General features: G+C 29.8%; 6 protein-coding genes and 1 long non-coding RNA gene across 12 annotated transcripts; 5 read left to right on the top strand and 2 right to left on the bottom strand.

The window, feature by feature from the left end:
- Window positions 1-16,014: 16,014 nt before the first annotated feature.
- On the top strand, window positions 16,015-22,418 carry LOC108455934 (kinesin-like protein KIN-14P). The gene is made up of 22 exons (XM_053021505.1): window positions 16,015-16,216; window positions 16,317-16,368; window positions 16,872-16,999; window positions 17,084-17,218; window positions 17,515-17,642; window positions 17,747-17,830; window positions 17,947-18,024; window positions 18,104-18,196; window positions 18,298-18,327; window positions 18,585-19,004; window positions 19,084-19,165; window positions 19,245-19,340; window positions 19,407-19,586; window positions 19,675-19,781; window positions 19,875-20,056; window positions 20,156-20,320; window positions 20,406-20,659; window positions 20,767-20,930; window positions 21,374-21,498; window positions 21,595-21,726; window positions 21,899-21,990; window positions 22,070-22,418. Exons 3-22 carry the CDS (start codon window positions 16,972-16,974, stop codon window positions 22,132-22,134), a joined length of 2,640 nt encoding a protein of 879 aa, XP_052877465.1. The 5' UTR covers window positions 16,015-16,216; window positions 16,317-16,368; window positions 16,872-16,971; the 3' UTR covers window positions 22,135-22,418.
- A 372-nt stretch (window positions 22,419-22,790) lies between these two features.
- On the top strand, window positions 22,791-26,105 carry LOC108456644 (uncharacterized). Of its 3 annotated transcripts, none has more exons than XR_001866986.2 (5): window positions 22,791-23,059; window positions 23,150-23,289; window positions 23,399-23,647; window positions 23,733-23,823; window positions 26,014-26,105. It is a non-coding gene; the product is annotated as an uncharacterized LOC108456644 (long non-coding RNA). The 3 variants fall into 3 exon arrangements; XR_001866987.2 differs by lacking the exon at window positions 26,014-26,105 and adding an exon at window positions 24,859-25,016; XR_008274330.1 differs by lacking the exon at window positions 26,014-26,105 and having other exon boundaries at window positions 22,793-23,059; window positions 23,733-24,001.
- LOC108456643 (transcription factor BEE 1-like) lies at window positions 25,141-27,140 on the bottom strand. Its single transcript, XM_017755205.2, has 6 exons — window positions 26,787-27,140; window positions 26,580-26,699; window positions 25,937-26,002; window positions 25,761-25,829; window positions 25,419-25,496; window positions 25,141-25,300 (listed from the first exon to the last, which is right to left on the bottom strand). The coding sequence occupies exons 1-6, from the start codon at window positions 27,138-27,140 to the stop codon at window positions 25,283-25,285; spliced, it is 705 nt and encodes a 234-aa protein (XP_017610694.1). The 3' UTR covers window positions 25,141-25,282.
- A 5,943-nt stretch (window positions 27,141-33,083) lies between these two features.
- Window positions 33,084-35,158, top strand: LOC108454449 (40S ribosomal protein S7). The gene is made up of 6 exons (XM_017752912.2): window positions 33,084-33,203; window positions 33,775-33,858; window positions 33,957-34,030; window positions 34,117-34,240; window positions 34,502-34,684; window positions 34,780-35,158. The coding sequence occupies exons 2-6, from the start codon at window positions 33,784-33,786 to the stop codon at window positions 34,897-34,899; spliced, it is 576 nt and encodes a 191-aa protein (XP_017608401.1). The 5' UTR covers window positions 33,084-33,203; window positions 33,775-33,783; the 3' UTR covers window positions 34,900-35,158.
- Window positions 35,159-36,483: 1,325 nt separating this feature from the next.
- On the top strand, window positions 36,484-42,503 carry LOC108454265 (AMSH-like ubiquitin thioesterase 1). The gene is made up of 14 exons (XM_017752670.2): window positions 36,484-36,925; window positions 38,075-38,139; window positions 38,248-38,323; window positions 38,421-38,573; window positions 38,747-38,841; window positions 39,329-39,434; window positions 39,506-39,552; window positions 39,807-40,146; window positions 40,257-40,346; window positions 40,427-40,489; window positions 40,618-40,692; window positions 41,015-41,077; window positions 42,083-42,135; window positions 42,227-42,503. Exons 1-14 carry the CDS (start codon window positions 36,812-36,814, stop codon window positions 42,399-42,401), a joined length of 1,515 nt encoding a protein of 504 aa, XP_017608159.1. The 5' UTR covers window positions 36,484-36,811; the 3' UTR covers window positions 42,402-42,503.
- Window positions 42,504-43,699: 1,196 nt separating this feature from the next.
- On the bottom strand, window positions 43,700-52,705 carry LOC108456994 (zinc finger protein BRUTUS). The gene is made up of 14 exons (XM_017755782.2): window positions 52,182-52,705; window positions 50,623-50,832; window positions 49,562-49,756; window positions 49,135-49,475; window positions 48,395-48,623; window positions 47,874-48,042; window positions 46,537-47,763; window positions 46,285-46,456; window positions 45,896-46,117; window positions 45,683-45,820; window positions 44,965-45,199; window positions 44,779-44,838; window positions 44,388-44,459; window positions 43,700-44,266 (listed from the first exon to the last, which is right to left on the bottom strand). The coding sequence occupies exons 1-14, from the start codon at window positions 52,464-52,466 to the stop codon at window positions 44,117-44,119; spliced, it is 3,705 nt and encodes a 1,234-aa protein (XP_017611271.1). The 5' UTR covers window positions 52,467-52,705; the 3' UTR covers window positions 43,700-44,116.
- Window positions 52,706-63,517: 10,812 nt separating this feature from the next.
- LOC108454017 (uncharacterized) lies at window positions 63,518-67,833 on the top strand. Of its 4 annotated transcripts, none has more exons than XM_017752302.2 (7): window positions 63,518-64,351; window positions 64,595-64,794; window positions 65,329-65,620; window positions 65,723-65,808; window positions 65,895-65,986; window positions 67,083-67,276; window positions 67,399-67,833. In XM_017752302.2, exons 1-7 carry the CDS (start codon window positions 64,007-64,009, stop codon window positions 67,405-67,407), a joined length of 1,218 nt encoding a protein of 405 aa, XP_017607791.1. In that variant the 5' UTR covers window positions 63,518-64,006; the 3' UTR covers window positions 67,408-67,833. The 4 variants fall into 4 exon arrangements, with proteins under 4 accessions (XP_017607791.1, XP_052877724.1, XP_017607792.1 ...); XM_053021764.1 differs by having other exon boundaries at window positions 63,519-64,351; window positions 65,479-65,620; XM_017752303.2 differs by having other exon boundaries at window positions 63,519-64,351; window positions 65,479-65,620; window positions 67,083-67,833.
- Window positions 67,834-71,497: the final 3,664 nt, after the last annotated feature.

Genomic DNA, 71,497 nt, shown 5'->3' with positions numbered 1-71,497 from the left:
CTAAACCCACTAAAACCCTTAACCCATGACCCATTTACATCTACCCAAACCCATTACAAAACCCAAATATTAAGCCCAATTCAAAAGCCCATTAAGCCCCCCCCAAAAAAAACCTAACCCAAAAAAAAAAAAAAGAAGAAAAAAGAAAAACCTAACAAAAAAAACTAAAAAAACCTAGCCACCTAACCACTTTCCCACTTGCCCCATTTTTCCTCCCATTTTTCCTCCCATTGTCTACCACCACCACCTACAAAATAGAAAAAAAAATAATAGAAAATCATGTAAAAGATGGCTATAAAAAGCCATTCAAAAATCATGTAAAAGAGGGGAGGAGGGATTTTACAAAGATTGAAAAAAAAAAAAACACAAAAATCCCTTCAAATTTTGAACACAAAAGAAACATCAATAAAAAGGTTGCATCTTTTCTTTTTCCTCTTCTTTCGAATCTTTTTTTGTGTTGTTTTTTCTTTCTTTATATATACATATATTGTTAAAAAATTTTACCTTTTCCGCCACTGTGCGGTGTGGGCGGTGGTTGACGACGGCGGCGATCGAAGATTGACCGTGACCGCCCCCTTGGCGGATTTCCTTTCCCCTCCCTTCTCTTCTTTCCCCTTCTTTTTTTTTAGGTATTTTATATATATTATGTATATATTTTTAATGCCATTAGTTATATATTTCTTATGTATATATTCTTAAATACTATTATATACATATATATATATTTTAAATACCATATTGTGTATATATTATTATTACAAATTATTACTATTGCTAGTATTATTATAACTATTATTATATTAGTGTATATTTTATGTACATATGTATATATATATATATATTTGCACATATCATTATTTTATATTATTGTTGTAAATTTTTATGTATATATTTTTTATGTACGCTTCCTAATATTTTCTTTTATTGTAGATATTATTATTATTATTATTACATACTTTTATTATATGCATATATATAGGTATTTTTATGTACATATTATTATTTTATATTATTATTACCAAATATATCATTTTTCCTATTTTATTATTAGTACATGATTTGTTTTTATTTTGTAAATATCATTATTATTGTTATTCTAATATTCTAGTATTCCATGTTAATATTTTTCATTAATGATATCATTTTTTTTGCGTCATTTATCTATTTTTAATTTCTCACTTTAGGAATATTTTTTCTCATGTTTTAATTAATTTCAAAAATAAGGCAATGTACCGATTTAATATTAAGCCATCGATTTCATCGCTATGTTGGGTGAAATTCGTCAGCTTGTGTTAAAAAACGGGACACCCTTTCTAAAAAAATCGAAAACTAAAAATTCTCATTTTTCAATCGGATCACGATTAAATATTATATTGAACTCGTATTTTTGAAAATCAAGTCAACACATGTTTATGAGATACCAATTTTGGGCGTCGCGAGGTGCTAATACCTTCCTCACAGAATCGACTCGAACCCCAATTTTTCTCTGGACTTTCACGTAGACCTAAATTTGGCCTTCTTTTTGTTTTAAAATAATTTTATTAGGTGTCCGATCACACCTATAAAAAGGATCGTGGCGACTCCTTTGTTAATGAAATCGAAAGTTGGTTTTCAAATGTTTAATAAATCGCCACAATTAGCGACCAAGCGAAACAAATTTTTTTTTACGTCGCTACACATACAATAAAAAATAGTTTAAGGTCTCGATTTGAAGAAAAATTTAAAGTAGTCATAAAATATTTATAATATTAATAATACAAAATAAATATTTTGTACACTCGACAGTAGCAATTTTAATTTTACCAGTGAGATTAAAATGTTGCCATTATCAAGTTACATTTAAAAATTAAAATAAATAAATAATCATTAATATAATAATTTTAGAGAAATTATTTCCACAAATATAATTAAAAAGCGGATTAACTTGTTTGTAAAGATTAAAATATTCCACGAATTGTATATGAGATATTTTTTCATAATTTTATAGTTATTAAGAGTTTAAATACATATAAAATTTATTTATAAATTGCTATTTTTGTTAGTCAAAATAAAGAGAGAGTGATGTAGTTGCTTTCTTGGAAATAGAAGGGCATAGGGATTTATGTTGCTATAAGTATAAATTTGAAAAATTAAGGTGTTTAATCAGCTATGGACATAAATTTAAAATATAGCTATTTGAATTAAATTAAATTTTATTTCATAAAAATTGAGAATTAAATTTAACCGAATTATAACACACTCTTAAAAAAAAGACTGAACCAAATTTAACTCTAACTATTGCTTAAATTTAGAATATTTTCTTTAAAAATATACAATACAAGATTATATAGAAGTCTTATTTTTAAATATAAAAGTAAAAACATATTAGAATTATTATTAAGTATCCTAATATTAATTTAATAATTAAAGTAGATCACAAAGATAAAAATTTAAGAATTATTGTTTCCATATATTTTAAAATTAATTATTAATAAAGTAATTGCACTTTTTGCTTTTTTTATTATAAAAAAAAAAAAAAAAGAAGAAGAGGAAGCAAATAACCCCTCAAAAAAGCCTAGTTGATCAAATCTGGTTGACAAATATCATCCAATTAAGTCACAATTTCAAAAGTTTAAATACATCTATTTAATTCAAAGGCAGCATCATGAATTCCTTTGACATTTTCTTTTACAAAGAAATTAAAAAGCGTAAAACAGAAACAATAAAAAGAAAATAAAAATTGCTTGTATTTTTATTGCACAAATTATTTGAATTTTTTATAAGTGAAAAAAAATCCGGTAATTGTAAATTAAAAAAATCAACCATTTGTTAATTCTAATAGTTAAAAGTAAATCAAATTTTCAGTCAAAAATAGTATATTTCAAATAATTACCCATATTTGATATTTATTTTATTTTAAAGCTGTGTGTGTGTGTTTTTTTTAATTTCTCAAAAGCCATCATGGAAGCCAACATTGTCAATGAAGCTCTTTTCCTTAATGCTATAATTGATGGGAAATAAATATGAAAGTGATTTAAATTAAATTAATGTTGGAATTTAAAAAACTTAGGGTCTTAATTTTGTCAATGAGCCAATATTAAATAAGATAGAATGGGATCAAATCACATAATAAAAATATAGCATAAATGATACAATTTTTAAAATCTTATCAAATACTATGACAACAATCCAATGAATATCTTATTAATTAAACATGTCAAAAGTTGTTTGCATTTTTTTTGGGGTCTTTGAGGATTCCTTGATGCGTCTAGATTTTTCTATTACTATATTTTATGTTGTATCTAATTGAAAATAAACAAAAGTACAAACAATATTTATATCATCTCATGAGTTAGTTAGACACTACTTTATTTAAAAACTATTTCAAATTATAATTTTAAAAATATTTTTATATGATAACTAAAACAATTACATAAATAACTATAAATAATTATACTCAATTTCTAAATACACGTTCATATAATTTAAATTTAAAATATTACTTTTATACCATAATAATAGTAATTTAAATTTAAGACATTTATTTTGACATATAATTATGTGTTATTTTATTAATTTTATTTAAATAAATATTTTGACTTAATTAAACTAAATTACATAATATTTATTATAAATTATTTATATTTGACTAATAATTAATTGATAATCACTACGAATATATATTTAATGTTAGAGAAAGAATAATTCAGAGAATTTTCAAAATTATAAAATAATAAAGTAAAATTACATAAGATTTTATTTATTCTAAATTTTATTAATAATATTGACACTTTTTATAACTAATTTTTAGAATTTAAAATTATATAATTACATTTTATATTATCAAATAAAATATAGGTATAATTATTTTCCTAACAACCACATATTCATTTCATCCAATTAGGTAATTTTTGCTTGGTCATTTTCACTTCTCTTTTTTTTCAACTTTATCATACCTCTAATAAAAAAATTCTTTCATTTTTCATATTTTAAACATTTTAATTATTTTCGCTCAAATAATAAAATTTGACAATTTCTAATATTACTTAAAAAAATTAGTGTCGTATATATCTTTTTAAAATAATTCATGTTCACTTTTAGGTGTTATTAAAATTGGGAAGTTTCTAAAATAAGATTTCCCACACTCTTGTTGTTACTTTTAAAGTTGCTTTTGCCTAATTGCCTATCCCACCTAATTGATTTTATTTTTAAAGTTTTTCATTTCCATGTATATTGAATTGAGAATTATTTTGGGTTTTCAAATTGCAAAGAAAAAATTATATAGATATTTCAATCATAAATTTTATAATTAATCTCTATTATTTTCACAATTTTCTTTTATTTTCATTCACAGAGTAATAAATAATTTTTATTTTATTTTATATACTATCTTAGGATTTATTTCAAAGTTGAGGACCAAACATACTTCTAATTTAAACGAAACTTTCCATGTTATATCCATTAAAATAGCACGTGATGAAATTAGTTCTATACATCATTACTTTTTAATAATAAAATAATAATGATCAATTTATTCAAATTATGACCATCATTGATTAATTGCATCTTTAAATTATTGATGTTATATTAATTAATTTTATTATTAAAACAGTTAATTTAATTGTTAAATAATATGTCAAATATGATATGATAGAATTTAAAATAAAATTTTTAAAGAAACTTTTAAAACTAAAACTAAAAAAAATGTAAAACCGAAACAAAAGAAAATGAACGATAAAATTTTTGAAAAACTTGAAAATCTCAAAATCAAGATTTTTACCACATCCATCTTACAATATTAATTTGTTATCTCATTTAATGATTAAATTAAAGATTTTAGTATTTGAAGGACCTTATTAATACAAGCTCGACAATTTAATTAAAATTGACTGAGAAAATATGAAAATTATTGTCTACCTAACCTAATTTTGGGGAGAAAATTAGATTCAAAGCAAAGAACAAGATTTTCAAAATTTCAAAATAAGCCTTTTACTTTTAAATGAAATAAGCAATTCAAAAGCATATATTTCTTACCAAAATACTTAGCGTCTCTAAAGTGAAAAAGAAAATTCCGAGGATGAAAACTTGATACAACTTTAATAAAGAATGGGATTTCTTCTATGATTCAAATAACCAAGTTGTAGGTAAGAATAATTTCAAGTTCACTTCACACACAAAAACCATTTTAATATGGTGTCGGTTTAATGGCAGAATTGAGGCTTAGGAATTTGGAGTTTTAAGTTCAAATATCACATTTCGTAAATCATGTACGTGTTTTTCAAGGACAAACCTAGAAATTTGATTTAAGGGGTAAAAATGAAAAAAAATTAGGGCCAAAAATAGAATTTTACCATTATACTAACTTGTGATTTTTTAGAAATTAAATTGACTAAATAAGCAATTATCCTTTTTTTTAGGGGGTGGGGTGGGGGCGTTCTAAATCAATATTTTATATTGGTTTAACTCCCACTATCACGTGTATGCAGGCGCAAATCTAGAATTTTTAGTGGGTGATGTGAAATTTAATTATAATTTTTAAGATATAAAATTATAAGTTTATGGTGTATTAATTTATTATTTCATTATTTTTTAAATGATTAATTTTTTTCATTTTAGAAGGTAAAGTACTATTTTATTATATGTTAGCTTATAATTTCTTTATTTTAAGATCACTCAATTTAAAATTTTTCATTTGAAAATTTTGTCTCTATGTATACGTCTTATCCATATTTATTTTGATTTAAGTTCAAATAGATTCTAATTATTTATCTGATCATGCTTTTTAATGATTAATTTTGGTGAAAATATTGAGATATGTGCTATGTATACTTAGAGTTGTAATTGTATTTATGACATAAAAAATGGCTAAAACACTAAGTAGGTCCTTGAGATTTATTACTTTCTTTGAACAATTCCTATACTTTTTTATTACAGCCAAATAAGCCTTTAAACCTTAATTCATATTCAAATGAATCTTTAATCGTTAACTTGTATTCAAATAAATTCTTAATTAAGCAATGGATATTAAATAATAAGGACTTGTCTGAATACAATCTATTTAGTTGTATTCAAATGAATACTAATATCAATATTATAACATGTAATATTCAGTTAATCTCTGGTTGTCACAATCAAAGGATGTCATTTACATATATGTGTGAACTAAAGATGTTTATGGATTGAATCCACACTCAATTTCAAAATATATATATATATATATATAAACTTGAGCTTAAACTTAGCCCGTCCAAGCTTGACTAATAGACTCTATTTTTATTATTTAAAATTTTAGTAAAATTTATTTAATCTTAATTATAAAAATATATAAATATAAATATATATTTTTATTTTTATTTTAAATAAAAAATACCTACCTCAAATTGAAAAATGTAAACCTAAAATAATTCCAACGACTAATGAACACTTTTAATACGAACTAATTCAAAAGGCTTATAAGGAATTTCATTTTCTTTACAGTCTTTGATTTTTTTTTAATAATTTTTCATTTAATAGATATGTTTTGGTGCCTAAATTTATAAATTGACCTTTTATCTCCACCCAAAATACAAAATACTTAACTTTAAATATATATGCTTTATTCTTTGTTTGTTTTAGTTTTTTTTACTTAATCGGAATGAGATCAAAGTTGCATTATTGAGGTGCTTTTAAAGGAATTTTTTTAATGCCATCCTAATGGGTAATGAGGTAGAGTATGGATCATACTATTAGAATAAAGAAAAATAATGCAATGACATAATTTTGTTTTGATTATAAGGTTTTAGTAGTGTTGGCATGAAAAGTGTCATCTCATATTCGATATTAATTCTACCTCCTATTTAGAATAAAATATTCTAATGAATGAGTTGAAAAGATCTCATTACATAGATCAAGGGTATAAAATTTTGATAATATTCTTTTATTTTAACATGTTGGTGCTAATATTTAAATTTGAATTAAGATTTCTACAAATAATTATTTATATTGTATTTAAGTATTTAATTAAATTAGTGTCACAAATTATTTAGACATCAATTTAAAATTTGATTAGAAAATTTTACGTTTAAAAGTAATAAATATAATTATGACTCGCACAAAAGGCATAATGATATGGGCACTACCTCGGAGAGAGATTCGGTGAAATAGATATGTTTGTGAATATGTAAAATATCCACACTTGAACAGAAAGACCTTACGAAGTTTCACTGTTCGTTGTACTTTTTTTAATAGTTTATAAATATAAATACATATTTGAATAATTATAAAGTAAAATCAAATCAATATAAAATGAAAATAAACCAAAACCTGAAATATAGCTGACATTTACACATAATGAAACTAGAGACCAATGCAAGATCATTGTGCATGATGCGAATTAAATATAAATACTCTAAATATTCAAAACCTCAAATCTTATTAATTCTAAATTATCTTAAATTAGAGATATTCACGAGTCGAATTAACTCAATCAATATCTCAACTTTAGAAAGTTCCAAACTTAAGTTGGACTTGCTCAAATGACAATTGCATTATTAAAAAAGAATTTTTATTTCATTTAATTATAAAAATATAAAATATTAATATAAAATTATTTTAAATAATAAATCATGTCAAATCAGACCGACTCAAAAAAGAAAAATTAAACCCAGCCCGATCCAAACCAGCTGTCGGGGCATGAACAGTTGTATTGAAGACTTTCCCTTTTTATTTTCAATTATTATATTTAGGTAAAATTGAATGAGTACACTCAAAGAGAAAAGACCCCACAGACAATTATAGGCTGTTTTGCCTTTCTCTTCTCTGACACTGTTTCCAAAATTATTAAAACAGTTGATGCGGTCCCCACATAATTCACAAAACAAAACATTGCCATCAAATTGAATTGACATTTGGCCTATACTACTCACCTCAAATATTACCTACTTATGCATTTATCTTCTTTTTTTTAGCTCCATAATATTAAATATGATATTAATTTTAGTATTTCAAATTTTATATAAAAATGATAATGCTTTTGTTATTTTAACAACACAAAATATTCAATTACTATTAGTTCATTTTTTACCTTTTATTTAATTATTTTTGTTTGTTTATTGAACAATTCCTAGAAAATTCACAAGAAATGTGTGGTTAGCAAACCTAGAGAATGCACAAGGTGTTTAAATGCTTTCTTATTATACCACATTAACTAAAATTTGGGAGCCAAATTGTCCTTCGCCTCCATTTGTGTATATAGGTGAATAATATAATTATGTATTGAATATATTTATTAAAAATTAATAAAAATAATTGAAATTTTGGTTGAAATGATAAAATTAAATATTTAAATTTTTGTATCATAAGTTTAAATTGTACTATAATTAAGTTTTTATTGATTTTATATAAAATGTAAAAAGATAAAAACACACTCAATACTATTTTTTTTTATGTAAAAGGGTATTTTAGTATTTCTCAAGTGAGTTGACGTGCTCGTGATACTAACTCAATTAGAGGCTTAATAAAAGTAAAAAAACTTGTTGGGTTGGATGGTAAGTTCGATACTTATTGAATAAGGTTTTTGGGTTCAAGTCTTATGGATAGAGAGAATAATATTGAACATTTTTTTTTAAGAGCGACTCGATTTAACTGTAAATTTAATCGAAATTTAATGTAACTATCCAAAGACAAAAGCAAATAAGGTACATAATAATTTTGACCCCTAAAATAGTAAATTTACTATTTAATCCCTCAATTTTTTAAATATATATATTATATTTTAGTTTTCTTATAATTTATAGTTGATCTCTAACCCTTACCTGTGACCGTTGAATACAAAACAATAATGGAGACCGAAAAAGGAAAAAGAAAGAGAAGTGTTGAAATGAAGCAATAATGGAGGAAGATTTGCGCAGCCCACTAGTAAGATTTAAGAATCAAGTATAAAAAGGTAATAAATACAAACTATTATCTTCTTTCTTGTTTGCCAATATGTTGAAACCCACTTTAAGATGCTAATCCTACTTTCTCTTTGCATACTTGTAGTTGCTAATAATATGCTTTTATCACAAAACTTAATTAACATTTCCTCTTTATGCGCTTTTATTTTTTCTAAAAGCTATTTGCTTATTAATTAAGTCCAACTTTCTTGTCGATGATATCGCTGACATGTATTTAAATAAAAGTATATAGATATGAGTTTGTGAATAAAATAAAATAAAAATATATTTACATTAGTTGTATATAAAAATATATGATACGTTTAGAGAAATTATGATAAAACATGAACATTCACTTTTAAAATAGTATTTTAAATATAAAAATAGAAGGCGTCATTCTTTCATGTCATGAAATTCATCTGTAAGTGAATTTGCATAAAATGTTTCAACAATTATATATATAGCAAACAACTAGAGAGGAGATTATTTTTAATGCGCTCATTGCTGAAATTGATTGTATTGTGGTATAGAAGAAGATAAATCTCGCACTTTTAGATTGATCTCGAGTTTCTTAAAAAAAAAAACTTTTATTTTAATTGAAATACTAGCAAAATTTCGTTTTTTGTATTTTAGGTGAAGAGTTCATAGTATTTTTTGAGGAGTTATTGTTTTATCGCTATAAGAATATATCAAATTAAGCATATGAATAAAATTTTTGAATCTTTACTGTGTTTTACTTTTATCATTACATTTAAAAACATATCATTCTCTTTTAATCAAACATTGTTATCTAAGCTTGTTGAGAGGGAAAGTGTTCAAAATTTTTTTGACATTTGGAGATTGATTAATGTGATTCGCCAATATTCTTTTTTACATTTCAATAAACAGAAGTGTAATCTTTTCTAATATGTGCTAAAAAATACACGACTTTTATCATATTTAATTTTTTTTATGGTTCTGAAATTCATCTAAGTAAATATATTTGATGCGAAATGAAAAGTTTTCTTGTGAAACATAAAACATGGAAGACAAAATGTTGCACATTTGCTGGGAGAATATTCCAACCACGATAGAATAACTCAACCATGAAGCTTGAAAGTTCCTTGTTTTTCTTAGATTTTGGATACTCTTAACATTGTTTTGATAACCTTTTTTAATTTCATTTTTTTTCCTTTTATAAACCCGAAATAATTTCAACGATTTGATATTAAAACTTTTATTTAATTCAATTCTTTGAAATTTAAGAGGATTCGAACACGTATTTAATTGTTCGGTTCAATTTAATATTTCAACATTAATTTTTTAAGAAAACATTAATTATAGATTTTCTTTTCATTTTAAAGAAATATATAAAAATTAAATAATATACACATCAATAAATAGACCACCGCTATCATCCAAATACCCTACATGTAGTACATGTTAATCACTAAATTGATATTAATCAAGTTCCGAGCAAAATTGATCACTATCACAAATAAAACCAACATTATATTCTATCATCAAATGTCCACTTCATAAAAAGAATCACAAAAGGAAAAAGAAATTCTATTGCAACTAACAACCTACTTGTCAAATATTAAAGTTATACCTTTTTAAAAAAACACAAATTTCCAATTTCCAAATCCATTAAACTAAATTCTAAAGAATCTTCAACTTTAATGCTTTAAACATGTCAAAGAATAATTTATTTTATTAGAAACATATTCCAAGTAATTAAAAATAAATAAATAAATTCAAAATTTATAATTTAAAAAAACCTTAAAAACAGCGAAGTGGTGTGAATGGTGGTTGGTTTAAAGTTCTATGAAGAGATTGTTGAAGAAGAAATTTGAGATTATTACATGGAAACTAAAAAGATGGAGATTACGTTGAGTTGAATCAAAGAAATTGAGGTCGGGGTGGTGAATGGCTCCTCCCAACCACATAGTTTCAACTGTGCTTGTATTCGAATTTGAGTAATAAAACACTTATAGTGATACACATGTCAATAAAATTTTAATTGAAATGATAATATTGAAGTGCTGAGAACTTGATTTGAGTTTTACATGTGTAAATTAAGTCACGTAATAAATTAATTTGAATTGATAACATATTTTAAATTTAATGTTTACAATAATTACTTTTAATAATATTTATTGATGTAATTAAAAGAAATAAAGAAACCAACATAGATTTGAAATGTCACTATGTTTGACACAAATTGTAAGATTTGTATGATTACTAAATTAGAAGTTGAAAGAGAAACTTTCTATAAAAAAGGGTAAATTATACAATTAGTCATTAAATTATAGGTAAGTTTTCATCTTGGCCACATAATTAAAAACTTTTCAATTCGGTCACTTAGCTTTTGAATAGTTCAGTGACAAAATTATAACTTATTTTAGTTAAGTGACCAAAACAAAAATTCCCTCATAATTTAGTGACTAATAAAGCAGTTTACCCTTAAAAAAGGTTTCATATGTAATTGTTAATGGGCTGTTGGACCAATGCCTTTTTGTTGAGTTACAATTAGTGGTTAAATAAATAAAATTTGAATTTAGTTTTGGGCCGATCAATTTGGGGCCTTGGGTGACGTAATTGTTAATGGGCTGTTAGACCAATACCTTTGCTAACCCTACTGAAACGAAAGTGTTACATGTCCCAATCTTAATGATGTTATAAAAAATGGTATTAGAAGAGTTGATAGAATAAAAATTTAAGTAGTAATTTGGAAAAAGAAAAAAAATATACATCAATTTGAGAAAAGGTGTCAAGTTAAAGGATCCAATATATATTTAAACCTATTTAATACACTAATAATATATAATTTTACACACTAAAAAATAGATTATGATCTAATCAGTGAATTAGATTATGATGGGATTTTTAGATATGAAAATATATATTTTAAACAATAATCTTATTATATATTATTATTATATATGTTCTTTTTGATACAATATTTAGAGCTACTTATAATTCCTCTCTAATATTTCGATAGGAGGATAATGTGATTCAACACACTGAACCCACTCCCTCTTGTACTGACGACGACACTAATACTAATCAAATAAAAACTCAATTGACTAAAAAAATATAATTAAAGAAATATAGTTGTGTCATGATGATGTATTTATTATTATTGCTTTTATAAGGATTTATAAATTATTGTTTAGAGATTTGAGAGTGGAAGTTGAAGGTGGAGTTTTCGCAGGGCATTGTCAAAACATATATATAACCTGGAAATTACGGTAACGCAACGCAACCGAAGCTTTCAAAGCACTTCATTGTCGAATTCTAATGACCCAAAATGGTTATTTAATAATTATATTGATAACCTCATTCATGTTAAATTATTTTAGTGGTAATAAAATAAATTTATAAAATCATTAATCTTATATCTTTCAATAATTTTATAATTTATAATAAATAAATAAAATTCTAATTTTTAAAGAAAAATTTAAATTGAATTAATGGTTAAATTGAGAGTTTTAAGATATTCTGGGTGTAGGTTGAATAGGTGTTACTTTTATATATTTCTTCCTTGCTTCATTTACGTCGTGTATATGTCGACAGTTAATCATGCTATTACACCTTATTAGAAAAAACTTTAAAAAATTAAATACAAGAAACATTACATAATTAACTAGGAATGTGTACATTTATACGCCGACCATAATGTGTTAAATAAAAAAGAAACCCTTACTGAAAACAAATGGCCATAGGATTAACATGAAAGATTGAGAATATTCCCTTAATGTCGTTTTCTTTATCAACAGCAATTGACTAATTTTCCTTTTAAAGAAAATTGAGTTAAATAAAAAAATTAGTGATGAATTCGATTTAATGGGTGTCAAAATTTCATAAACTTTGAATTCTGAAAAACTTGTTGAATCAATAAAAGATTGAATGAAAATTAGATTATTTAGTTCGATAAAAATTGATTTTAGTATATTTTCAATATTTTCTTTGTAATTAATAAGATTTATATTTATATTCTTTTATCATTACTTTTTATTTCAGTAAAATATAATAATCTTTAACACGAGGTATAAAGAGATATCATATTAAAAATATAATTTATTTTACTATAACAAGTATTCGGATAAACTACACCTAATGTCACTTAATTATTAGTAAGTTTACGTTTTGGTCATTCAATTGTAAAAATTATAAAATGACCACTAAACTATTTAAAAGTTTTCATTTAAGTCATTAAATTAATGGAAAGTTTTTACTTAAGTCACTAGATTGATAAGATCTTTTTTAAAGTCCGGCTAGCAAGATCCAAGTGATGATTAGTACGGTGGATTAGTACTCATTGATGAGTAGAAGATCATACTTTAGATCTAAGTTGATATGACAATCGATATAAAAAATTAAAAAAGAAAATTATTTAGATTTTGGTTCGTAGATGTATGACATCTATATCTGTTTCATGAAAACAAAACTAAACTATATAAAAGAAAGGAAGTGAGAGCTTTTGATTAGTGCAAACGTGTAAATAGAGAAGGTCATACATCAATAATTTTAATCGCCTAATGACTTAAATGAAAACTTTCAAATAGTTTAGTGATTATTTTACAAATAAATAAGTAATAAAAAAATTAAGAAAAATGAAAAAAAAAAAACTTGGATGAAGACTCCTTAGTTAACTCAATATTGGAGGTGTAAATGTAATCAAGCTGCGAAACTCGAATAATAGCAAGTTCGAGCTTAACATCGACTTGAAATTCGATGCTCCATCAAATATTAATTTCAAAGTTCAAGATATAATCGAGCTATTCAATATCGATTAAATTTGTTTATTAATTTTTAAATTCGAGTTTATTTGTATTTATACATTTTTTATATAATAAAAGTATAAACATAATTTCATAATATAATAGTATATTAAAAATGAAAAGTTGGATTAGACTCGCAAGCCATTAGAATTGGATAGGAGGGCTGGGAGTTCGTATTTAAGGAAGCAGCCAAGGTGGGAAGGAGCCAGGCAGGCATAGCAGGAAGCAAAGGAGCTCCACTCAGTTCAATACAGGGGGCAGAGATGGCTGAAAGAGCTGCCATCTCATGCATTCGGTTACGCTTAACCTTTCAATTCTATTATAAATATTGGCGGACTAGCTGGAAATGAAGAATAATTACGAAGGGTTAAGTTTGGCCCGATGCATGGCATGGGAGCACCAACTCCTTCCTCATACTTTGCCCGCCCATTGGACTGAAGGGAGCTCCTGTTTTCATCACATCTACCTTTCTTTCTTTTCCTCTTGTACACACACATACATATACCTATACAATTTGCATTTTTTAGGTACTAACATTCTGACTTTTTTTTTTTTTTTGAGTGTAGATGCATGGAAAGGTGCATTCAGATTCGATTCATTTGGGAGTCAAGTCGGGTTAAATTTCAAATAAGGAGAGAATTTTTTTTCATGAGACGGAAGCTAGAAATTTTAATTTTTATGAAGCTCCACAGTAACTAGATTCGATTCATTTGGGAGTCAAGTCGGGTTAAACTTCAAATAAGGAGAGAATTTTTTTTCATGAGACAGAAGCTAGAAATTTTAATTTTTATGAAGCTCCACAGTAACTAGATTCGATTCATTTGGGAGTCAAGTCGGGTTAAACTGCAAATAAGGAGAGAATTTTTTTTCATGAGACGGAAGTTAGAAATTTTAATTTTTATGAAGCTTCACAGTAAGTAAAACGAAGAGATCACCTAATTTACTTGGTATCATATATATTTTTGTTGTAACTAATTGTAAGAATATCTAAGTTTAATCACTAGATTCGAATAATGGTTAAGAGAGTTTAATAAAAGAGCAAGTAATTTGGTATTAAACCTATGTTATTTCAATGCTAAAAGAGAGCTTTAATCAAATGCTTCGAACAAATACTTTACTCTATTATTAAATCTTATCATAAATTAAAATTCCAACATTTTTAACATTAAAACCCAAATTTTCTTGGATTTAAATGCTAAGGTTTTTGCCATGACCCATCTCACAATAAAATCTAGAAAAGGAGATTGGGTTCCTCCAGAAGGAAGACCAAGGCCCAAAATATCATAATAATGAAAAGAAAATAAAGAATAAATATTAAATTTATATATAACTTTAATTTTAATGTAATTGTATGTATTTAAAGAAAGGAATATATATATTTATATTTATATTGAATTAAAATAATTGTTTGTGTATGTAATATATCAAACATAAAATGATGACAATTTAATAATGTTATTAGTGATTTATAAAATAAAATCAAATTAAAATTTCATATGTAGTATCGCATAAAATTAATGTTTGATATTATACATTTTATATTATTTTGATATTTATTCCATAAAATAATCATAAAAAATTGTTAAAATGTAATTTTAGTAAAAAGAATACATCCACAAATACAGAATTAAACATTAATTCTTAATCGTGCATTTAATACTAAACATAATCATTAAATTAAATTATTTAACTCAATAATACATCCACCAATCATTTTAAAATTTATATTTGTAATTCTTAGCCTTATTATCCCATCGATACTTTTTCATATTTAATTTTCAACCTCGTCAACGAGTAGGCAGCAGCAGCTTCTCCTAACTGTCACTTGGATTTTATTATTATTATTATTTTATAGCATTTATTCAAACAGGTAAACATGGATTTTGTTAATACATTTAATTATTTTACATGCAAAAGAATAAAGTATATTAGTTTTCGTAAGTAAAATTACAATAGTTTAATTTGATTATTTTTTAATGATTAATTGAAAGTTAAAGAATTAATGAAATTGAAGTGGAGCATAAAATTTAACGCGTGAAAATAAATAAAATCCACATAATATTATAACGCATCAAAATTAATATTAAAAAGCACAATATATGAAAAGTTGAGTATAGTTTCAAAGCAAACAGTATCGTAATGTAAAATTTGGTAATGATTTGTTAGGTTTAACCAATACAGATTATCTGCTTAATCTGTTTTTTTTTTTTTTTTCAATTTCCCAGTTTTAAAATAACAACAAAAATAAAAAGCAAAAAACATGCAGCATCAATGTCGGATCCTGGACACGTGGCGAACACTCAATGACAGAGTTGGTTTCCTAGTTTGTCGCTTCATTTCTCCCAACTATTGTCCCTTAGAAACACCATTGGTACACGGAATACCAAACAATTTAAAACGAAAAAACAGTCAAATTCCATCATTTTTATTTTGTTTTAACCCCAAAGGAAACTTCATTTCATCTTTGAGTTTGATTAACGTGCCTGGCTCTACATTGGGTCTTTTTTTTTTCTTCAAAGGTCTGAACTTGGGATTTATCAATGTCTCCACTATTTCATGGTAATGGGTGTTTTTTTTTTTTAATACCAACTTTGTTGATTTTTTATGTTATTTTTTGTATTTTAACAATGTTGATGATAATCTTTAGCTTTGTGTATAGGATTGTAGAATGTGGGACATTGGTAAATTCCAAATTCAATTTTTTTTCAATGGTAAACTGAAAATCTTGGCTTGTGTTCACTGTTTTTATCATGTTTTAGCTTATTTTTTAGTGAATATTTATGTTATTCGGATTCGGGTAAGAATTTGCTTATTATTTTGTAATACATGTTTGAATTTATTGAATACAAGTGTTAGCATAGACGGGTCTTGTTTCAATTCGTTTCTCTTTTGTGTTCTCTATGAAAATTTTACTATAGTAGTATATCATAAGTATAATACAAATACATGTTTGAACAACCGTATATCAATGTATTAATGATATTCCAATAGAAAGCAACATGGTTTATTATGCAGTAATATCAGTGTTAGCTCAAGATATTATATACATACTTATTGATTGTATCATTTGGTTTAGTTAGCTTAATTGTGTATGATTCTAACTATTAATGAATAATGGCTACCTTTTGTTTTTTTGTAAGAACACTGAGTTAGGTTCTGTCTTGTTTGTTCTAATGTAAAACATGCTCATTAATTGGAGTTAATTGTTTAACAGGATCGGTTTACACAAAATGTTAACGAGGGACCAAAATTTCTTACAACTTGATCAGGACTTGACAGCTCTAACATAACTGCTTGTCCCTTTTTTCGAACCAATGGCAAACAGTAACTACGAGAATCAATGTAAAGCTGATATTCCATCACTCCCTTGCACTTCCTTTTTGTTTGTTTTAACTAAATGGTTTAGTTTTTTATTTTCCTCCTTAGCTGGTGGTAACTTGTCCAATAAGAATTCTAATACTACAGCCGGAAATGTTCCTGGGGATGCACCACTCCGTGGTCCTCTCACACCATTATCCGGAGAAGAAAGGAGGAAGGCTTCCTCTGACTTAAAAAATCAGCGTAAGTTGCATGCTTCATTATAGTGCCTCCTAATCCATGCTCGATAATGTTGCATCTGCCATATTTTGCTATTCAAGTGCTATAAGTAATGTATGTATAGATTTAAGACGGTTCTAGTTAACTGGCTATTCAGTTTGATGGTCTAGTTATGCACAAGAATACAAAAATAACATGTATATTGAAACCGTATATATATGTGTGTGTATCGTTTACTTCATGCATGTATATGGCTAAATGCAATTATTTTGCCTGTTCATGTCTCCGGTTTACATTTTCTTGTTTTTCACCTTCTACAGAACAATCAACTACAGGACTGCATCATGGTGGACACAATTTTCATGAGGTGTTTCAATGGAAACAAGGGCGCTATGCTGATCTCCCCGGGGCAAAAATTTCAGAGATGATGAAGTCTAACAGTTTAGATGTAAGCTGTCAACATTCACTATGTTTAATGCCTTCCATTTTTTAATACCCCAAAGGATTTATTTGTATGTTTATAATGCCTTCTCTCGCGTTTTCTGCATGCAGAATGCTCCGACTCAGTCGCTTTTAAGTGTCGTGAATGGAATTTTGGATGAAAGTTTAGATAGAAAGAATGGTGAAATTCCTCATGTATGGGGGTATTTTAAGTTATACATTAAACTTTTATGTGAATGTGTAGCTCTCTTTACGTACGCATATGTATATTTTGGTATAAAAAACATGATGATGTTACGTTTGTCGCTCAGCGTGTAGCATGTCTCTTGAGAAAAGTTGTGCAGGAGATTGAACGACGTATATCAACTCAAGCCGATCATCTACGAACCGTAAATCCTATTCTAAATATCTCGCTTTGGATATTTTCTTGGTTTTTCTATGGATTTTTATGTGGTTTATGGCCTGCAGCAAAACAATCTTTTCAAAATTCGAGAGGAGAAATACAAATCGAGAATCAGAGTACTTGAGACCCTTGCAGCCGGGAACGGTGAAGAGATTAAGGTTGGAAGAAAAAAAAGATTACTTGTTTAGATTCCAAAATGCATTTCTCTTTTAGTTGTAGATGCTAAACCGTGCGTATTTGATGACCTTATTTGTTACAGATTGTCACAGTTCATCCTCAGCAGACAAAGGTTCGAAGAAAAATGATTATTTCCCGTTGTTCAACAGCCTTGAACTGCTTTTGTCCTATATTATCACAGGCATTCATTATTAGCTATTGGTTTCCACATTGTTTATCCATTACTTATTGCAAAAATCTCAAATGACGTTTCTTTTAAATGAAGTTACTAAATTAAACCAATCATGATCTCCTATCCTTGTTACATATACCTTTCAACACTATATATATTTATATATTTCTCATGGAATCTTTTCTCTTTTTATGTAGACTGAGAGCCCCAAAGTGGAAGAAAATCAGAAAGTTGAGGAGAAGGTGAAGGACAAAAGAGAGTCGGTGAAAGAAACTGATAAACATGAAATCCATGAACACGAAACCAGTAAACATGAAATTGATAAACAAGCCATTAAACAGGAAACCGAGAAACACATTCGTGAAATTGCATCACTGAAACAAGAACTAGAAATGGCCAAAACAATACACGAGCAGCAGTGCTTGGAAATGCAAAAAGAGACTGAGGGTGTCAAGGCAGGACTTCAAGCGAGGTTAAACGAGCTCGAGTCCCTCCTAAATGATTCCAACAATAGAGTGAAAGAGCTCGAAACAAGTGCCAAGTCGAAATGTCAGAGTTGGAGCATGAAAGTGAACAACTACCAAAGTTTTATGGATTCTCAGTTTCATGCAATGCGGGTACCTATGGATTTCTACCATCTTGGATTTGTATTTTGTTCTTCAAACATCCTTCATACTAATTCGTATCAGTATTCAGGATTTAAGATTTACTTCCAATGCCATCAAGCAAGAACTTTTGAAAACACAGAAGAGCTATTTCGAGGAATTTAATCTATTAGGTACATTTCTTGTGGAAAAGTTTTGTCAGCTTGGATTGTTAGTGATAAGAGTTCTTATGAGAACTTTTTTCTTGTTCAGAAGTAAAGCTTAAAGCATTAGCAGATGCAGCAGGGAACTACCGTGAAGTTCTAAATGAAAACCGGAAGCTTTTCAATGAGATTCAAGATTTGAGAGGTGCCTATAAGTAGCTTCTATACTAAGTTATCAGCTTTTATTTTCTAACCCTTTTTTTATTTCCAGGTAACATTAGAGTTTTCTGTCGAGTAAGGCCATTTCTGCCTGGACAAAATGGAAAACAGACAATCGTAGAAAGTATCGGTGATAACGGACAGTTGGTTGTTACAAACCCGGCCAAGCCAGGGAAAGAGGGACAAAAGACATTTAAGTTCAATAAAGTTTTTGGTCCAGCTGCTACTCAAGGTTTTTATTTCTATTCATTGCCACATTAAATATTAGTTTGCGAAAACATTGCGATTATCTAATCTTAGAACTCTTTAACCAAGGACAGGAGAGGTATTTGCTGATATTCAACCTTTTATTCAATCGGTAGTCGATGGATATAACGTTTGCATATTTGCTTATGGTCAAACCGGTTCAGGGAAAACATATACAATGGTAAGGAACTAAGCATTCATTTGTTCTTAAGCGCATGAAGTTACACAAACATTTCGGACAAATCCCATTCATTTTTTCGTTTGGCATTTCCAGACTGGTCCTAATGATGCAACCGAAGAAGAATGGGGTGTTAATTTTCGAGCTTTGAATAATCTCTTCAAAATCTCTCAAAATAGAAGAAGTACCTTTCAATATGAAGTTGGGGTTCAAGTGGTAGAAATATACAACGATCAAGTGCGTGATTTATTATCAAATCGTACTGGTCCCGCAAAGAAATATCCTTTTTTTCACCGAATACATTCTCTTTTCGAGTGTTTTTACTTTTGATATTATTGTTGCGATATAGTTATCTTTGTGTTCCTTAATCCGCACACAATGGGGGTTACCAGTATCTCTCAACCTAATGGACTAGCTGTACCTGATGCTAGCATGCACCCTGTTCTATCAACCACAGATGTAATTGATTTAATTAATCTCGGGTTCAAGAATCGAACCGTTAGTGCTACTGCATTAAATGAAAGAAGTAGTCGATCACACAGGTTCGTATATTTAATCTTTTACAATACACATCTCAAGTTGGAATAATTCCTCTGAAAACGTATGATTTAGTGTTTTTGGTTATAGCATTGTCACTGTGCATGTTCGTGGGAAGGATTTGAAGGCGGGAAATTATATATACGGTAATCTACATTTGGTAGATTTAGCAGGTAGTGAAAGAGTAGATAGATCAGAGGTAACTGGTGATAGACTTAAGGAAGCACAACATATTAATAAATCTTTGTCTTCCCTTGGAGATGTAATTTTTGCTCTTGCACAAAAGAGCCCTCATGTACCATACAGAAATAGCAAGCTCACTCAAGTACTTCAAAGCTCTCTCGGTACTTATTTCACTATGTTCTAAAACTGTATGAAATCATGTCCGGGTTTTAGAATGATAAAACTGATATCATGGTTCGTCTAAATGGTTTTTTTATATATATTCCAGGAGGACAAGCAAAGACCCTTATGTTTGTGCAACTCAATCCCGATGTCACTTCGTATTCTGAAAGTTTGAGTACTTTGAAGTTTGCAGAACGAGTTTCTGGAGTTGAGTTAGGTGCTGCACGAAGTAGCAAAGAAGGGAAGGATGTTAAGGAACTAATGGAGCAGGTACGGTTTTGTTTTCCTCTTTTATTTCGTATACGAGTTTATAATTTTCAATATGGAACTTGACTGGATTCATAAATGCGTATGATCTTTTCATGGTTCGGCATATAACATTACCTGAAACGTGATACTATATAAAAGATTTTATGCTTTGTTGCAAATATTTGTGTTATAAGAAGTATTTGCAACATCTTTGTTGCAAAGTCGGTTTAGAGGCACGAAATGGACCGGACAGATCGGTTGGCAATGGATGAATACATACCAAATGTACTTCATTTAGCTTTAGTAGATGGAATAGATGTTTCTTTGATTATGTTTTAGCAACAACTTTCCCTACGTTCTTCACTTGAATTATGGATACGGATACATACATACGTTCATACATATATACACAACATAGAATCTCCATTCACGTTATTGTTCTCTAAGTTTAACCGCCTCTGCAGATGGCATCTCTCAAGGACACGATAGCTAAAAAGGACGAGGAGATTGAACGGTTGCATTTACTTAAAGATCTAAAAAACGGATACCCCGGGATCGATGGTGAGCAGCCCAGAACAGGCTCATTGAGGTATGATTCTTCTTCCATCTATAGGCCAAAAACTCGGAATAGGCTTTTAGGACATACTGAGAAAACAGTTTCTGATCATTACAACTGGTTTCACAGTGATAAGCAGTCTGAAACTGGTTCAACCGACGATGAAAAATCCGAAATAACTGATGCTGCTCTTTCTATGGGAACAGAAACTGATGGCTCAGCTGAATACGTGCATTCCCCCGAAGGCGTATCTCTGGGGAAGTGAGTATCGGTTTAATGCTCTTTTAGCTTTAGTACAGATATAGAAATTTGCAATTAGTACATACATACACATAGACAGACATGTCTGAATGTGTTCGATGTTCGATGAAATCGAGCAGACTCTGAATGTGATCGTATTAAGCTATACTCAATGCAAGTTAACTTTCTGCAGGCCAAAGGTCGTACCAAAGGTCCGAGTTTTACAAAAACCTGCACAAGCAACACCAACATCAAAATCAGAATCTCCGAGAGCTTCTTCACCCGGTACGGAACTTTTCATACAAAAATTAGACCTTTTTATATGGTATCATTCTAAAGTTTTCTCTTTTATTTATCTTTTCAGCCATTAAAAAGACTCTCAGCTCGAGTTCAAATTTGGTTAAGCCTGTTGTGAGAAAAAAGGTGTAAATTAGATACGCAAAAAAGTTGCAGTTGGTCACAACAATCCTTGTTTTATAGTCTTGAGGCTGTATTTATCATTGGTCTTTGGAGTTATTAATTGTATACCATATGATATATATGGTAGCCCGTTTTGGATCCAACTGGAATTGGCTACAAAATTTTATTTCTTTTTAAAAAGTATAATTCTTTTTTCTGGCGCCCTTGGATCACCACTGTAATTGATGTTTATTGGAGTATGTACATATGTACAAAATTTGTATGTCTTCTAATGATGGCTCCTTTCTAATTCACTTCTATTACCTCATTGTAATTTCGTGAAATTTATTTTCGAGATTTTATTATATCATATATGTAATTTAATTTTAAATATGCCTAAATTTTAAACAGTAATATAACAATATTTTTTAATTAATTTAGATTTTTTTTAATAATAACAAAATCCTCTCACCATCTTTTTCCAAATTAAAAAAAAATACATTTTCTAACTTCAATATAAACTTGAATAGTTCTAAAGTAATGATGACACAAAACACAATAGATTTTAATATAATCAAATCTTATGTCTCACGGATAAAAAAATTGAAGACCAAGCTGAAAAAGTTAACAAGTTTAGGAACTAAATAATAAATATTGCATTTACTTTTTATATTCCCGCCCTACTTGGTTGACAGACTTATATTTCCCGCCAGAACAGAAACTAAACGATAAATCCGTCGGTATTGATCTAACTTCAAAAGCTTTCTGTTACCATCTCTCGGACATATACCGACGGTTTATGTTGCTTTTCGTGTCTAAAAACTAATCCTAAACAAATAAAAAATCCCAACCCTAATCTTATTTACCCTAAAACCAAAATCCGAAAAACCCCTCCTCAGTTTTTTGTTCCCCTGCACCTTCGCTACGCCCGATAGCTCTCTTCAAAGGAAAAAGGGTAAAATCAGCATTCGAATTTCGTTTAATAAGCATTTTTTATTCGCATTTAATATTCTTTTATAATTATTTTTTCCCTTTTCGATTATAGAAATTGGTTTGAAATGGCGAAACGCAAACGCCGAAATATTGTTCCTGCGAATCGCAGAGCTGAATCTAATGTTCAACCTCAAAAGCATCAATGAATGCCACCACAACATGAACAGAAATCTCTGGAGCAGCTTACTTTTGGTATATATCCAAACACCGATTGGAAAATTAATCATCATGTTCATGTATCCTTAGTTTTTTTTTTTTTTTTGAAATTATTTCTTTTTTCTTTATGTATATACAATTACAGAAGTTCAAGGACCGAATAAAAAAGGGCGTGGTGGTTGTGTAGGAGTGGTTGCTTCTTCGTCTCGGATAAGGCTGGTCCTTCGCATTTTCAATCAATGCAAAGAAATGAAGAATGGGAGGAATTGAAAGCTGCGCTTCGAAGACTGAATGAAGTTGTGAAGTTGATTTTATCTTCTTTTTTTAAAAGCAGTTTCCTGGCGAAGATCTGAATAATCTAATGTTTGCCACTTCTCGCTTGCTTAACAAAAAGGTATGTCTATATATCGTTTCATTCATTCAATGTTTGTGATGAAATGAGTATCATATATGTTGAAATCTTCATTTATTTTTATTAGGCACCCGATGCTAATAGTGCTATTGAACCCTCTTCTTCTAGCAACAATGAGAATGAGTCCATTCACCATCACTCTAATCAAAATGAAAATGGTAAGATCCTCATGCCTATTGGAACGTTGTCTGTTTAATTCGATGTTGCAATGCAATGTGAGTTTCTACAGAAATGGTTCGTGCACAAATTTTATTGAAACTCAGTGTTGTAACATGAATTTCGAGCCTTGCATACTGATTTTTATTGGATTGATAAGTAAAATAAATGAACCTTAAACTTAGTTAATGTAAGATTCAAGCTTTGATAGGTGAAAATTCCAGATATGGGATAGCCTTCCCTGTCCCAAGAACATAACACAAGCCTTAATAATATGCAAAATGCTGTAGCCTTCCCTTCTTTCTTATTCATTAGTAGTGCCATAGAAAGCTTGCAAGCATACAATTGCTGGCGTGTTATGCCATGGAGTTGGCTTATTGATGCCTTTGTTGGACACGTATTGGTGCTAATACTCTCCCGAGTAGAAGTAATGTTGAGAGGAAGTCACTCTCTAGGCCGGTCTTGGACCCTTAATGGAAGTATTGTTCTCAGGATGCCTATGCTCGTTTTTAGCCCCAGGTTTTTGTCTCCGGACTTTACGGAAAGCTGTCGACGAGTTCACAGATTTTAGTGGGGGTTCAAATCCATGCCCTTAAAAGGCATTATTGGGCAAGAACACTACCACTTGGTATTATTGGATCAAGCACTCCCACTAAACTCCGTGAACCCGTTGAGGACTCTCCGTTGAGTCGGTAGACAAAAACTGGGGACTAAAATCGAGCATAGATATCTTGAGAACAATACCTCTGTTTGAGGGTCTGATCAACCGCTCAAAGAGTGACACTTTAAAGACTTCTTCCAATAAGAAAGCCGATCTCTTCCAAGATCATCTCTTGTTTATAAACAATGAGAATTATTATATTTCATTGTTTCCTATTTAGAGCAATGGCATTTTGCTTGAAAATAGGGACTTGGGATACCCTTTTGCTTGGTATTTTTGAATTGCTTCAAAGGGCAACAGCTGTGTTGGTGAAATATTGTTTTTATGCCATTGTTTTCAACACATTGACAGTGTCAATTTGTCTATTTGGATATAGGGAATGCACCATAAAAAGAGTGGCAAGTGTTTTATATTCTTGTAAGAAGTTTAGAAATCTATGTCTGTGACAATTTTTTGTGTTTAAGTTGTACCTTAATCTTTTGGATACATGTTTTTCATCTTTGACTGAACTTTGAAACCGTGTTTTGTTCGAAACTCCTATTCCTACCTTGTAAATTATAAATTCGGCTATGTACTGAATTAAAAAATAGTCCAATTAATGATACTTTCAGGCATTGGGTCAACCCTTTAAATTGAATTATTTAGTTAAAAATTATAATTATTAGTTAATAAAATATTTATTTAATTTGATAATATGATCTTGAATAAAGAGAGATATAACATCTAGAAATTAAAGTCAAAGAGATGAGCAAAAGCAAGCAGCTTTGACCCTCCTGTATATCCTTCTTTCAACAATCTTTTCAACCTTTTTGCCTCCTCTGATGAATTTTTTTTTATGCATTGGAAACCAATTATTTTGTGAGATTCAATTCATTATAAAGAATTTGAAATTTTGAATAAAGGAAAAAAATGTAGTTAGGAAATTAATTTAAGCACCTGCATGGTTTCCATATCGTCTGAATCTGAGTTGAAGTCATAGCATGCACTTGCTGCCGTCAATTTCATTGAAAGAAACTGTAATATTTCATATACATGAAAGATTATAATCATGCGGTTGGATTTAATTTTGAAAAAAAAATTATTTTGCAAGAAAATGAATTTTCGGATAAACCGAAACTAAATTAATTTGAATCGATTTTCGGTTTTTTTGTTTCCTGTTAATTTATCAGCCATTCATACATGCATATGTACATGTATTGACTATATTGTCCTTCGCTTGAAAAATGGCTTGAAAGCACGAAAATTGTGAATAAATGATGTGTTTGTTTTTCAACGTACCTCGATCTGGTTCTGCAAGAACTGGACATAATTGATTATCTCATCTAACATTACTGCCATCCCCATATTCTGCAGATTATCAGTACATCAGAATAAAAAAAATTATGTACGATCTTTGTTGTTTTTGCTATACTATATGCATGATGCAACTCGAAGCATAATATTATAATAATTACCCTATAGCACCCTGGGACTATATCTTGCAAGCTTCTTAGTCTCTCATTTATTTTCCCTCTTCTAACCTGTTTGGCAGAAAAGAAGATGCTTCATTTTCATTATCGACCTTTGAAGTGTTGTTCTTCAGACAGTCAATTCGGTCATCAACAACTAAAGGCGTGTTACAGTTTTGTTCTCAATTTTCACGTCGTGTATAATTTATGGAGGGAACGTCTTAATTGATGGAGATAGGTACCTGCAGGATTTGAGAAAGATATCTATATAGGACGTGTGAATATAATGGAATTACATGAGCACCCCGCGACTCTACCTACCAACCAAGGTGCTTTTAAGCATTGGTTAGTGGTTTGAGTTGTCCGGCATTCAGATAACTCCATTATTATTCTTACGCCTTATATAGGCACCTTTTCCGAGTTTTGCAGAAACTTAACTACACCAGTCAAGACATCTCTTTCCATGAATTGTATACAGCTCTACATGGAGGTTAGGGATAAAATCATGACACTGAAGCAATATATTTAGTTGCTGAGGGGCCAAGTCAGCTACTTGAAGAACGACACTTCGAAGACTTCTACTGAAGTACTTGGTACCCCAGCAATATCGAATTTCATGAGAAAGGAAATTGAGTTATAAGTATATAACCCTTTCTGCAACACAGTGACTATTAGTAGCTTGACCTCGTCTAGCTCTAACATGAACCACTTCTTTTGGTTTATCTTCTTCCTTGCCATTGTTTTTTGCTCTTTTCCCTCTTCCTGGATTCTTCAAGACAGTAAAACCAAAAAACACTAAAAAAAAATGAAAAGAGAATTCAAGAAAATGATTTCAGAACATCATATACGTGTTTACGTTTGTTATGTTGATCTCAGTTTCATAAACATGGGGAGACGATGAATTCCAGAAACTAGTTTCCCATGCGAAATCCAATTCTTTTCTCTTGTGGGTTTCTTCATGGAATTCATTTCCAGGTCTGAAAATTGGCTGAGAAACTGATGGTACTGAATTGTGGGTAAAATCTGGTAAGTTATTATCTTCTTCTCCCCGGTTATTAATGGTTGGGATATTTTGAGCTTGATTGTTGAACAGGTTGTTGTCAGTGGTGGAGAAAGGTGAAAAGCTTTGATAATTCAAGGATTTTAGTTCAGGGAATTGGTCAAGTAATTCCATGGTAGGATCAATATCCAAGAATGTGAAATCAGCCATGAGTTTTTTTGCTTTTTTTTTTTTTGGAGGGTGGGAATACAATCGAATGGGTGTTTCGGATGATAAGAAATGGGAGTAGTATTTATAATGTGAGATCAAAATTTAATGCATGATAAAACTCGAAGTTGGACCCGAAATTGAGAAGGTTTATATAGAGGAGAGTATTCGGCCTTTTAGAAAATTACATCAGTTTTTTTTTTATTAGACCTATTTAATTGATTATAATCTATTCATCAAATTAAAACTCAACAATCAACATAATTAAATTAACTTTAGTTCAGTGAGTTAATCGACTTTAATTATTTGGCTTAAATAATATATTATATATTATAAATAAATAATATGTATTAAATTAAGTTAAACTTTTAGTCAAATTAATTTAAAATTTTAACAATAGATAACCAATTAAAATAACCACACAAAATTCCTAAATCAAAATAAACTAAATCAATTAAGTTAATTTAATTGAAAATTGCTCTCCCAGAGTTTTAAGTAAAAATATTAGATTTAAAAAATAAATTTAGGTAAAGGTTTAAAAATATAAGTTAAACTTAAATTTAAACATTTAAAGCTTAGTTTAGTTCAAGCTGATTTAGAATGGGCAAGCTCAAAATAATATGAGATTGGACTTGATTAGTCTTGTCTAAAATTTTAATTAATGAATAATATAATATTATTAATTGTTAAATTAAAAATATAAATATTTTCAAAAGAAAAAAAATGAGTAAGCGTAAAAATAAGTTTAGGTTAATCATTTTCAATTATGGATAGGTTTGGACAAGCAAGTCTAGAATCACTTTCATAAAATGTGTTAATATCATACTTAAGCTCAATTCAATATTAGCTCATAAACACCTCTACATGCATGTAAATATTTGGTTAAAATGTACTTCTAGTCTTTATACTATTCATACATTTTGAATTTAGTCCTCTTGTTTTTATTTTAATGAATTTAATCTTTTATTTTGAATTTAAAATACAAATTTAATTATTAATACCGTTAAAATTTATCTATTAAATCCAGGTGTTGCATGACACCAAGTGATTTTTTTTATTTCAAAATATCACACTAATAAATTTAATAAAAACTTTAACAATATTAACAATTGAAATTACATTTAAAATTTAAAAATAAAAGAAATAAATTACTTAAAATAAAAAGCACTAAAATTCAAAATTTACCAATAATACTTTAAATGCATAGCTTCCATGCAATCATTTGATCATATTTGATAACTTGTGTAGATATGTTTTATATTTTTTATCTAATCATGTGAACATATCTATAAAAAAAAAGAAAAAATAAAGCTTTACTTGACTACAAAGACATAAAAGTGAAAGTAAACAATAAAATAAAATAATCTCAGCTCCACTCATCAGAAAATTGACCCCATTTACTCTTCCTTGTATATTTTACAAATAGTTATAATCGAAATTTGTTATTTGTATTTTTAATTTTAATATAAAATAAAATTCATACAAATAAAATACTCGATATAAATTTTAGATTTACCTTTCAATTAAGTAATTAATGTTGGCTTCTTTTGTGCCGACCGCTTGAAGCTTAACGCGGCCAACAATAATATTAGCAGACCAAGTTGCATGGGCACGTAGTCCTTTTCCGATGTCGTTTATGCCTATATCCTTTAGTTTCGTGTCCATATATAAATAAACCTAAAATAGTATATTCTAATTTAGAATTTTTTAAATAATACAAATAATTATGTAAAATGTGAGTTATTTTAAGTTTTATCATTTAAATTTTATATTTGACTTAATGTTATTCAAATTTAGGTTTTTTTCCAATTTATTTATTTTAATTTTAAATAATTTAATTAATCAATCAATTTGTGTTTAAATGAATTTCTATTCAACATAGGAAATGGAATTAGACATTATAAAATTTTATTTAATTTTAAGTATTGAAACATGCCATAAAATATTATAAAGTATCAACTCTGAATTCAATTTTTCTTATGAATCCATTATAAATTTAAGGTAAATCGCACTTCATAACTAATGTATTGTCATCTATAAAAAACATAAATAAAAATAATGAGATAATATTTATGAAATTACATAAATAGTAACAATTTTAAAATAAAAATAAAAGTATATATAAATTAATTTAATTATACTTTATATAAAAACTTAAGTCGGATCAATTCAAGTAAACTATTCAGATAAATTTAAAATAATTTATTCAATCAATTTTACATTATTGTTGAATTTATTTATTTATTTATCAAATCACGTTTAAATTAGAAAAAGAGGAATCAAAATTTCATAGTCCCTACTAAAAGCATAAATCGATAGGTTTCCATTAAAAACAAGACAAGATAAATAGTAGCAGTTTAGCTATAGATATATATAATTTTAAAAATAATTTGTAAAATTGAAGCAAATTTGGATAGTGTTTGAGGAATTTAACAGAAAGTAGGAAATTGGTGGCTCAATAATAATAATGATAATAGATTCCCATGGTACCAAAACTCTTAACAATTTAAGCAACCCATTTTACTCAATTTTAAGTGTTTTTCCACCCAAAATAGGATTTGTTTGACTTTAGGAATATAAATTTTTTGAGGCATAAACACTTGGAAGTAAGTACACGTTAGTTCCAAGTTATGGGGACCATAACTACGACAATCTTTAACACTATGTTTGGTGTGATGGAGAAAAAGAAATTAATATTATTGTTATCAACATATACATATGATCATTTTTATCTAATATGAAAGTAAATACGTAACTGTGTTTTTTATTTTTAAAATATGTATAATTAAATAAAATTAAAAATTTATATGTATAATTGAAGTAAAATTAATTTTTATATGTATAATTGCATCAATTGAAGTTCATGTATAATGTTTTATAAATTGAATCAAAGTTGATTATTTGAGATTTATAATAAAAAATTAAATTAAGGGTAAATTATAAAATGTCACTAAATTATTAGTAAGTTTATATTTTGGTCATTTAATTTAAAAAAAGTTATAAAATGGTTTTTGAACTATCTGAAAGTTTTCATTTAAGTTATTGAACAATTCAATAGTTTTTATTTAAATCATTGGGCTGTTAAATTTTTATTTTTCAAAAGTCTAGTTAGCAAGCTTAAAGTGACAATTCGACAATTGGTACAGTAGATCATTATTCATTGACAAATAGTATAACATATTTTAGATATAAGTTAATCTAACAGTCAGTGTTAGAGATCGGAGAAGAAAAATATTTGGAAATTGGTTTGAAAATTCACGATGTTCAAAGTTGTTTCATAAAAAAAAAATTGAATTATAAACGTGAAGAGAAAAAAAGCTTTTGATTAGTGCAGACGCTACGGACAAAAAAGATCATACAATAACGAATTTAACAACCTAGTGACTAAACAAAAAAAGCTTTTGAATAATTCGGTGACCATTTAACTTTTTGAAATTGAGTAACTAAAATGTAAATTTATTAATAGTTGAGTGACGCTAGATGTATTTTACGCTTTTTAAAACCTGCTTAAATTCCATGTCTTGGGCCTTTATATCTTTGGATCTTAAAATTAAAATCGGATTTTAAATTAGATGCGGGATGTGTATTGATTTCAGGACGTCAATTTGCTAAATAGTTTTGGGCTTTGGAACTCAATAATAGGCCAACCAATATTCATTTCAATTTATTTTCTTGTTAATTATTTAAGAATTCAGATCAAGTATCATTTTCTTTAACGAATACATATTTTATATGCTTAGGAATCAAATAATTTTATATTCAATTAAATTTTCTCGTTAGATGTTAATGAAAAAGCATAATATATATAATTTATGAAGTCAATTTGAAATACTTGTGCCTTGAATGCAACATTCTTCTCTCGCTCTATGTCGCCGCCTTCGTCTCTCTCTTCCACTCTCAGAACTAAAAAAAGCCTTTAGCTTCTCGCTTCGAGAGAGACCGCAATCATGTTGGTTTACCAGAATCTCCTTACGGGAAATCGAGAATGGGATGCTAAAGTGGGTCATGCAACCAATCCTTCTGCCGAAGGTGGTGATGACTGATGACCAAGCTGTGAAGGTTGTTCACATTGTCGACCCTTTTAGGCTTTAGAAGCAACACCTTCTGACGAGAAGCAGTTTGTCATGTTCATGAACAAGTTAATCAAGAACTTGACATCGGAATTGGAGGCGAAGAAGAAAGAGACCTTCAAGAAAAATAATGAGGGAGCAACCAAGTTTTTGCCTTTCAAACTAAACGACTTTCAATTTTTAGTCCGAGACGACGGGTGATCAAGGGCGAAGCAGGAAAAAAATCAGTAAATTATTTATATCTTTATAATTTTAAAAGATTGAATTAAAATTTATTATTTTAAGATATTAAAATATAATTTTATCTTTATTAATTTAAATTTTTTAAAAATTTAAAACATCAAAATGATAAAATTCCTATTTTAATAGACACTGGGCTTCCTAACACCCTAAATCTGCCTCAGCGGGTGATTACTGTTTGCTTACTATAAGAACAGCGCTGTTGACACAACATTTTTGTACTTTGCAGGAAGAAAAAAAATGCAACATTCTTTAGGTTAAGATCCTTCCAACTTTCTTCTTATTTCAATACACGTACTAATATTATGGGTCGCGAATCAAAGTTTGTAATTAATACACATGATATTGCTTAACAAGGTCAATTGATTAAAAGAGATTTATTTAACCCACTTGACTTAACTCGATTCGTGAAACAAATGAAAAAATTTATCTACTTATAAACAAGTGGAGAAAGTCATCTACTTGTCTAATGAAATACTTCACTAAAACTAGTTGAATAAATATAATCCTAAAAGATCTTGTAAAGTGTTTAAATCCCACAACATTCTTATACATATAAAGATCTTGTAAATAAACTTAGGCTTCCTTTGATTCACCGTTTAAAGTCAGTGAGGTGCAGTTGGACTCCCAACCTCACTGGGAAGCTGTTTGGTTGAGTGTTTCAGTGCAACAAAAATCAATTCTCACCACACTGCTATCCCAAAAATCAACTGGAGCTTTCAGCAGTAGTAAGCTCACTGGTTGAACTTCCATTTATTATTTTACCATTTTATCCTTAAAGTTTCTTTATCAATCATTATTTTTTCAGACTTGGCGCCAAATTCGCTATCTATGTTGGAGTTTCAACACACTTTAACCGGTAAAGTAAGAATTTCAAACAGAGCACCAAAGAAGAACGTATTATACCCGGGTAAAATATGAAGGAAAAATGCTTGAAGTTCAAGTTTTTAGCTACTTGTCAAGAATGGAGAATGAACTTAGAATTTTAGAAGGCAAAGGAAGAATGGAGCATATGGAAGAAAATCGATGATTTCATTCGTTTTAAACATTAGTTATATAATAAAAATTAAAATTAAAATTATTATCATTTTATCTAATAAATAATTTAAATTGATTATATAATTCATTAAAATATTTATAATAAAATATTAAAAGATACATTTTAATATTTTATTAAATAAATTTATAAATTCACATATTTTAATAATTTTATATAAGTAAAATAATTTAAAACTTCTATTATATATCAATTTTAATATGATGTCCTTAATAGTCATTTTTTATTTTCACCTCACCGCTACAGCTGCGTTTGAATCCAAACATACACTCCACCGCTGTTTCTAATCTCATCGCTACAGTATCCAATCTCACCGCTACAGTAATTAATCTCACCGCCACCGCTGTTTTTAACCTCACCGGAGGTAAACACACCGCCCATCCAAACTAAGCCTTAATCTTCATGGTCAATATAATTTAAACTGTACCGACGATCGATTATTTTATCAGTTACAAAATTTTTAAAGATAATTAAAAAATTCAATATAAACATATAAAAATTTATTTATTTATTTTTTGAATAAAAATTTAAAATGGAACATGACTTCGAGTATTAATAGTTAATTGAATATATATAAAAACCCTAGCGAAACGGGCCACTTCTAATGTCACACTATAAGTTAAGTATTTCGATAGAAACCCTAAAGATTTTAACTGAGCCGCTTATACTTCTCTCTCGACTCTATCATTCTTCGCCAAGGTACGCCACCTTTCATTTTCCTATTACTTGCTTCATCGCCTAGAAATTGCGGGAATTTGTTTGAATTTGTAGTTTCGAGATTATTTGTTTTAGCTTGTGCCAAAATTTGTTTGGAATCCATAAAATTTCGAGTGTATGTATGCAGATTTCGGTCTTGTAAATTGCTTTTTTGTAAACAATTAACAACCACTTAGATCGATGAGATTTATGTAATTCTATGAGCAGCGTTGATGTGTGATAAGCTGTTTTTTCCCCCTTCTATTTAGGAATTTGTTGTCAAATGAGTGTAAACCATTTCTAGTGGAAATATTCATTTATTTCCTTTCATCGAATAGAACATGTAATTTGAACGGATTGAATGAAGGTTTTATCAATTATTAAACTTGTTATTGAATCTTGAAATTGGTATAAATTGAGCTATAGTTCCAGAAGTTGGATCTTAGTTTAATATTTAGTTAAATTAGTAAGGCATTTTACTTCACCTATTCTTTTTTCAGTATGATTTTGTAATTATATTTTTATGTATGGAAACTGGTTTGAATTTTTTTTATTTATGAATCTTACAATGCAGATCTTGAAGATGTATACGTCGATGAAGAAGATTCACAAAGATAAGGATGTTGAACCAACCGAATTCGAGGAGTCTGTTGCACAGGTTTTAAATTACTCTTAAAATTTTTGAATTTGTAAAGTTCTTGAGAATGTGCAATCCAGGGTGTGATTCCATTATTTGTGCATGTATGTTTGTAACAGGCATTCTTTGATTTGGAGAATACCAACCAGGACCTGAAAAGTGACCTCAAAGATCTTTACATTAATTCAGCAGTGTAAGAATGTTTTGTTGGGATCCAGTAACTGTAAAGTTACTTCTGTATTTATCAACCATATGACTATATTACTTATTCACTTGCAGCCAAATCGATGTTTCTGGGAGCCGAAAAGCTGTTGTTATCCATGTCCCCTACAGATTGAGGAAAGCTTTCCGTAAGGTTCATGTTAAGCTTGTGAGGGAACTCGAAAAGAAGTTCAGTGGCAAGGTGAGGAATGGACTAAGCTATTTTTTTCTTCAAGTTGGGGGCAGTTTAAATGAAATTTGGAAGTTGGTCATTTAGACATTGCAGTTCAACAAGAAATGAGACATATGTCTTTGTGAATCCCTTGTTTGATATGTAGTTACTGTTTATCTTAAGTTTTTATGTTGTACTCTTTGTGATGAAGTTGGAATGTTTTTATTGATATGCTTGATGTATGCATCTTCTTGTCTTTAAGCTTTAACTTAGTTCATGTGTCTGTTTTAGGATGTGATTCTTATTGCCACTCGAAGGATATTGAGGCCTCCAAAGAAGGGCTCAGCTGTTCAGAGGCCACGCAGCCGTACACTGACTGCCGTACACGAGGCAATGCTTGAAGATGTTGTTTTACCTGCTGAGATTGTCGGGAAGCGTACTAGATATAGAATTGATGGATCTAAGATAATGAAGGTACAATACTGCTGCAATGAAATTTTCTTTTGTTCTAATACTAAAACAGTTTGGTAAATGTTGCTCATTCATTGTTTGGCACCCTTTTTGTACAGGTCTTTTTGGACCCCAAAGAACGAAACAACACAGAGTACAAGCTTGAAACCTTTTCAGCAGTTTACCGGAAGCTCGCAGGGAAGGATGTTGTGTTTGAGTTCCCAGTTACAGAGGCATAAAGAAGGCCTTTTTAAAAGATATGACACCTTCTGTCTGGTCCTTTTACCCTTGAAACTTCTTTTTGTGAGGGTATTTAAAATTTTGACATCGACATTTATGAGTTGCTAAACTAGGAGAGAAAGTGTCATGGTGAATTTATTTTCTTTGTTATGAACGTATATTTCACTATTGGGTAATGGCATTTAATTATGTAGGTTTGTTAGTTTGAAAAGGTTTTCGTTGGTTCAAGCTAATGAATGACTTTATTTTCTTATAAAATCCATTTTACTATGCTTTATCTCATCGAATGATCATCGTTCCTGGAACAAAAAAAAAATGGTTTAGCAAATGAAAAAGCCTCTGGGACATTTCGTAGATCAGTAAGGTGTTTTTTTTAATTACGGTAGAGAATGCAGTTGTTCATGATCTTGATTTTGAATGGATGTTTATTGACATTCAACGTGTGACTACCACGAAAATGACACCACCCCATTTGAAAGGGGGCAAGAGGGCTAGACTGACTCTTTACTATCAAAGACCATCGACGGTGGCACTCAAGATGTTCGGTTGCTAGAAATGAAATGAAAGTAAGAAAATCAAAACCATGGTGTGGTGATTATTTACTCCATTTCTTAATTATGTGTTTGGAGATTTGATTTTTTTTTTATGGGAATAGAATACATGTTATGATAAATTGTTTACTTGCTGTAAGAAAATTAGTTATTGATAATAGATATCTTAATTACAATAAAAAAGTAAATAAAAAAATTGAAGAGAGAGGTGGAAGCATAAAGTGAGGAGGCAAAAAGTGGAGGTTGTGGAGGGGTAGGGAAAATTTAAGCAAAAAAATGAATTGGATAACCACTTATTTTAGTAACTTTGTGACTAATCATAAAGGAAAACAAAACAGAGGCTGAACATGTGTCAACTAGAGGGACCAAAAGTGATATTTACCAAAATTTCTGTAAAATACAAAAATAATACTAAACACGTGCCAAGTGAGAATTTCCTTTGATATATATTTTATAGATTAAAATATCTCTATATTATTAAAAGTTTGATTGAATTTGTACCACTTAATCAATTAAATTTCGATTGTGATATTACTTTTTTTTACTTTTATAAGGAAACAACAAATATTATATAAGGGCAATTACTTGGACAAAATATTATTTTAAGAATATTTAGATTTTTAAATTTTATAAAAGTGATTATTTGGTACATATATAGTAAAAATTATTTTCTATAAGTAGGATTAAGATTTTGTCACATGTTTTTTTAAAAATTATATATAATTTAAAGACATATGTTAAAATTTATGGAGTTAAAATTTCCATTACTAATCTGTAAAATAATATTTTAATGTAAAAATAGTGATCATAAAATTTGAACACAAGAAATCATAATTCTTATTAACATTTTAAATAATATTTTAATATTAAAATAATTAGTTTATAATACATTATCATTTCTATTTAACATTTTTAGCAAGATATTAATATAATATATTTTTGAATAAATTGTTAAAAATAATAGTTGTAATAAAATTTTAGAGTTAAAATATTAAGGAGAAGGGGATGAAAAGGTGATTTTACATCTATTTCTCATCATCATACTATTTTCATTCTTATTCCGTTTCGGTCAACTGAATCTTGTAAAATACCATACACCAAACGTACCCTGAAAATATATAATAAAATGTCGAAATAAGTGTCCCTGCATTTCCATAATTGCCCCTAACCGGTAGCAGAATGACTTTTCCTCTTTCAATCCTATCCCTTCCTTCTCTCCCGATCCGCCGTTGACGACCCCTTTCGAAGCTTCAAGGCTCTCCGAATTCATTACCGAATCGCTGATCCGACGGATGTTGTTTTGATAATTGGAAAAGGAAACGAAAGGGAAGGGAAGTTTTGAAGGAGAAGAAGAGAAGGGATGATGTCCTCGACGGAAAGAATAAACATAGCGGCGAGTGCGCAAAGACTTGATGTTGATAATCGGATCCCCCTCCGCTATTACTACCGGATTGCCGACAATATTCTCAAACAGGTTTCTTTTTTAAGAATTTAAATTTTTATATTTTCATGTTAAATTAGTTCTGTATTTATATTGTATCTTTTGTGCTGTTTGTGTTTCCAAATTTTGGTAATTTTTAGTTGATTAACTGACTTAAACCTCGATTGGATATCGCTGTTGGTTTTGGTTCCTAAATAGTTAGCAAAATAGGGGAAAAGATAGTGGAAAGTAGAATTTTAAAGATTTCAAATGAAAAAAATAACTATAATGGAACGCCAATGTAACATGATTGTTTTAGCAAAGTCATGTTCTCTATGAAGAGTGTAATTTTGTTTATCTTTTAATTATTGAGAAGTATTTGCATTTTTGTATGTAAATCAAAATTTTATGTTTGTTTCTGGAAGCCACAATCAAAGAACTAAAGCTGGGATATGATGTAGCTTTCAATGGATGGAAAGTTTTAATTACTATAATGCCAGAATGGATAAAAGTTAACGGTAAAGAGTATGGAAGTTTGTGGTTAAAATTGATGCTGATGTACACAATTTATCTCGTGGAATACTATTACCCTGAATTTCCAATTAAAGTTGAAATATGCATTCTTGTCTTTTGGTTGTGAACTTGATGCATAAATGACACTTACTTTCATGAAAGTTTTGGTTATTAATTATTAAAGAGGGAGTGTTTAATCTTAAGGGGCTATTTATGTGTTCATACCGATGTTTGTTTAGTCTTGTATAGCATTTCCATTTACTAAAACGTGGAGTGTAATATGAGAAGTTAGGCTTGTATTGAAGCTAAGAAATGTTGAAAGTGAAATAAGTTTGAAAAAGTAGCAAAGCATTTTGTCTGTGATGCAAATTGTTAAATTGTTCTGAGAATTGAACGCGAATTATTTAGAACTTGCTGAAAGGAGTACTTTGGATTTGGAGTGTTGATGACTCTGTTGGGGTTTGTTCTTTAGGGTTTAATGCATATACATTACTGATTGGACTGCCACGTAAAGGCGCAACATTAGATTCTTGCTTATCTTTGTTAAATATTTGGGTGGTCATACTTTATACTTGCCTTAAAATTATTTTTTTAACATCACTATGCTTGTATGCTATTTCTTAATATATCAAATTATTGCCTTCTTGCTCTAAATGGTCTGACTTTTATAATATACTCAATGCTATTTAGGCTGACATCTTTCGAGCTGAGAAGAACATCATAGATCTATACATCATGCTTCTAAGGTTTTCAGGGTGAGTGAGACAAGGACACTTCATTGTGGATTATTTGATAATTTTAGTATTCCTTTAAAATGTATGTAAGGCTACTTGTACCCCTCCTCACCTGCCCTTTTTATTCAGTTTGGTTTCTGAAACAATACCATTCCATCGAGATTATAGAGCATCACTACAAAGCCAAAAGGTCTACTTGAAAAATGTAATTACTTCTCTCTCCTTGATTTCCCCTCTTTACTCGCATCTGTTATAGGTTGAAAGGTTTGATATGAAATTTGATTTTCAAAATTTTTCTGTAGAGACTACTCAATGCCTTGAATGAGCTAGAAGAATTGAAGCCAGCAGTGCAGCAGAAGATCAATGAATTAAACAGAAGATATACTAATCAAAGTAATTCGTTACAGCAATCTGCTGTTAAAAACCAGAGTTTAACATACTATGGTATGACAAAGGTACTGTTAGTGCTTCTTTATTCTGCTAATGAGCTGTTACTTTAATTTTTTTTATGATTGCCTCTTGATCACATAGTCCGAGTTAGTTTTTTTTTTTTTTATAATTGTATCTACACAAATTCTAATTTATTTGTAGATTCAGATTTAAAATGAATTCTGTTGTTAAATTGCAGGCAGTTAAACCAGCTGCGCGAGAATTTAATTCTTATGGTCCAATAGCTCAGCAATTATCATATTCTAAACCAATGGAAGAGCAGTTCAGGAGGATGTAAGTTACTTTCTTAATTTTAGGGTTTCCAGTATTGTTGCTTAGAGTTCAGACCTTGAAATAAAGAGTTGGTTTCAGCACCTGAACAGGGTAGAAAGTTCTTCTTTGGTCTTTTCCCTATCCTGCTCATATCTAATATTTGGTTGCTGCAATAGACAACTCCAAGTGATTACCTAGTGTTGCATGTGCAAAACTCTTTTCTTCTGTTCAACTTTATGAGTCTTTTGCTTATGCCTTTGTACTTTTAATTTCCTTATAGGAGTATTACTGACTGTTCTATATACCAGTATCATTTCTTGATACTGAATGCATCAAAATGGATATTTGAAAATGAGGAAGTTACAATGGAATTGAATCTGGAATTTAATTCTGTACTGTTACAATTTTCAAGCTTTAGGAATTGAATCTAGAGTTTAACCTCCAGAGTTTAGTGCATGCTACAATGGAAAAGTGTTTTTGAGAGCCCTTCTTTTGTTGCTTATTTTAGGTCATTAAACCTGATGCGTCCAAAGGACGAAACCCTCTCCAAACATTCTATTCTGGGTCCAAATGGGCTTTATGGGCAGTGGCAGCCTCCTAAAACTAATATACGGGTATGATGGTATCGTCCTAATTATTTGGTCCTCACAAAGAAACTTGGCTTACATAAGTTTTCTTACTGCAGGTGCAATATCCAAGCAATATTGACCTGACTCCAATTGAATTTCCAAGGTCCGCTCCTTTTTTGGTTTTGGGAATGTGTAATTGCTTATTGTTGATCACAATTACATTGATTGAATTGATGTTAAAGGAAAATAAGATGGTTTCTAGAGGCATTGAAGGATTATTTTATAGAAGCATATTGGTTTTGAAGTAAATTTGAAAAACTCCAATTGTGATGCTATTATCTTTTTCTTTATTTATTTTGATTGTTTTGAAGAAATTCGTGAATACTTTTCTATCTGATGGTCTTCATGTGTAAACAGTTTGCAGCAGGCTATAGAAAATAAACTTCCAGACAAAAGTGATCATAGCAACTCAGAACCTGAAGCATCAAGCATAGAATCAACTGTTACTGTTGGCAATTGTGAGAATAGTCAGAAGTCTCATGTGGATGAACCTTGTCCAATGATTTCTTTTGAAGAATCAGAAACAGCTCCGGTTCATATAAATGTTACCAGACAGCCATCTCCTCCTCCTGTACTTGCAGAAGTACAGGATTTGGTTCATGCAATATCTCCCCAGGTGAAGGAGACAGATTGTAGAATAGATAACCCCTCAACGGAAGCTCTTGTTCCTTCTGAATCTCCTCTACAGTTGCACATTGTAAGTTTTTATGACATCTTTTGTTGATGTTTATTCTGTGTTATCTTCATCTTTTCATGTTTATATCCTCAACAAGCCTGACTTTTCTTGACTTGCCATTTGTTGTGCAGTCAACAACAATGATGGAAAGCTTCATGAAGCTGGCTAAATCAAATACAAATAGGAATTTAGAAACTTGTGGTGTTCTTGCAGGTTCACTTGTAAGTACTGATGCCTTAAGACATTTTGTTGATCTGCACATAATGTAATACTGAAGTTTTATTGTGATACTGGTCTGCAGAAAAATAGGAAGTTCTATGTTACAGCACTTATTATCCCAAAGCAGGATTCAACATCTGACTCAGTATGCTTGTCTCATTTTGAATTACCATATCTAAATTCAATATTTTCGTCAATAAAAAATTTAATTTTTTTTTACTCTTGTTTTAGCGGGTTATGTGATTCCTATTATTACACTTTCTTTTTTATTAGTGCCAAACAACAAATGAGGAGGAAATATTTGAAGTACAGGATAAGAGATCTCTCTTTCCACTGGGTTGGATTCATGTAAGTGTTTAATAATCTACTTAACCTCATATTTAAACATCTGCTCAGTTACAAATGGATTTTGCAGTTGGGTTTTAGGTGAGTTATACACATTTGTGTTGATGAGTGAACTTGATAACCTAAAGGGTCGATAAATCCTTGTTTGTTTTTCCTAAGTTCTCTACTTTTGGAAGATATTTGTGCGGATCTTATGTCATATATATGACTATACAACATCATGTATCGCAACATAGTTTTCAAATCTGTTCCTTTTTCATAATTGACATTTAGCATTCCTGATAACATATTTTCAAATGATATCTTTTTATGTTTGTATCCTCAGACACATCCTACGCAATCATGTTTCATGTCATCAATTGATCTCCATACTCACTACTCATACCAGGTATGTGCCTTTTTGTATCATTATAAAACTAGTGTCTGTTACAGATTTTGGTTCATTTGTAAATATTTTCAGCTATTTCATTTTTCATTGCTAATGTCATTTTGGTCATTAGTTTGTACGGTAAAATACACAAATAGTTACCCAACTTTTGGAGTTCGGGTGACGTTTTTATTTTGGTCAACCGATTATGAAATCTAGTGTTTTAGTCAGTAACATTTAGGTTTCTATGGTCACTCAAAAATAAGTCACAAATAACATCATGACGCAGTATGCACGAATGATGCTGGTGACATGCCATGTGCTTGTCACAAAAGTGCCACGTGATGTGGCAGTAAAATAAATAAAAACTTCTGTTTTTCTTTACATCTTCTCTTCTTTCAGTGATAGAATTTTATTTTGTTTTTGTTTTTTTCCTTCCCCGTCTCTGAACCCTCTTACTCGTCTCCTTCACACTAAACTAACTTTCAGATTTTGTGGTGGCATCAAATGTCCTCTATCCGATTTCCAGATTTGGTAGGACAGAAGGAATTTCAGTGTTTAATATAAGTGGTTAAACCCGTTTCTAGTGAAAACACTAACCATCTGTTTTGAAATCGTGCTTCATATTTGATCCAGGGTGTTCAAACAAGATCCTCAGAATCGATTGGTCCCGTGTTCTTATTTTTTAAACTTTCTTATTTTCCATGGTTTCCCAATGTCTATGTAACCGAAAATTGCACGGCGGTCTTTCTGAACCTGTTTTTAGATGTTCTTTTAGCATTCTGCTTATGAAATTAGAAAAGGAGATTAGTACCCCGTAGAACCACGTTTTCTCCTCCCTGGGATTTTCTAGAATATGGTTTTAAACATTTGGAAGGGTTACTTTCAGTGTACCGATCTAAAAATACCCTGCTTTTGTGTTGTCCTTTCTCTTAGTAACTTTGTATCCACATTTTAGCGGTAGAGAAGCCAATGTGTGTTTTCTTATTGTATTAAGCGTTCTGAAGTCGTTGTTTGTGTATCTAGATTATGTTGCCGGAATCTGTAGCAATCGTAATGGCACCAAGAGATGCTTCGAGGTGGGAAGCATATTATTATATGATTAATCAATTTTTTATCCTTTTTTCTATATGTCCAGTTACCGTTAACTTTTCATCATTCCAAGTGCAGAAAACATGGAATTTTTCGTTTGACTACTCCGGGTGGGATGTCCGTCATTAGACAGTGCCAGAAACGTGGCTTCCATCCACACATTCAACCTCCAGATGGTGGCCCCCTTTACAGTACATGTACAGATGTGTATATGAATCCGAATCTGAACTTTGACGTCATCGATCTTCGATGATCTCACAATCATAGCCATCATATGTGCAAATGGTTGATTGACCATCAGTAAGTGTAAAAAGTGCCTGTTTGTTTAAAAGGAAAAGAGACATTTGAGAAACAAGACTGTATACCATAGTATTTGCATGTTTAGGAAAATACGGATTTGAGGGGGGAACAAAACATCAAGTGGCTTTGGATTCCATTCTTTTGTTGTATTAAACAAGAGAAATTCTAATTCATTTGAAGTTGAATTGGATTTTTTGTAAACCCTAATTTTCCTACGGGGTTTTTAATTTAAAACAAAGGAAACCAGGAGTTTTCTTTAAAAACAATCTATAAAATCAGAGAAGGGTATTGAGCTAGTTAATCTATTGAATCGGGTAAAAAATTGGTCGTAGTAGAGAGAGTTGAACTAAATTTTTTATATATATTTTTTATTTTTATGAATTTAAGTGAACTGGAAGCCTTAACTATATGGTTGAATTAGCTTTCGTCCAACTATGTAGTTAATAGGCAATTAACAGATCCCGATTTTGGAAACTATCGAGTTGGTTCTTTCTTTTGCTGGCGCTATCCAAAATGTAAAAAGAAGTTGAAGAAACCCTCTTCAGATGGGGTGTCATTTTTTGTGGAATCACATTGTATAGTTAATTGGTATTGTTACTATTGTAGGAATTCAGAAAATGTAAGCTTGTGTGAGATTGAGAAAAAATTATGGATAAAAATAGGTATTATATAAAAAAAAGTTAACTAAATTAAATTAAATTTCATAGTAATCATGCTTTAATCGCCCAAATTAATGTCATTATTGGTTATCTAAATTAACCTCGGGTCTGTTAAAACAATAAATAAGTTACAAAATTAAACTGTTTTTCCTTTTATTGATCGTTAAGTAGATGTTCGATTTTGTGTTTACTAAACCGATTTGATGATTCAATTTGACTTCATCTTTTCAGCACTGAAAAGCAATCCTTCAAAGAGTGATTAATCGAAATAGTGAACACCATACCAGTAGGAATAACGATTTTGATCTGATATTGGTAAATACCTGTGACCTTCAACATACCATTTTAAATTTAAAGATATATTATATAAACAAAAATATATATACTTCGATTACTATATAGTTATATGCAAACATAAAATTTTTAACTCCAACAAATATATATTTTACATTAAAAAAGAAGAAAACAAATATATATTTTAAAACCATAATAAATTGTATTCGGTACTGATAAAAACAATTTAATTTTTAAATATAATTATGCCAAAATTATAAAAACAAAAAATAAAAACTTGTATATTCGGTGCAACTAGTTTTTAAGCTAAGAATGTCATTTCATTTTACTTCTATATATTGTCAATGTATACCAATCAGTACGGGCTTATAACGATATGATACTGGCTACATTGTCAACTAACACCAACTAGTTTATAGTGATTAAAGTCGCTTATCAGCACCCTAATGATTAGGTTCAAAAATACTCTCCCTCCCTCGATTTATAACTTGACTCGGCACCAAAAAGGAAAAAAAGAGTGAAGGGAGGTATAGAGAAGCAAATAGTTCTAAACATTTATAACTTTTCAATGCCTTGGTAGTGTTTTCTATCAGAGCGTCTAGATGCTCCCAAAAGGAAACTATGCCGTAATTGGGGGGGGAAAAATAATTTGCCTACACATGTTATTTACAAACTACCATCTATACATTATTTGGGAAAGAAGAGGAGAAACCTTTCATTGATTCACAGTAGAGCAATCTGTTGTTGGTGTCTGGGTCGGGGTCTTGATCACGCGGGTGTTGTACGATCCACAATATCCACACTTGTGATACAACCAATGGAACCGAGCTGTGCCCTTTTCATCACAATCGTTGCAGAGAATATCCTGTGGATTGTATATATATGCCATTAGTAAAGATAAAATTCAGAACTTAGTTCATTCTATAGTTATCTTTTAAGGGGTAACATTTAGCCAGTTTGTCCTTTGAGGTAAGAAAAGAATAAACCTGACACCGATCCCTGTATTCTTCTGGAAGCTCTTCAGCAGCCAACAATGCGTCAAGCATACCGAAGTAAACCTGAAAGTTAACCAAAATGAAAAAGATAACATAAATATGCTTCACCAAGATGGAACTTTGAAGTTCATTATAACAGGATAATTGTCTCCTATCCAGGGATCGATGTAATGAGGAATAAGTGAACAGCAGTTCATATGCTACATGTATCTTAGTGCTTAAAGGGGTTTGAGCCTAGAAATATATGAAAAGGCATAAAAAAAATGAGCACACCAGTGTTAGACAATACCGATATGCCATCTTCAATATTGATATGAGAAACATGAAAATATATATAGCTCTTTACAAGTCATAAGAAGCTAAGGTGCAAGAAAGTTTTTACCGCCATATCTCCCAAGGATCTACTGCAAAGTGGACAGGTGTAATGACTGCAAGTATATGCCTAACACAGCAAAAGATGTGAAGTTAGCATATAACCAATTTGGCAATGTTCCTTCAAAGATAATCATACATAAAGAAACAAGTGAAAAATGGGTACTGGGAGTAGAAGAAAAGGAAAGCCAAGAACCTGAAAACAAGCTGAATGCATGTAATGGCCGCAAGGTAGAGCTCTGACTGTTGCACTTGATGTGAACAAAAAATCACAACAAATAGGGCAGTTGGTTTCTAAACCTTTCTCCAGGCACTTGTGGTTCACTAACTTTGTCCCGAGGCAACAATTGCATGTCATGCAATGAAAATAATCAATGCCAAGTCCTTTACCAACACGGCATAGATTGCAAAATGGACAATGATACACATTCCTGCAGCAGAAAATTTATTAGGATAGGTCAAAGATTAGCACCGTCTCTTCCAGTAGAATCTAAAACCGCTGAACCATTCATTAGTATTTCCAAATTAGTGATCATGGTACAAGTGCAAATTCTCATTCTGGTTACAATCTTGAAACAAAACAATTATTTTTACTACTTTCTCAGTATGCAAGTGTAGTGCAAAGGCCTTTACATGTTATAGCTGGAGGGGAAAGGAAAGGAGAAAATGGTGGACAAGCATGTTACTTGGACTTAGGTATGAGTGTCAGAAATGGATGTGGTTTCCTAAGAGCTCTAACAATGGGGGTTAAAAAAGTGCGTGCTCATCTTCATAAGGATAAATGTGGTTTACAACAATTTAAAAGGGTAATCCTCTACAGGTTGAATATGGAAATATGATGAAAAGAGTTAGAATAGATTCAGGTGGAGGTAAAGTTTTGCTGCAAGATGAAAACTGCCAAGAAGAACAAATACCTTTCATCATCAAAAAACTTGCATATGCTACAATAATACTTTGCCATTGAAAGTCCATTGCAGGAAGGTGTAATGCAAATTGGACCAACAGGTTGAATCTTGAGGCAACTCATGCACATCATCTCTAAGGTTGCTTTCCTGAAATGGTTGAGAGAAAAAAAATCATATGCAGAGAACTCTAACTCGAATTAGAGAAAAGTTATTCAAACTTACCTATCCATTGAATGATCGCTCACATTGTCATGACAAAACCTGCAAGTAAACAACTTCCCACAGCAAGCAGCACGGAGTTTGCAGTTTCTTTTGTAGTGCTCACACCCAAATATTTGTTTCCCTGGATCTCGAAATGATGGAGAACATCCCCATACATCTTCGCCGTTAGAAGCTTCAGTGGATGCTGCTTGGGGTAACTTCTGCTGAGCAGCTATCCAACGACTAAAATAAACAATTTACTAACTGATTAATAACTCATGTCAAAAGAATAACAAAGAATCAATGATGAACCAAAAATAAAAAGAAACAGAGGGTAAGAAACACATAATATAATGCCAATGACTCTAGGAATTAGTATAGACAAAGCAGATAAATATCATGGAACAAACCTAGTTAAAAGGTTCTGAACAAGATATGCTTTTCTCCTAGGATCAAGAGTTGAGTCCCGATAAACCTTCCGTATCTCTGACTCAAGCTCATTTTGATTCATTCGAAAAATATCCTTCCACCCAGGCTTAAACATTTGATCACATTGTTCCAAACTGTCTTGGAAATCATTATCTAGAGCAGAACATTCGAGAAATAAATTAAAATGTTCCACGCAACAATGTTCAAACCAAATGCATATCATTACCAAATACCTTTTAGAGAAATGCCAGTTTCTGACATTTCATTCTGCAAAGATGATTCAGAGGGTCTTTTCCAGCATTCATTTAGCCATTCATTGAACATTGTGTTTTTGGTTGCTTGCTTCCACGTGTCCATCATTTTATTTTGCTCCTCCTGAGTAAGAGCTGCAGTTACCCATGGCAGCATTGACTGAAGCACTTCAGCACCTGTGGTGCCAATTATGCGCCCAACTAGTTTGTCTTGCTCCTCCACAGAGAAATATCTACCAAATAATGGCCAAAGCTCAAGTTCCTCTCGGTAAATATGATGATCCAGGGTAACTCTGATTGATTTGCACATCCCCTGAAGCCTAGTAGCCAGCTCATTATATTTTCTCAGACAATCACCATTGTAGGCACCAGAAAGTTCAGTGCCAGTATCAGTTGGCATATGACCTATGGTAAAACTTTCATGAAGGTGTGAGAGTTCAGAAAGAACACTGTTAATGTCTTCAAACAATTTTTCCTCCTGCTTATGATCTAGTGTATATGAGTGACTGACGTTATGAAGTGTCTCTTTAGACTCCAATGCTGGGAAAACAATATCATCCTCGGCATTACTATGAGCTCTGTATAAACCCCATAATAGATGAAATCTTCCAATAAACTGCCTAAGGAATGTCTCATCACAATCGCCAAGCTTTCCAGATTCAACATCCAGATATTCCAAGTCTTTGCTGATGGCTTTATGAAATTTGAAAATCGTATCAATTGGTCGATCTGCTGAGCCAATGTCAGACAAGTTATTATCTGTTTCCCAGACAAAAAGACTGGAATTTAGAGATGGAGCGGAGGGGCTAAAAGACAAAGATCTCAGAGACTTGGCTGTTAAAAGAGAACCAAACCCCAGATTATTAGTATTTACTCCTAAACCAGGAACACAGCAAGACCTTTCATTACAAGGTTGCTCATGGGCATCGACACTAACTGACAGCTCAGCAGCATTGCCGGTTTTGCATGAATCAGAAATGTTTCTTTTGACTGGCCTTTTAACTTCATCTCCATGAATTGTTGAACAGGTCTCGTTCATGCACATGGAAGAAGTGCATGCACAACATGATGGAACAAAATCTTCTTCAATGTCACTGAACCTTTTAACACAGCAACCATTTCCAGTTGGAGACAAACACATGCCTTGGTTTCGACCCTTGCAAGCCCACCCAGAAAAAAGTGTCATGAGAGCACTATCTGTTGGTGGAGCTGAATCAAATAAGTATCAGTGAGTTAGAAAGGGTAAATCAAGCAGTGAAAGTTTTAATTGTATTAACAAAAATTGACTGAACTGCTGTATAGGGAATGGATGTGTAGACCTGCCAACTGCATGTTCTTCAGGAAATTCCGGGCTTCATGGTCAGTTAATGACCCAACCAGCCATGGCAAGACGCGCTCAATCAATCTCAAGGGCATTACACACAAGCTTTGATACAAAAGTTCACGCTGCCTTTTGAAACTAAAGTTCTTTTTCGCAATTGGAAGAACCTAGAAATCAACAAGAATAGGGTAGAAACATTCACATAACCATAGGTTTCTAGAACTGCACAAAATAGTCTAATCAATTACAGCACATGGAAACATAGAGCTTTAGTTCCAATATAATTAAATAAATCATAGAATATTGTCATATAGCACTTCCACATATTGTCTAGGACCCGACAGCCTCTCTCCTTCATCTCCACCCCCCACCCCTTTTTTTTTTCTCCTTCCCAGGTGATGTGGGTGTATGCATATATGGCTGTGTAGTTATGTGCAGTTGGGACAGTTCAGGAATATAAAACTTCATGTTTTACCAGAGCACCTACTGAACACCCCCCCCCAAAAAAAAAAAGCTCACCTGAACTTCCTCATTATGGAAATGAGTCATTATAGTTTCCATTATTTGATCAGCATGCTCACATAACTTGGAATAAAATTCAGCAGCTGAAGTAGAAACTGCTCCTGCATTTTGAATACTTTCAATCAAACACCTAAAGTCATTGAATTGGCTTTCTTCTTCAGCATGCTCTTGGATGAAAGACAGTTCTTCATCAACCGCAGGGAATATTACCTTGTCCTCTGCAATACTTCATAATAGAGCAATCCGATCATCAATTTCCTGCTTAAAATATAAGCAAACAAGTATACAGCAAAACTAGCAATCCCCCTTGCCCTGGCAGGATCTTTTATTTATTTATTTTATTTTACTTTTTTTGAGATGGGAGCTGAAGAAAGGAGGGGAGGGCTTTTACAGAAAAAAATGCAATGGCAGGGGGACAGCTTTAGATTGCTCTGACCTGGGAACATATACTATTCATATTTAGATTGATCTTCAAATATTTTTTATGCTAATGCGGGAACTCATTTTGATAATAGAATTTATATTTAATTTTATTTTAAATAAAATGATTAATGAGTTTTAAAAGGAATATATATTAAATTAAAGGAAAAAATAATTTTCAAGGCATAATAGGCTGGATGCTTGCGATAACTTCTCTGGGGCAAATGTAGAAAGTTAGACCCAGTGGATTTTTAAGGTAGAATTTATTAGTAAGCGGAGAAACTAATACAAAAACAAAAAGATTACAAGAAAAATACCTGTGAAAGATGCAAACCTCAGCAATAAATTGCAATCGTTCATTAAAGACTGATAGATCAACAAAATCCCCAGAAAGTTGAATCTTCCTAGCCTCCTCAGCTATCTCAGTCAACTCTCTCTTAACAGCATTATGCCAAAGCAATATTTCATTCAATGGATGAGTGCCATCCGTCTCAGAAAGAATACTACCAGGCTCCAAATATTTTCTTTTGCCGGTCTTTGGTAACTCACAAGGACAGGTTCTACTGTCCAATGACTGGCTTAAGCCATCCGGAGAATCTAAATGATATTTTCCTAATAAGTTAGCATCATTTCTCCCTTCCATCCATGTAAAGATAACCTTTAAAAGTAAAGAATTAACACTTAGGAAGCTCATAAAAAATTGTCCAAAATATATAAATGGTTTGGTGAAAATAGAAATCTTGCCTGCTGCAGAAGCTTTTCTTCTGGAACTATTTTGCTTAAGCACTTCTGCATGTCCTGATATTCATCAGGTGAGAGAAATGATGAAAGCCACGGAAGGAACTCCGCCACCATATTCACAGGAATGCTGCATAAAAACTGCCAGACTAGCGATGCTTGCTCTTCAAGAGAGAACTTTTCAATAAGCAAGGGAAAAACCTGTCATATTCAAAGAGAATACCATGTAACCCGAAAATACAGCCCTATTATAGCACATGTGGTCTTCTGGTTTGATGATTAAAACAATAAAGAGAGAAGACAACTGACTCATGTCGAGAGAATTAGCTTCAGATGATAAGGGAATAACTATTGCAATGGATCTGTAGCTGTTTAAAATTCATGCTTTGTGAAGCAAAAAGAATTATAATATCAAATTGGCCTCTTCTTTGCATAGCTTGGGAATTTAACATGTCAAAAACAATAGAGCAGCTGCATATCCAGTAAGTTAAATTGAACATAGAGCATTAAAAGCATGAAACTGAATAATTCTTGGAGAAAAATCAATACAGCCTAACCAACTTGCACAAAATTATTGGATATCTGTTGATATATATGTCATAGATACAGCACTTGGGGGAGAAAAACAATTTATTCATTAGTCCCATGCAGATTCATAACATATAAAAGAAATGCACTTTTCAATACATTTGTCAAATCGAGCCTCAAATTGTGCATAATTTAAAACACTGTCAATAAAACATGGTAAACAATAATCAGAAATAATTAAATGAAGTAAGCTACCAAGTAAAAAGAAAAAAAAAAAAAACTAAAATTGAGAGAAAGACTAATTGTTTATAACAAAGGAGCATGCACACCACAATAAAAAGAAGCTAACTTATCAGGTTAAAAACAACTATGCACGCACTAGTTCTTTTGAAATTGAACACATGAAAAGCAGTTGTCAAGCACAAAAGAAATGTGTGGATCTTTTATCTTAGTTATATTTAGGATACCCTAAGCAAGGAATTTGTTCAATACATCGCATAAATTCTCAAATAGAAAAGCAACACTACATAAGCTCATACCTGTTCCTCTTCTTTGTCCATATGCTGACTAATTGATGTTCGAAGGGCCCCTGTACAAGAAGCTAACTCCTTTGGGAAGCTCTCATCATCTTCCGTATAAGAACTTAAAAGCTCAAATAGATGATCAAAAAGGTTGCTTTCACCTTTGTGTTCAAGGGAGTAAGTTTTTGCCACATTTTTTACACGTATATCAAGGGCTGGAAAAATAACCTGCATTTCAAATCCATATGCTGTAAAATTTCTGATATAGTAGAAAGATGAGGAAACAAAGAATGCACTAGACTGCTTCCAGGAATCAAAATTGAAATCTTAGAATTGCAGCTAACAGTTGGTATTAAGTAACCATGGTCATGCATATTGCCTGATAACATCAGGAGAGCATCCTACCACTTCTCTCAAAAAACAAAATGCAAGCAGGAGGTACCAGAACTTTCAGTTTCAAAGATTACATTGCAAGTTCAGAAACTTTTAGTTGTCACACTACCAAAAAATAAAAGATAGAAGATCCAATGGAAGGAGCAATCAAATTTCAGATAAACCAGATATTAATAATTTTTCTTTTCAGTTATAGATGCACACTCTTTGAATGGTATGCTTAGATCAGTAAAAACAAAACATTTTTTTTTTGCAGAGCCATTGATGGAGAAACATCTTAGCAAGGAAATTATTCTAAACCAAAAATGTTTGCCTCTAACTTGCAATATTTATAATATTCCAAACTGTGATGCTCTTCTAGAAGTAAAAGTGGCAACTGAAACTTGTTTTGCAACTAAAAAAGAAAATTCACAAGCTTGCCTCTGTTAGACTCATAGCATCCTACATTGGTACATTTTGCAAATACTCAATTCAATATATCAACACAAGTTCAACTTATCATGTTTCAAGTTTTAGAAAAATAAAATTTCAACATTCTTCACCGAAATTATTAGAATTTAAAACAAAACCAAGAATATATATAGCATCATTAGTGAAAAAGCATTCCACTAAGGTTTTTTCCCCCCAATAACTTATCTACAAGTACAATCCTCTGAAAAGAAGCAGAAGTACTTGTCATGAAGTTAGGGAAATGGAAAATTAATGCTAAAATCAATTCCATAAGAAAAAATGACTCCAGTAAAACCACCAACCGACAGTCAAAATGCTTATAAATAAAACATAGCTGATTACAAATCAAAATATATTCTTTTCCTTTTTTCACTGCTAAAGGAAAAAAAGACTGAAATGCGACGAATGCACTCCAATTCGAAACAAGAGAAAAAAATCGCAATTAAATGATTAATTCCTTCGTAATTTCCAAGAACCAAGCAAAGAAAAATATTAACTCAAGTATTGAAATTAATAAACTAAAATGAAACGGTGTACAAACAGGCAGTCGTCCACGTACATACTTAGGCGTGTAGAGACATAAATTCCAATGATTTACTAAAAATACTATCCAAAATTCACCAAATTCAAAAATAAAAGAAAAACAAGTTGTTCAAATTTTCAAAACTCTCTTGCCGAAACAACCAGAGCATTCGAAAATTCTAACAAAATTAAGAGCAAAAAGAAAAGAGTACCTCATCTTCGGCAACAGAGTGTTGCCTATAAATCGATCTGAAGAAACCGTACCGTTGAAACAGCGATTGAATATCAACACTGTTCCCCGTAGCAAACGCCAAAGCCAAACGGTGAAGCGCATCCAGCTCATTCCGCACCGCCTTATGAAACAACAAGAATATCAAAATCGGAGACTTCTCTTCACTCTCCTCCGACAAACCTCCAAATGGCGGCGGTTTCACCGTGCCGGAAGATACCACCACCGCTTCGTCTCCACGTCGCAATTCCGGTATAGGAATCGCCATTTGAAAACTCTTGGCTCCTTTGACTTTCTCCGTTCTTCTCCGTTAAACTAATACCTCCTTCGCCCTTCAATTGCTTGCTGCTGTTTTAATTTTTTTTCTTTATTTGTTATTTGTCTTCTTCGTAATAATATATATTTCCGGGTTTTGTTTCGTTTGGTATTTGGTTTGAGATTTTCAACGGGAGATGAGAGGGAACGAAAGGCTCGAGGCAGGGTGTTCCATGTTTAAGACCGGGGTGTGATAAGAATGTGGGGGAATGTGGTCGTTTTTATACCCTCGTTGGTGCCACGTGGCGTGATTTGCCACGCTGGATTGTTCTATCAGTCTTGGGTAAATTTCACCTAAGGTCAGTAAATTATTAATAAATTTACGTTTTGGTCATTTTACTCTTAAAGGTTACAAAATGATCATTGAACTATTTGAAAGTTTTCATTTAAGTCACTGAACTATTCGAAAGTTTTTATTTAAAACACTAAACTATTTGCATTTTTTAATTTAAGTCACTGAGTTGCTAAGTATCTTTTTTAAATCTGTTAGCGAACTATAAGCGATGATTCAACAATCTATAGAGTTGATTATTACCCATAGACGAGTGGAAAAATATTCCTTAGATCTAATCAATCTGACGGTTAGTGTCAGATATCAGAGAAGAAACTATTTAAATTTTAATTCGTAAATTCGTGATATTCAAAGTTGTTTCATAAAAAAATTAAACTGCAAAATAAAAGGAGGATGAGAGCTTTTGATTAGTGTAGGTGGTGCAAATAGAAAAGGCAAAATAACAATATTTTTAACAACTTAGTGACTTAAATAAAAAATTTTGAACAGTTTAATGATATTTTTAAATTTTTAAAAGTTAAGTTACTAAAATATAAACTTACTAATAGTTTAGTGAATTTAGGTGAAGTTTACCCATAAGTCTTTTTCTGGATCACGTGAGTTTCTCTACGTGGAATGTGATAAGAGGTTGATGAATAAACCTAGGTCCTAGAGGCTTCTCTATTGTTTTTGTTTCTTTAGTTTTTTACTTTTCTCTTTTTTTTTTTTTTTTTAAAGGCAAAATATTTTGTCTTCTTATTATGAGACCACTTAAGGATAAGGCGAGTGAAAAGGATGAAAAAGGTTGTTCCAAGATGTAAAGGTTTGGATTATGGAATCAAATTTTCCCAATGTTTTTTTAATCATTTTAATTTCAGTAGTCTCGAGCTTTTTTAATTATAAATACAAGGTAAATTACTTAGATAGTGATTTAAGTTTAATCGCATTTCTATTTGGATTATCGATTATTTTATTAATTTAGTCACTTTAATTAAATTATTTTATATTTTAATCATTTTATCATTAAAATGTGTTTGGTTACCAAATAAAATATTGACATAATCTAGTATAATAATAAATTTAGTCCTCAATATTTAATCACTTTATTTATTTAGTCTCGATTTTAAAATTTTCAATAAATTTAACCTTTAATATTTAAACATTTTATTAATTTAATCATAATTCTGAAAATTAAAAATCGAAAATATTTTTTTTAAATACATAAATTTTAAAATATATATAGAAAATGTGTATGAGAATTTTCGGAGCTTTATATAGTTTGTTTTTACTATATGTTTAATTTGGTTTAATTTTATGTTTTTTCAAAGAGCAATTAATTCAAATTCAATCTTCCACCGAAATTTTTGAACTTAAACCAAATTCTTAAATTTGATATTAGTTGCTAACGAAGCTTTGATTATTCTAATTAGATTAAGGTTTAGGAATATTGATGTTCTGAGTTTAAGTCATGACTTTTTTTTTAAAATTATTATAGTTTAAATCGCATTACATATAGGTAATATTTGAAGATATTTGGATTATTTGTTTGCTATATTAAGGGTGTTCGATTGGTTAACTAATCAGTTAATTGACCTGAGCTGTTATTAACCGAATTAATCGACCTTTTTAAACCTTTAATCGTTAACCGAAGCGAAATTTTTTCAAAAATAAATAACCGAATTGAATTTTTTCTGTTAATCCGGTCGATTAACCAAATTAACCGAAATTTATATTTTTTTGATTTTTGGTTAAAACAATTATAGAATATATAAAAAAAATTAACCGAATTAATCAACCGATTAATTTATACATTAAAAAAATTAATCAAACCAACAGACCCCAACCGAATACTTATATATTATAATATTATTTATTAAGTTCAGTTAATTCGGTTAACCGATCGATTTCAAACAGAATTAATTGTTAACTAAACTTCCAAAAAATTATTAACCGACCTTTGACTGAATTAATTCAGTTAACCAATCGATTAACCGAATTAATTCGGTTTTACCCAAAATTTGCACACCCCTATGCTATATGTTATGTATTATTTAATTTTAATTATAGTTATTTAAATGTATATTATTTGAATTAATATATTCAATTGTATTTGTAGTTATAATTTTTTTCAAAAAGGCATTGGCTCGATAATTAACTCAATTCAAGTAACAAATAAAATTTATTATATGTAATGAAACTCAAACTTAAATATTTAATATTTCAATGCATCAAATTTATTAATATTATTTATCGTTGACAAGTTAACTTTAGTATATAAGCTATGTTGATAAAAGTACCATAAAAAGTTATTATACTAAAAATTAAATTATATTTTGATCCATTTACTAAAAACAATAAATTGCTCGTTATGCGCTAAATGAAAGAGCAAATTAATTATTCGGTTAAAAACAATACAAATAAATAAAATTTTTAACATATATAACTATTTTACTTTTTAATATAATATATATAAATAAAATATAATTTAATTCTTAATAAAATACTTTTTATCAAACTATTCCTTCAAAAAATTTAGTTAAATTTCAATTTCATCGACTACGATGTCTATTAATTAGCATAGAAAGTTTGAAATTATCGAATATATAATTAAAATTCAGAGACAATACGCCATTTATTAATTTAATATAAATATTTATTTTATCAAAAATGGTACAATATTGACTTTAACAAGAAGAAAATGAAATATGTAGCGTTCTTATCCTCACAAGTTTATTATACCCTTAATAATAAAAATTCCAAAGTTCGTAGATCACACGTGTCTATTTTTCTAAAGTATAATTATCCTTAAAATATTACTATCATTTGCTAATAACTAATGGAGTATATTTAAAAGATGAAATTCTAATTTTAATTCATAATTTTAAATAAATTTAATGTATTCAAATTTTATATTTATAATATGGTGAAAGTACCATAGAGGATCATGTATTATAAATTCATGTATATATATAATTTTTATTTTAATTCAATTATATATATAAAATAAATAAATATATAGATTTAATATTTATCCTAAAACTCTTTACTAAGTCGGTATCATATCGAACACTAACTCAGTCAAATATTAATTTAAAATTTTAAATGATAATAAATATTATAATATTTTTATAAAATAATATTAAGTAATCAATGATTAAATCAAAGATGAACTATTTAAATACATATATTTTTCACATAAACTATTTTCACGCAATTTGTATTCAATAATATTTCCTTAATTAATGCTACTATTTTACGTTTTGAAAATAAATAAAATTTAAATAATAAAAGGAAAAGCATGATGAAATTGTCATATTAATGTTGTCTGAATGAAATGAAGATTGGGATTTAGAGAGCACAACAAAGACGTGTGGCGCATATTAGTTACCCGCGCTCTCACGAGTTGAACTCGTGTTTTCATTTGTACAACACATTCCCCTTTATCATTGCTCAAATTTGTTACCCTCCTAAATAACGATGTGATTAGAAAGAAAGTTAAAAAGTTGAATATACACGAGTGACTAATTATTTTATTAAATAAATAAAATCAATTAACAAACACGAGTAGTTTCTTAAATTAATAATTTTCAATATCTATTCAATTAATAACCTTTTATATTTATATATAAAGGATAAATGGTATATATAAGGTTCGACGAACTAAATTTGTTATATAAAATGTTACTATTTACAATTATCATAATTCAATAGTTTTTTATCTAATTTTATAATAAAAATTAAAAATCTAGTTGTTTATTGAATTAAATTTTTATTTTTATATACTTTTTTAATATTTTTTATACAAATTTTAAATTATCAATAAATTTATAAATTCTTAAATAGGAAGATATTATAGTTTTACTCTAAGAATTTTTGATCATTTAATGATCTAAACAATTGGAATGTATCTTAGACATAAATTTAAATATTGTCAATGACATTTAAACAACCACAATTATATGATATTCTTAGATGATATCTACTTTGGCTTGAATTTTCAGTCAATGGTGGCACTAGGGGCTGGCAACTGGCAAGGGTCCCAGGCCCTTTAAAATGATAAATATTATTTTTAATCCTTTGAAATTTATAAAATTTTAAGTTAGCATGTAATAAAATTACATTTTGACTTCAAAATAATATTTTTTATATAATATTTTAAAATTAAAATATATAAACTATTAAAATAATAAAATTATATTTCAATTCTTGTAAAAAATATACAATTTAATTCCAAACGTAAAAAAAATAATATTAATAATAGGATGAATTTGTCCACCAACCTCGTTTTATAAACGTTGGATTCATCATTGTCGCAATCTCATTTAATTCTTTTATAAACACACATATATATATATAGATTATACTCTACTCTTATCACCAATGTAATAATAGTTAAAATTTTCTTTCCATATTACTCGATTAGTTTTGGTCCATGTGTTGAGTATTTGTAGGGCAAATGTTTTCTCCATTAAATTATCACTTTCTTCATTTGAAATTAATTAAATTATAATTAAAATATTTTATTAATAAATAATAATTCGAGTCAAATAGATACCAAAAAAAAAAAAATCTCTTTCCCACTTTTCTCCCACTATTGCAAAGTTTAAATATGATGCCGCCCACTCAAGGATCTTCTATCTACATTAGGCAAAAAGGTTAAAGGGATTATATTATATATGGTACTAATTTATCTAAGATAAAGTGTCTTCAAATAAAGACATGCAAAAGTTTAGAACGACATAAATAAATAATTGAACAAATAAGTACATGTAAAAGTTGAGTAATTTTTACTATCGAGTCATCATTTAATGTTCCAAAATATTAATACTTGAGATAAAAATAAATAAATCTATAAATTGTAACATCAAAAATATTAAATAGAACGATGATTAAAATTTTTATCAATATGAATTGAATTATATTACCCCATTCCCTACATTTAATATTATATAAAAATCAACTTTATTATATGTTTAAAATATTTTTGGAAAATTTCGTCAACAAATAATAAAGGACAATAATATTTAATATCGTGTAACTGCAATGATTTATCTCTTATGTGTTTTTTACATAACTTTTTATATAATTTAACTCTCAACCTGATCGTAAGAAATTATGTTGACAAGACCTTCATAGTTTTCAGAACTTGTGGATAAGCTCTCGATCTTGGAGAGACTCTTCAAATATCCTTGGGTTGACGAACATCAACACCATGCACACATGATCTAAACCAAACACCAACTACCTTTCCCCTTCAAGCTACCTCTCCATCATTCTCCAACAAATTTTGTACGTCTTTCACTCATTTGAATAAACTGTCTTTAACCTTCAACTTACTTTTTTATATTAGCAAATTTGATCTATTAAACTTTTAAATGTTTATTTTACTATTCAAAATATTAAAATTTATCTGGCTTTTATTAATTAAATGATAATTTGTGAACACTCTCCAAAAATTAAATAATATATTGATTGAACAATAATGAAATAGATTTATAAATATCTCATATTCGGTTTATTGGTAAAAGTACCATAAAGTTTTTGTACTAAGAGTTAGATTGTGTTTCGCCTTCTCTACTTACAAAATAGGGCAAATTAATCCCTAAAAGTTAAATCAAAGTGTAAATTGGTCATTTCTATTAAAAATATCATCAATTTGTACTATTAAAAACTGGTGTGGTTAACAAAATAATTAAATAGTGACACACATGTATACATCATGCTGATGTACATGAATCGATTTTAAACAGTAAAAATTGATGAAAATTTTAACAAAATAACCAATTTACTCTTTAATCTAACGTACAAGGACTAATTTGTCTATTTTTTAATAAAAAGATCAAAATACAATCTAACTCTTAATATAATCATCTTGTTGGTAATTTTACCCAATTTGTTCTATTGGACGGTGGAGAAAGCCACACATGGATCTTTGGTTAGGTTTCAAGCTATGACAAGTGGGATTACTCTCGATGGATCCCTTTATCTACCTTTTGGATTAAAGTGATGTCCACTTAAATGTTAAATCTGTTTGTTCTTAGTAACTATTTAATTACTCTCAAACCAAGGTTTATATATACTTATATAGAAATCTTATCCCCAATGAAAGCAAATATTTCACATATATGCTAGTGAAAAAAAACCCTGAAAGACAATGTTTTAGAAAGAAAAAGTCATCACTACTAAAGACAGTGAATCCTCTACTCATAAAAAAAGATTGTATGGATTTAGTTGTGTGATTTAGTCATTTGTACAGTTACAATTAAAACAATAATATTTAATAAAATTGATTTAAATTTATTAATATATTATTTAAGCGGTGGATTCGTGATGGTTCACTTAACATGTAAAAAAAACCATAAATGGTTGATTCATTAATAGGATGAGAGTTCGAGAGAAATAAGAAAAATATCAAAAAAAAAAAATCTAGTTTTAATATATGTGAGTGATGGCATGTTCTTATTGTGATGCAATGTGCTATTCTCATATTAGTTTCTTACTCATTTGAGCATAATCAACCTTTTAAGATCCACATATATAGTGTGATGGATAAATAATGTGACGATAATGCATGCAAGGTTTGTAAACACTATCATACGGCTAACCAATAATTATTAATGATTTCGACTTCAAGCAGGTGAGTTGCAGCCTACAATTCGACTTATAATTGACAAGTGTTTTGACTATATCAAGTAAGGATATGACCTACATGATTTGAGTCAGCGAAATCTTAGAATGCGAATCTAATTTATAGCTTTAATAAATGAAATTGATATATACAAAATAAATTTACTAAATATAATAAAATGTAAGACATATTACATTTTCTCTCCTTTATAAAACTTTTATATTAAAAAGAACTTATAATGTTAATGGAAAAAGGTTCCAAAATTTTAATTTTCTTGCAACATTTCCCACTTAAAAGAAGAAGAAAATAACAATTACATCAAGAATAATAGTATTCTATATAAACACGATACTATCATACAAAAGCATGACCAAATAGAATGGTTTTTGTTTTAGAAAATAGAATATAATTCCAAATCCACATTTTTTTTTATGTATGATCTCCCCCAAGTGTTATTAGCTTTAAGGATGATAAGAAATCAGTGGAAGTGTCCACTTACTCCTTTTTCCCTCGAATCATTTTTTTTTGGTGGCTTTGGAAAGAAAATTAATTGTGTTTAACTAGCCAATCATCTGCTTACACTTAATGAAAATGCAATATGTAGAGATATATTTATGAAGCGATATATAATAAGAGTCCACTAATAATGGTTGGTGGTCACTTTGGTTGCATTGATTTGCATTTTGTAATTTGTAACTCTAAAATAGAATATTTTTAAAATTTAAATTAATAAAATAAAATTATATTTTATTCTCTTAAAAAATAAAATTTTAATTTAATTTTTCAAAATTATAAATATATAAATTACTAAAATAATAAAATTATATTATTATTATCATAAAATTACAATTTAATTTTGACTTCTAAAAATTTACTAGCTTCACCAAATTGATGAGACTAAGATGCATGTATATAACTATATAAAAATATTACTTTTTAATTTTTCTTCATTTATGGTTATTTTCAATAGTTGGATTGGATTAGGTTATTTTTTAAACCTTTTATCGGCTTCGTGAATTATACTTATAGGACCCGCTTGTTAATTAATACATAGAGCCCAATAATACTGTGGGGGCAGGCAAGGTCTCAGACTATGGAATATTAGCAATTTTAATCCCTAGCAGTCAGCCACGTTTGAAACTTCTTTTTTTTTTTTTTGTTATGTCTGATATAATCTTTGATCTCATCAACTTGGACTTAATAAAAATCACATATTTAAAGAGGTAAAGGAGAGTAGTCAGAAAATTGGAAAACTGATTTTAACCAATCAACTAATTAATCAGTCAACGTTGATCTCAACAAATTTAAAAGAATTGGGTTAGGTTTGAGTTTTAGTTAAAATTTTAATATATTCTAAATATGTTAGAAATTAATAAAGTTAATTAATTTGATAATATATTTTATAGGATAATATTATGAAAATTAATCATTGTTGTGAGCAATTACCCCAAAGGCTTGGTTTATAGAGTTAGGAGTGTCTTGACAGTATGAGGACGTACAACCATCCACCAATGCGACGTGAGCATCTTGCCCTTGGTGGGGTTTGAACCTCTGATTTATAACATATAGGTCATTTGTTGAGGAATTTGGTATCGCTTGGGCCACGAATAGTTGAGGTACTCCCAACTCTATGAACCAAATCCCTAGGACATCTACTTATAACATGTAGGCTCTTAGAGCACAAGAGACATAATACTCTTTAGGGGATAATACTTTCAATTATTAAGAAATTAAATCGATATTTTAATAAACAACACTTTAAAAATTTTTCCCAAAAGATTTAATTTCTAACATTTTAAAAATTTCTCCCAAAAATCTAACTTCTAACATTTTCAAATGTATAATCCATTTGGAATGATTGAGAACCTTGATTCTGTGGATCCTTGCTGTCCGCAGAACACTCCCAATTGCCAAGTTGTGTTCAATAAATTTTTAGGTCCCAAAGGCCAAAATCCTTTTGATAATGAGCTTGACAAATGCTTAAAAAAAAAAAATAAAGCTTGTCAAAATTCATTATTGGTTTTCTTTATAATTCAATAAATTATAAATGGCCCATTAAGTTTATTAAGGTAGCGACTTTAATATTATCTATACTATAATATCAAACCACTAATTATTTTGGTATTTACAAATTGTGATTTGGCTTTCCACCAATCAAATACAGGAAAAACTTATTTACAATAAGTGTTTATTACTCACGGTATGAGCTTATCCAAATATGATTATTAAATCCCACCACATGGATAATAGAAATTTGCTCATCGAAAATAAGTAAACTTCAATAAATAATTTCAAGTCTTTGTAGGAAAGAAAAAGAGTCTAGGATTACCTTATTGTAGGAAAGAAAAAAATATAATAAAATAAACAAAGGCCAGAAAGGTTGATGGCCAAAACACTTGCCTAATTTGAAGCATTCATTCAAGTCAGACAAATCCTATCTTCTATTTTTCCCCCAAAAAATTATTATTTACTAATATCCAAAGCGTGTGGGTCCCATCATCTTACAACTAATCCTACGCTCATTAAACATTTATATATTAATATAATGAAAATTTTATAAGCATATATAATTCAAATTAAGAGAGAAAGAATAATAAATTTTAATTCAACAGATTTTCATCGGGTTCAATTAATTTTTGGAATTTGAATTTGGTGACTTTTTTGTATTAGAGTTTAAATATTTCTTTTTGTTTTAAGATAATTTCTAAATTGTTTCTATATTTGACAATTGTTCTTATATTGGAGCTTAAAGTTTTTTTATAGTCTAAATTAATTCTTAATATTTCATTGAAAACTCTAAAGTTCAAGCCCTCAATACGAGAACAATTGCTAATTTCTAGATTAATTTGAACAAATAAAAGTTCAATTTCTAATGTAAGAATATTTGCCTAATTTAAGCTTCAATATAAGAAAAATCATCAAGTTTAGGGATTAACTTAAATAAAAAATCTAAGCTCTAATATGAAAGTTATGTCAAATTTAAGTCCCAAATAATAATTTACCCATTTCTTTTACTAAATTTATTGTATGTTTCACCCACGTGGGAATAATTTGAAGGATTTAACTTGATTTACCTTATTTTGAATTAGTAGTCTAATCCATAAATTAATTGTCTATAAATTAAATTTATTGGAAAAAAAGCATCTTCTTTTACTGTAATAATTTTTATTTTATAAATAATTATTAATAGGTGTTTGTAAACTAAAAATAATTTATTGCCATACATTTTAAATGCTTGCTCTTATTTTCAAAATTTTGACTAGATTTTATAGGTTAGGTATTTATCTCTTTCAACTTTAAACTAATTTAAAAAGTGAGTAAATGTTTATATACAATTTAATGATATATACGTGATTTAGAAGGAAAGAAAGAAGAAGAAAGGAAGCTGTACCTGTTAAATTTGGTTAAAGCACATGTGATACCGACTCTTTCACTGTGCACGTGTTGTTTTCCCGACCATTTATCCAACCAATCCCATAATTAAATTTGGTTTAAATAATTAAACGAAAATAGATTTTAAAATAAATTTTAATTTAATATGTAATATAACAAGTCCATATAAATTATTAAAAGTTAGATTTTGTTACTTAGTAAGAAATATTATGAGAAAATATTTATTATTTTTGAACATAAATGTGGTTTACTAATAAAATAGATTACTGTATATTAAATAAAAGAAAATTTATTATTTTGTTAAAATTTCATAAATTTTACTCTTAAAATTCATGTATGTTAAAATAGAGTACACGTTGCACTCCACATATAATTATCTGCTAATTTTATAAGTCAAATTAATTTTAACAGTAAAATAAATAACTCTTTTATCATAAATAATTAGTTTGATTTAATATATAAAGATTAATTTATCTATTCTTTTAGTAAAATAAATAAAATGTAATTTTACTCAGTATAACTCTTAATATAAAGACTTTCTATAATTTTTAATGAATCAATTTTAACATTTCATCTAAAAGTTATCATTTTTTATTTTTATTAATGACTCATTTAATTTTACATTAATTTTTATAAATTTTATTTTTTCACCCTAACCATTTAATTTTCTTAAAAATATTGTGTATTCTTTTTTATATTTATCACATTAAACCATTAAAAGAACAAAAAACTTTCCTTGTTGTTGACCTGTCGAAGAAGCTGTACAAAGAAACGGTGTGGTTCAATCTTCAGTTCTTCCTTTCCTCTCCTTCACGCTTTTTCTAATTTTCCCTTTCCTTTCTCTCTTTCTATTCAACCAAACTATCCCTTTCTTTCTCCTCGTAATCACCAATTTTCTACGTTCTTTGACTGAGAAATTTTTTGGGTTGTTCATTTGTTTCTTTCCTAATAAGATGCAAAAATAACTTCAAGAAACCATAAATGTTTTCCTATATTTCTAGATTTGAGGATTTGATCAAGTTTTGACCTTCTCTCACCAAACCCATATCGGAGTTGAATTGAGTTCTTGAAAGTGTTTGAAGAAAGAAGCAGTTGATTTTGGACTTCTTTTTGTTTTCTTGGTATTTTCTTTCTGTCTTCGCCTTCGTTTTCTAGGCAGCCAAACGGATTGCTTAGAGTAAATAAAAGGGTGAAAGTGAGAATGCTGGGAGCTGGGTTGCAATTCGGGAAAGTTAGAGGAGAGGATCGGTTTTATATTCCAGTAAAAGCTAGAAGAAATCAAAACCAGAAGCAACAGCAAAAGCCAAAACAAGAAGCTATTAAGGAAGATAATGAAAAAAGTAATAGTAAATCGTCAGCTTCATTAACGAAGAGCAAGGATTTAGCTTCTGGTAATAATAATAATAATAATAAGAATATTAATCCCAAGAAGACTTTGGCTTCAAGTACTATTCCGAGCTCTGAGGAATCGAGGGTATCAAGGAGTAACCTTGAAAGATTCCTGGAGTCGACGACACCTTCTGTCCCAGCTCAGTATTTTTCCAAGGTTGATTCTCATCTTTATAATGATCCTGTTTAGTTGCTAAGATGTTTTTGGGAAAGAACAAGAAAATTTATTAATGTTTCATTATTGTTTATATTGTTTGTTATGTATAGATGTGTAAGGAATAAACTTTGTTTGTAGTTAGATAATTTGAGGAAATTCACTTATTTGAACATAGTTTAGAATAAAAATTTCTTCATTTTTGTTTGGTATTTGAATGGAAGTTTGATTTTTGTATTAGTATAGACAACAGTGAGGGGATGGAGGACTTGTGATGTGGAGTTTCAGCCTTACTTTGTATTGGGTGATTTGTGGGAATCTTTCAAGGAATGGAGTGCATATGGTGCAGGAGTGCCTCTTGTGCTTGATGGGAATGATGGTGTAGTTCAATACTATGTTCCATACTTATCTGGGATCCAATTATATGGTGAATCTGCTAAGCCAAGGTTATATAAATTTCCTTTAAATTTAGTTACAATTGAAATATGCAATCTTTTTTGCAGTAAATTCCACATATATTTTACCTGGATAGACAACTTCCTTATATATTTTCACTACATTTTGTCTGGTTTCGGTCTATCTATTTGATAATTACTGTGTTTTTTTAGAGGAGGGGAAGAATCATTGTATTTGGCTTTACTATATTGGTTATGCTCTTCAAGTTGTGGTATTGGTGTTATTTCTTCTTTTCCATACGCAGATTGGTATCTTTCATTGCTTTATACTGAACTGTATTCTATAGTGTATTATAGCTTTATTTGATCCATATTCTCATTTGGACATTTGCTTGTCTTTCCATGAAAGCATGGTGTCTTTTTATTTATTATTTATTATCATTTGTTAAAACGAGAATCTATATACTATATTTGGCATTGTTAGATTAACTGGTGCAGATTGATGATAGCAACTGCTTCCAAAACTCTGCTTACGGAGAGTGGTTTAATATATTAACTTGTAACAAAGTTTACTTGTGTGATTAGGCTAGCTGGAGAAGAGAGTGAGAATGACTACTACAGAGATTCGAGTAGTGATGGAAGTAGTGATTATGAGATAGGGAAAGGCATTAAATTTTCTAGGGAACAGTGTAGTCGATTCAGTTTGACAAATGAGATCCCTTTTCGAGTGCGCAGCTTGTCTATAAGTGATGAAAACAGTATGCTGCAAGAAGGCTTTTCCAGCGATGATTGTGAAACCAGGAACTCTCGAGATCACCTACTGTTCGAGTTTTTTGAGCAGAAGACACCTTATAGTCGTGAAGCCTTAGCAGACAAGGCCAGTTATTTTTATTTGCTATTATTTGATTAGATAGGTTTTATTTTTAAACTGACACTGCTTTTTATTTAATTTTTATTCTCTTCTGCTGTTGGGTTACAGATATTTGACCTATCTTGCAAGTATCCTGGCCTGAATACATTAAGAAGTTGCGACTTACTACCCATCAGTTGGATGTCGGTTGCATGGTACTAATTGATGTTGATCTCTATGATCTTTTCTGTTTAAAGGGTATTACGACAAGTGTTCATTTTCTTTGATTTTGCCTTTGTAGGTATCCCATATACCGAATACCTACAGGTTCTACATTAAAAGATTTGGATGCATGCTTTTTAACTTACCATTCCCTTTGCACACCCATGGAAGGTAATCTTGATCTTTTTTTATTACCGTTTTCTTTCTGCTGCTTTTATTATCTTGTTCATAAATTCAACCTTGATTTGATAGTAAGGCAGTGAACTAACTTTGACAGATTATGTAATAATTATAATGTTCTTTAATGTAAGATTTGAGAAAAATTAATGTCTCCCTTTTGGATTTTGTACGAGTCACCTATATAATGTTGGCTCTATCATACTATTACACATGACTGATATTCAGCAATATCTGCTACCTATTATTCCAAAAACTTTACTGTAGATCAAGTTCCCTCATCCCCTTGCATTATAGGAGCAAATTGATCAGTTGTAGTTGTTAGGTCTTGTATCCTTTATTGTGAAAACTTAAATCAGTGGCACTTGTTTTATCGAAGTCTAATTTCTCCATATTGAAAGGCTGCAAACTCTGATACACTGCACATTTATATTTCTTAGATAGAATCTAATAATTCGATTTAAATTAAAATTTTATATATATATTTATTATTTATCTATTTTATCTATATATTTTATATATTTAATATCTTTTTTTATATCTTAGTTATATTTCTTTTATATTAATATTATCACATTCCATCAGAAATTCTGCCTATGTCTCCTTCTAGTTTTCTTGCGGCTTATGGTAGGAGAGATGATTTTTCATGCATTCTAGTCTTTTAGATTTTGGGGTCAGGGGTTTTGTGTGACCGTTCCCGTGTCTATGGTTTGCTTCTGCTACGTGATCTATGGTTGTCTAGCTGATGCTTAATCACCAAGTGGCTCTTACATTTTGTACTACTGGTAGTGGTCGTTTTGTCTGCTTCAACTTTTTTCAAGTTAATATCTTCTATAGTATCTTATAGATGCATTTTGAATCTTTTTTGTCTTTCATCCATATGCATATTTGAGATTGATATAAAGTTACATCGTCTAGTGCATGACGTATATGATATGGTTTTGACACTTCCTCGATGCCATTGATGCTGCTATAACAAAATTTTGAATTGTAGTTCAAACTAATGCACCTTACAACATGTTTTGGTGTGCTTTTTTCCACAATAGATTTCCATCGAACTTTTTAACTTGACCCTTATTTGGCATTGTAGGTAACAGAAATGGACAAACACCATTTTTAGTGTATCCCGACGATGCTAATGGCATCCCAAAGATTTCGTTACCTGTTTTTGGAATGGGGTGTTACAAGTTGAAAGGATCCATATGGACACAGAATGGTGTGAGCGAGCGTCAACATGCAAATTCCCTTATGCAAGCCACGGAAAACTGGCTAAAACTGCTTCAGGTATACCACCCAGATTTTCAGTTTTTTGCCTCACATGGGATGTACCTCGGGTGAAACAAAAAGATAAACCAGTGTGTGATTTTCTTCCTTTTCCGTGTCTGAAACTTGCACCTCCAATGCAGTCAAACTGAGGTTAAATGCTTTAAATTTTTGGTTCGGTGATGGCATACCATTCGAGAGAAGCTTTTTTACTGGATCGGATTTCCTTTACTTGCAAAGAAAGAAATTGAAACAGTTAACAGACCTATAGACATTGTTAAGTGGAGAGCATAAAAAAGAAGAGAGTTGAAACTTTATGGCATAGATAAAGCCTAAAGACTGAACTGTGCAACCCCATATGAAAGCAAGGGATATGAAATATGATATGGTGGCAATTGAATTGAGCCATTGTCAAAGCTTTCTTATTATACACTGTTTACATTTGGATGATACCAGGAAATAGGGATATATTTATAGGTTCCTTTGAATTATGATGTGGTTGATGTACGCCATGGCTAAACTTGGGCTACACCCCTTGATATGATAATATAAGAATTGTTTTGGATGGTAGCTTTAAATGCATTTGTTTGTTTGCATTTAGAACATGAAAGTGGGTTATGGGTCTACCGTAAATATGCTGTTGGTTCATCCAACAGCAAAACAAAGCACATGCATGTATGTTTCATGGTTTAGGCATCAACCTAAAAGATTAGCTTGTAATAGCCTTGGACGTAGACATCATAACGCATGCATGTATGTGTGAAGGCACAAGTATGACATTCTTTGTGCTAATCTATGATTAGGCAATTGTTTTTATGCTAGGTCTGATTTGTTTTTGGCGAAGTTATTAGTTGGCTCAAGAGGTAACCAACGTTCGTTGGACTCGATTCTAATATAGGGAAAAGGGTTTATAACATATTTTAACCCTCCCAAATATGTCAGCTCTCTCACAGACCATTTTTTTTAAAATAGTGAATTTCTTTTATACTACTTTTAAGTTTTGGCCCTTACCAAACGCTGCCCGCAGTCTTTTCTGTTACCAAAAATGAAAGATTGAAGTGGGAGTCATTTTCATGTCATTAAAGTGCTCAGAATTTTGAAAAAGAAAACAAATAAAATTTCAGAATATAATATTTTTACTATTTAAGTAATTTTAGTGAACATATCTTTAAAATAAAAATATTTATATTTTTCTTAATTTTTAGAAACAATAGGCATAAGTATTACTTTTAAAATAATTATTAGATTATTATTTAGTGTATTTATCATGTGTGTTTGTCGATGTTGGTTATACATTTTAATTGATTTTAAATTTTGTTTTAAAAAAATAAAGGTGCCATCACACTTAAATAAAAAATTGGAGGTGGCTATACTTTCTTTTTTTTATTTAGTAAATAAAATTGTGGCGCTTTAATAATATTTTTTAAAAAATTAAATATCAAAATGGGTCACACCCTACAAATTTTGCTATAATATTTTTCAATATTGTTTGACTAGTTGACGATACCACATGGATTTAAAAAAAAAAATTATTGGTGCCGCCTGACATATTGACGGCACCATATTACAATATAATTAATTATTTTATTTATCATATTATAAAACAGTTGTTATAGTAAAGTATTATGCTACAATAAAATTATGGTCGAGGTTTAATTTCCACAAATAATATTATTTTGTCAAATAATAATAAAGTAGAATTTACCTTTTGAAGCAAAAATAAAAAATAAAATGTTATATGTGAAAATTGAACCCACAACAACCTAATTTAAAATCACACATTTTACTACTTAAAACTAAAATAACTATTATGTAACATAATAAATATAATCACTAATTATATTTTAGCCAAGCGGTATTGAAAAATTTTATTAACGATCCATTTCGGTAATTAATTTATAAGGTGATCTATTTTGATATTTAATTTAATTATTTTAATTATTGGAGTAAAAAAATAGATTATTTGAATTCAATTTTAACATTTGATGCTTGATTTTAAATAAAATTTAATATTAATAATTTATTTTATTAAGAGGCGAATTTAAAGTGTTGGCAGTGGCGGATTCCTAAAAAGATTTTAGGTTTTTTTAATTTTAATTTATATCTTTTTCTTTACATAGATTAATAGTGAAAAACATCCATAATGGAGATGAGGGTAAAATAGTTGATTTCCAATTTTACAAGAAGTATATGATGGAGCCTTGATCATGAATGCGCGAGAAGATTGAGATTATTACTGACTTTTATTCATCTGAAAAGAAGAAAATTAACCTTAAAAGGACAAATTTATATAACATTGTTTTTAAGCCTATTTAGATTTATTTTTTAATGTTTAAAACCAGTGTATTCCAATTACATTGTTTAATGTTCTACGGATGTCATCAAACCAACATCTCTTCTCCTATTTTTACTTTACATTTTATTCAATTTTGATAGTCGACACCCCCAAAACATCTGAAATTTTGTCTTTAAAAAATTAATTAACTTCATTTCATCATGATCTTATTTTAAAATACAATTTCTTAAGAAGTTTAATTTGGTAATCAAACTTAAATACAAAACACCACAAACAATAGTTGCAATTACTGGAATACAAATAAAAACTTAAATGAATTAATTTAAAAAAAATAGTATCTAGGAACTGATGAGTAAATATCCCTTTTATTTTTCTCCTAGGTTCAGTCTTCAATTTCACGTGAAGACTGTCAGTCAGATCAATTGTCATTAACCACGATCCCACATTTATTACGGACCATCAACCATGCTCCAGAGTTCAGGATTTATGACTGAGCTTGCACCTAAATACATACTGAACCCCAGCTGCCAGCTCTCGAATCAGGCTCCCTAAATACAATGTCTCTAGGCCACCCAAATCTTCAGTTTTTTGCCTCACATGGGATGTACCTCGGGTGAAACAAAAAGATAAACCAGTGTGTGATTTTCTTCCTTTTCCGTGTCCGAAACTTGCACCTCCAATGCAGTCAAACTGAGGTTAAATGCTTTAAATTTTTGGAACGGTGATGGCATACCATTCGAGAGAAGCTTTTTTACTGGATCGGATTTCCTTTACTTGCAAAGAAAGAAATTGAAACAGTAAGAGACCTATAGACATTGTTAAGTGGAGAGCATAAAAAAGAAGAGAGCTGAAACTTTATGGCATATATAAAGCCTAAAGACTACTGAACTGTGCAACCCCATATGAAAACAAGGGATATGAAAGCATAAAAAAGAAGAGAGTTGAAACTTTATGGCATATATAAAGCCTAAAGACTACTGAACTGTGCAACCCCATATGAAAGCAAGGGATATGAAATATGATATGGTGGCAGTTGAATTGAGCCATTGTCAAAGCTTTCTTATTATACACTACATTTGGATGATACCAGGAAATAGGGATATATTTATAGGTTCCTTTGAATTATGATGTGGTTGACGTACGCCATGGCTAATCTCGGGCTACACCCCTTGATATGATAATATAAGAATTGTTTTGGATGGTAGCTTTAAATGCATTTGTTTTTCTGCATTTAGAACATGAAAGTGGGCTATGGTGTACCGTAAATATGCTATTGGTTCATCCAACAGCAAAACAAAGCACATGCATGTATGTATGTGTCATGGTTAAGACTTTAACCTAAAAGATTAACTTGTAATAGCCTTGGACGTAGATATCATAATGCATGCATGTATGTGTGAAGGCACATGTATAGCATTCTTTGTGCTCTTTTATGATTAGGCAATTGTTTTTATGGTAGGTATGATTTATTTTTGCCTAAGTTATTAGTTGGCTGAAGCTAAATTCTAAAAACTTAAATAAAATTTTAAATTAAAGGTATATTTGTTTAAATGAAAATACCGTTCGAAAAATAAATTGATTTCTTGAAAAATTAAAATTTTCTAGTATTTGTCTTGTTATGTGTAAAATATTTTATATTATTTAACATATTTGCTAAAAATTATTTCCAATAATATAATAAATTCAATATCAATTTTTTTTAAATGTTATAAGAAACTTAGGTAAATCAGAAACATTGTTGGCCGCATGGTAATTGAGCTTTTATGTAAGAATCAAGCTTCATCCGATCAATATAGTTGGTCCATTTGCATTCTCGATTACAAGGATTTTCTTTAACTCCATTAAGGCTACTGTAGACTTTGAAGACTTTCCATTATTTTCTTTTGGGTGTATATCTTTTTACCCTACTTTCTAGTTAGAATTAACTCAAGTATTTATAATTGCGC

This window comes from Gossypium arboreum, chromosome 11, assembly GCF_025698485.1.
Source record: "Gossypium arboreum isolate Shixiya-1 chromosome 11, ASM2569848v2, whole genome shotgun sequence".
Classification (NCBI taxonomy): domain Eukaryota; kingdom Viridiplantae; phylum Streptophyta; class Magnoliopsida; order Malvales; family Malvaceae; genus Gossypium; species Gossypium arboreum.
Note: the sequence above shows the minus strand (reverse complement) of the source record. Positions and strands in the feature narration are given on the sequence as shown.

Coding starts and splice junctions, on each gene's coding strand:
- LOC108454265 (XM_017752670.2), top strand. CDS start 36,812: ATGATGTCCTCGACGGAAAGAATAAACATAGCGGCGAGTGCGCAAAGA. Junction 40,147..40,256: donor CTCCTCTACAGTTGCACATT/GTAAGTTTTTAT, acceptor TTTGTTGTGCAG/TCAACAACAATGATGGAAAG. Junction 42,136..42,226: donor GCACCAAGAGATGCTTCGAG/GTGGGAAGCATA, acceptor TTCCAAGTGCAG/AAAACATGGAATTTTTCGTT.
- LOC108456994 (XM_017755782.2), bottom strand. CDS start 52,466: ATGGCGATTCCTATACCGGAATTGCGACGTGGAGACGAAGCGGTGGTG. Junction 48,624..49,134: donor GAGGTTTGCATCTTTCACAG/GTATTTTTCTTG, acceptor TCTATTATGAAG/TATTGCAGAGGACAAGGTAA. Junction 45,821..45,895: donor AGCGATCATTCAATGGATAG/GTAAGTTTGAAT, acceptor CAACCATTTCAG/GAAAGCAACCTTAGAGATGA.
- LOC108454017 (XM_017752301.2), top strand. CDS start 64,007: ATGCTGGGAGCTGGGTTGCAATTCGGGAAAGTTAGAGGAGAGGATCGG. Junction 65,621..65,722: donor GTGAAGCCTTAGCAGACAAG/GCCAGTTATTTT, acceptor GTTGGGTTACAG/ATATTTGACCTATCTTGCAA. Junction 65,809..65,894: donor AGTTGGATGTCGGTTGCATG/GTACTAATTGAT, acceptor TTGCCTTTGTAG/GTATCCCATATACCGAATAC.
- LOC108456643 (XM_017755205.2), bottom strand. CDS start 27,140: ATGGCTGATTTCACATTCTTGGATATTGATCCTACCATGGAATTACTT. Junction 26,700..26,786: donor CTGAGATCAACATAACAAAC/GTAAACACGTAT, acceptor ACTGTCTTGAAG/AATCCAGGAAGAGGGAAAAG. Junction 26,003..26,579: donor GTCACTGTGTTGCAGAAAGG/GTTATATACTTA, acceptor TCTGCCAAACAG/GTTAGAAGAGGGAAAATAAA.
- LOC108455934 (XM_053021505.1), top strand. CDS start 16,972: ATGGCAAACAGTAACTACGAGAATCAAT. Junction 19,341..19,406: donor TGAGATTCAAGATTTGAGAG/GTGCCTATAAGT, acceptor TTTTATTTCCAG/GTAACATTAGAGTTTTCTGT. Junction 20,660..20,766: donor AGTACTTCAAAGCTCTCTCG/GTACTTATTTCA, acceptor TATATATTCCAG/GAGGACAAGCAAAGACCCTT.
- LOC108454449 (XM_017752912.2), top strand. CDS start 33,784: ATGTATACGTCGATGAAGAAGATTCACAAAGATAAGGATGTTGAACCA. Junction 34,031..34,116: donor CTTTACATTAATTCAGCAGT/GTAAGAATGTTT, acceptor ATTCACTTGCAG/CCAAATCGATGTTTCTGGGA. Junction 34,685..34,779: donor ATGGATCTAAGATAATGAAG/GTACAATACTGC, acceptor CTTTTTGTACAG/GTCTTTTTGGACCCCAAAGA.